We start from the raw sequence: 72,089 nt of genomic DNA, 5'->3' as shown, positions 1-72,089 counted from the left end.
TTGACATATTCTCGTGACATCATAATTTCACATGCTTATAATTAAGGATGACAATTTGAAACCGATATGCGGTAAGGTTTTCTCCGAAATCGAATGGAGATGGGGCGATGATGATATGTGTGTCCTCCACCCCGACTCGATCTCATCTCGATTTTTCCTCGAACACTATAAACACAATTAAATATATAAAATCACCAATATATTTATTTATTTATTATATTTTATAAGAGTCGTAAGTTTATTTATTTATAATATAAAATTTTAATATATTACAATATATATTATATTAAAAATCCGTTTATATAATTTTAATGTATAATTTTTAATTTTTTAAGAAATATTTTATAAACGGTGTCCCGCAGGGATTCCCGAATCCAAACATGATGGAGATGGTATTAAAAAAATCCTCAAAATAAAAATAGGGCGGGGATGATAAATGCATTCCCCACCCCATTGCCATTCCTACTTCTAATCTCTCAACAAACCAACTATTAATCACAATTAACCTATAATCTCACGACTTCATTACTTTCACGCGCATCCTTATCTCTCGTCAAACCAACCATCAATCTCAATGAACATCTACATCTCATGACTAGGGATGGCAATTTGAAACCGCCCCGCGAAAACCGAACTGAATTGCCCCGTTTGGGATGGTTTTTCCCCGAAACCGAATGGAAATGGGGCGGGGATGGTATTTGTGTCCCCCCGCCCCGACCCGCCCCGATTTCACCCCGAATCTACCCCGAATCTGCTCCGAACACCATAAACATAATTAAATATATTAAATTATCAATATATTTATGTATTCACTATATTTTATAAGAGTAGTAATGTTATTTATTTATAATAATATAAATTTTAATATATTACAATATATATTATATTAAAAAACGTGTTTATATAATTTTATTGTATAATTTTTATTTTATTTTAAATAAAAATAATTATTAACGGTGCCCCGCGGGATTCCCCGAAACCGAAAAAAATCGAACGGGGCGGGATGGTATTAAAAAATTCCCCGAAATTAAAACGGTGCGGGGACGGTAAATGCATTCCCCGCCCCGAACCGCCCCATTGCCATCCCTACTCATGACATCACATGTCTCTTATCTTTCGACAAACCAAACACCAATCTCAATCACACTTTCACACGCCTCTTTTATCTCTCGGCAAACCAACAACAATTTCAATGTTACCAACTTTTTATTAATCGGTAAATCAATTACCAATCACAATCCACTTAGAGCTTAGACTTGGGTCTTTCATTCCTCAAATTCGCAATTACCATCATCATTGTCATTTTGGTCTTTATAATACCACTCTCAAAGACTTAGGCATTTCATTCCTCGTTATACCATCCACCTACATATACCATCATATTTTCTCTTAAATTCGCATTAGGTGAGGTTCGAATCATAATTTCAAACCTTAAATGTGAACACTTTAACTGATGAGGAGTGATAGGGAGATGAAATTTGAGGGAGAGAATGGAGGAGGGAATGCTGTGTCACTACATCACTGGTTGGAAAAAGGATAAAAGGTGAGGAGAGAGAGAACAAAGAGAAATTTTGTTATTTTTATATCTAATCAAATTACGCCACATCATTCCCTCCTTCATTCCCTCTCCCAATCATCCTCCTTCATTTCTTCTCCCAATCATTTCTCTTAAACAAACTTTAGTATATGAAATTTAAAATTATATTATTATTATTATTATATATTTATATATATTTATATGATAAATATTTTTAAAATATTTAAATCTAATATATATTATATGATTAAAATAAATAAATATATAATATAAATATATAACATACGTATATAAGAGGTGAGAGAAAATAAAAATAATAAAAATTAAAAGAGATAAAAATTATATAATATCTATATGAGTATACAGAAAATAAAATATATATATATTAATTAGGAATAAGAAATTAGTGATTATTATTAAAAGATAAGAGTGTTTAATAATTTATAAAAAGTTTGTTTTTAATTATGTTATGTTATTATATATATATATATTTTTTATATTTTATATATGAATATAAAAATTATTTATGAGAGCCTATATATTTCTATATGATTAGTAAGAAAAAAATATATTATATAAAATTAATAATGAAAGAGAATAATATATATATATATATATATATATATATATATATATATATATATATATATATTAGAAAGGAAGAGAAAATAAAAAATAAATAATTTAGGAAAAGAGAAATTAGTAATTATTATTAATTTTGTAAGTGAGTATATATATAATTAATTAATTAGGGAAAAAAATTAGTGATTATTTTTATAAGTAGATTCATTTTGTATTTATCTTTCTACTGATTGTTTTTAGTTACGGTTTTAAATAATTAACACGGTAATACAAAATTGAAACACTAATAACAATTGAGAATTCTCATGTGTGATTTTATTGATTGTCTTTTGTTGTTGGAATGGAAATTGTTAATGAGATTGTGATAAATGTGTTTGGATCTAAATCGATTATGATTGAGAATAAAGACGGCTGTTATTGAACATTTTTTGGTCTCAAAGATATTTGTATTATTTTCATCAAAATAATTCATCAAATAATAATTAAAATGAGAAACAAGAACTTTCCCAGCAAATCAACTTTCCCCAAACAAGTCCCAATGTTTTCGAGAGACTCTAAATGGAGTTTTCCAAACAATCCCATATCACTCCTATATTTATAAGGGTACTTAAAATATAAAGATATTGTTAATAATAAGATATTATCTAACATTAATTCTATATATATATATATATATATATATATATAATGTTTTATTTTCAAAGTATCCAGATTGTCGGGGTCGAGATAGTTATGATTAGTTTGAATATATATATACGAGAGTAAATGGATAACTGGGTCGAATTGTGAGTTGACCCGTCCATAAATTTAAAACGGTTAAAAATAAAATTAAAAATATTATATATATGTTTCGAACTTGCAGCCTAACAAAAACAAGTACAACCATTTAACTAATTAGACTAAGACTTTAAATTTTAAATTCAACACTAAATTTGATGAACATGGAATATTCTTAACAGTATAAGTTCAACTTTGTAACTAACTAATATATATATATATATATATATAATAATAATAATAATAATAATAATAATAATAATTTTTAATTTCAAAGTGTCTGAATTGTCAGATCGAGAGCAGTTGTTAATTTGGATATATATCTTAGAGTAATGGATATTTGGGTTGGATTGTGGGTTGACCCGTACATAAACTTAAAACGGTTAAAAATAAAATTAAAAATGATATAGATATATTTCGAACTTGCAACCTAACAAAAACTAGTACAACTTTTTAACCCGCTTTTAATTAATACTAAGAAAATTTTCGTGCGATACATACGAATAAAAATAAAAACAAAATAAATTAAAAAAATTATAATAATATATATTCAATATGTAAAATTCTTAATAAATCACGAATAATATATTAAAATAAAAAATAGAACGTTTTCATTCCACGTTATATTCACTTCGGTAAAACAACTTATTTTCTTACATGTTTCATCACATATTTTTCCGAATGAATCTCTCATCTCGTGACTTTACACTTTCACTTTTTCAATCAAATATTTGATTCATATTTTTTTAATAATTAGCATCGTGACCTCACACTTTAGTCAATCAAATATTTGATTCATATTTGTTTAACCACTTTTAATTGATACCAGCCTATTATCCCTCGGCAAACCACATTTCAATCACACTTAATTAAAAAATTGTACTTATTTTGTTACGTTGCAAGTTCGAAACATACAAATAGTATTTTTAATTTTATTTTTAACCGCTTTAAATTTATGGGCGGATCAACCCACAATCCGACCCAAATATCTATTTACTCTCACATATATATCCAAATTAACTACAGCTCTCGTCCAGCAATCCGGACACTTTAAAAATTAAACATCATTATATATATTAGTTAGTTAAAAATTTGAACTTTTATTGTTAAAATGTCTCGCGTTCATCAAATTTGGTGTTGAATCTAAAATATAAAGTGTTGTTAGCCTAGTTGGTTAAGAAGTTGTACTTATTTTGTTAGGTTGCAAGTTCGAAACATACAAATAACATTTTTATTTTATTTTTAATCGCTTTAAATTTATGGGCGAGTCAACCCACAATCCGACCCAAGTATCCATTTACTCTCACATATATATCTAAATTAACCACAGCTCTTGACCCGGCAATTCGGACACTTTAAAAATTAAACATATATATATATATTAGTTAGTTAAAAATTTGAACTTTTATTGTTAAAATGTCTCGCGTTCATCAAATTTGGTGTTGAATTTAAAATATAAAGTGTTGTTAGCCTAGTTGGTTAAGAGGTTGTACTTGTTTTGTTAGGTTGCAAGTTCGAAACATACAAATAGCATTTTTTATTTTATTTTTAACCGTTTTAAATTTATGGGCGGGTCAACCCACAATCCGACCCAAGTATCCATTTATTATCCAAATAAATCACAACTCTCGACCCGGCAATCACAACTCTCGACCCAACAATCACAACTCTCGACCCGGCAATCCGTACACTTTAAAAATTAAGCATAATTATATATATATATATATATATATAATAAATCTTAATAGTAAAAAATAAAGTTTAACTAATTATGAAAGAAATTGACACATTTTTTTATTTTTTTATTTTAATAATAAATTTAAATAAATAAAATTATTAATTCAAAATTTATTTAAAACAATAATAAAAAACTATTATTAATAGTATAATAATAATTATTCATATATATATATATATATATATATATATAATAAATCTTATTGAAAAAATTAATAAATTTTAAAAATAAAAATTTAATTTAAATATATTAAAATAATTTTATTTATTATATTTAAAAAGAATATAAATATTATATATATAAGTATTTTTTTAATTAGTCATTAAATTATATATGCATACACAAAATTAAAAATATAAAACAATAATAATAAGTGGTCTAGTGGTTAAAGTGTTAATGCTATACAGACACGGACCTGCTGTGTAATAATTGAGGCAATTGCCTCATGCCCAAATAATTTTGGGGCACCAAAATCTTCAAAAACAAATTTTATAATGATATGTAATGGATTTATTTTTAAAAAGCCCATAAATAATAATTGATAACCTATCAATGATAAGCCCTATCTTAATTTGTATCCAAAAAAATAAAAATAAAAAGCACTATCTTACTTGGAGAAAAGAATCACATGATTCTCATTTATCAACAAAATCAAGGAAAAAGAAAAAGAAAATGAAACACTTTCCCCAAACCCCAAGCCCATCGTCGATCCTCTAGCTTGCCGGAATCGGAGCAGAAAACTCGGTCGTCTCCTTCCCCGAGCTCTTGGGCCTTTTTCGCTCGTTCCAGCCTTATTTATCGGCACTACGCCACTGCCCACTAGAGTTCTTCCTCCGATTTCGGTGAGATTTTGGTTCGATTTACTTGATTATTTTTGGTTGTTGAGGACTTGTCTGGTTGAATGGTGAATTCACAATGTGTATCTTGCATTATTGTATAGCGGAAGTGCAACATTGTGGTTAATCATAGATTCATAGAATGCTGGTTAATCTATAAATTTTTAATGCAAATTAGCATTTAGAGTTTTATCAAGCATGTCTCCTATAAGAAAACAATTGTCTGGGACAGAAAAAAGAAAGAAAAAACAAAAGGAAAATGCTTTAATTTAAAGCCAAGTAGGAAGCCTCTTAATAAGTATTTTACAAGCGATCAAATAGTAGAGCAAATGAACCAGAATGACATCGATGATAAGTTGAATGATCGGGAACACGTTGAATTGAATGAACTTCGCAATGAAGACCCAAAACTAGGGCTGCAAATGAGCCGAGTCGAGCTCAAGCTTGCTGAAGCTCAAGCTCGACTCGATTAAGTATTTATTAGCTCGACTCGAACGAGCTTATAAATTTGAGCTCGAGTTCGACTCGACTATATTACATACAAGCTCGGCTCGACTCGAAAGCTTGAACAAAAATTTAATTTTCAAGCTCAAACTCGAGCTCGAACTCGAACCAAATTTATTTATAAAATTAAAATATCAAACTTTCATACATATTAATAATTTAAAACATGATATTTTAAAATTAAAATATGAAATAATCATAACTATTGAAAATTCTAAAATATAATAATCCAAAACATTAAATCACCATTACTAATCAAAATTTTAAAACATAAAATTCAAAAATTATAAAAATTGTTTAAACATTCAATATATTAATCTTTTTAACTCATGTCCTTCAATCATATCACACATACAACTACTTGCATTCAATAATATGTAATGTTTAATATTAAAAATAATTAATATAAAAAATAAATGTTAAAACAAATAACTAAAATTTAACTTACTTTATGAGGTAGATACCGACAATAAAATTTCTTGATATGTCTTCTCTTTCTGAAAAAATAAAAAAATTAATTAAATAAGTGATAAAAGAATATATAAGCATAAATATATATTAACTATTTTTATCCGTAAATAATTATATATTATAATATACTAATTATTATATCCATAATATTTATTTTTATTATATATAATATATTAACCTTTTTTTTATCTCTTTTCAATATAAAATATAAAATATAATATATTTTTATTATAAATAAAATATTAACCATTTTTATTTTTTTTATACTAAACTAATTATTATATCTTAATATTATTTTTATTATATATAATATATTAATCCTTTTTTATCTCTTTTAATATTATATATAACATACTTTTATTATATATAATTTATTAATTTTTTTTATTTACGTATTTTTTTATAACCAGTATTTTTTTTATAAAAAATCAGTGTTATTCTATATATGTTTATCCTAATACATGAAAAAAAGGATATATGAGCATAAATTTCTTTTAATACATGAAAAAAAAAGATGAATAAGACTTTCACCAATAAAATAGTTTTTTCCTTTCTTTGTTGCTAGATTTCCTTAAGGTAAAAAAAAAATCAAAGTTAAATAAAAAGCAAAAACAATAGTTATCATAAAAGTAAAAATAAAAGTAAAAATAAATGAATAGATGAAGAGTGAAAAATATGTGAAGACTAAAGAATAAGAGATTAAGAGCTAAAAAAATGGTGACGAATGAATGAAGAAAAGATTAAGAGTGAAAGAACGGTGAAGAGTGAGAGAAAGAAATGGGGAAGATGGAAGAGAAAATGATGGAAGAATGAAAGAAGAGGCAATTAGATGAAGAAGATTGATTAGATGAAGAAGATTAGAAGGAAGAATGAAAGAGATTAGATGAAGAAGATTGTGCAAATTTAGCGGATAACTTGATTTGTGAATTGAGAGAGAGAGAGGGCAAATGAATATTGAGAGAAATATAAAACCGATAAGGCTTTTTAGCCCTTCATTCATCTTATATAGTGTATAATCTTTCATAATAACAAAATAACTACTTTTAACAAATAATAAAAACTGCTAAAAACAAATTAACAAACAGTTACATTTTTACAGCTCATTTACAGCTCATAAATAATTTAATTTATTATTTCTTCACTCCCCCTCAAGATGAAAATCTTGAAGTAACAACTTGAGCCTCAAATCTTGAAATTGTTTCACATCAAGTGGCTTAGTAAATATATCTGCATTCTGTAAAACAGAAGAAATATATGTTAATAAAATAAATCCTTCTTTATATTTGTTTCTTACCACATGACAATCGATATCAATGTGTTTCGTGCGTTCATGAAACACTGGATTTTGAGAAATATGCATTGTCGCTTTGTTGTCGCAATGAAGGACAATGGGTAATGAAACCTGAATTTGAAAATCATTAAGCAAATAATGAATCCATTGTAATTCACATATAGTCATTTCCATACTTCTATATTCAGCTTCTGCTGAAGATCTAGAAACAGTTTGTTGCTTTTTTGTTTTCTAAGCAACTAGTGCATTACCAACATAAATGCAATACCCTGTAAGTGATTTTCTAGTATCATAACATGATGCCCAATCACTATCTGAAAAGGCTGTAACTGTAAGATCATTATTAGATGAATAAAATATACCTAGAGATGGTGTTCCTTTCAGATATTTAACAACCTGAATTGCAGCATCAAAATGAGACTGATAAGGCTTATTAATGTATTGGCTGAGTTGCTGAACATAATATGCAATATCAGGTCTTGTAAAATTCAAATACAATAATTTGCCTACCAGTCGTCTATATTTTTCAGAATCAACAAGAACGTCACCTTTAGGATCATTTAAAAGTTTTACACCTTTATTTATGGGTGTAAGAGCTGGTTTAGCTCCAATCAAACTAATATCAGAAACTAAATCCAAGATATATTTTCTTTGGTTTAAATAAATATCATTATCATTATGTATAATTTCAAGACCTAAGAAAAATCTTGCCTTACCTAAATCTTTGAACTGAAATTTATCATGTATGATCCTTTTTATATCCTCAATTTGCTGTAATGAATTTCATGCTAAAAGAATATCATCAACATACATTAATAAACAGACAATATCATTCCCATCTGTTTTAATAAAAAAACAATGATCATTTTCTGATTTTACAAAACTAATGTCATTGAGAATCGTTGAAATCTGTAAATGTCATTTGCCTTGATGATTGTTTTAAACCATACAAACTCTTGTTTAGTTTGCATACCTGTTTTGACAAACAAAATTTAAAACCTTCTGGTATTTTCATATATATATCTTCATCAAGATTTCCATGTAAAAAAACATTATTCACATCAATTTGATGTAAATGCCATCTTTTTGCTGCTGTTAAAGCAAACAGTAATCTTATAGTCACATTCTTAGCCACTGGTGCATAGACTTGATGAAAATCAATTCCATCCTTTTGATTATAACCCTTTACAACCAATCTGGCTTTATACTTATTAACAGTTCCATCAGGATTTAACTTTGTTTTATAGATCCATCTACAACCAATGGCCTTTTTACCATTTGGTAAATTAGTCAAAGTCCATGTTTGATTTTTATATAGAGCAGTTAACTCTTCATTCATGGCTTTTACCCATTCTGGGTTTAAAACAGCTTGTTTAAAAGTTGTTGGTTCAGAAAAATGGTCAATATATATTTCCAAGAAAATCAGTATACTCAATATCTTTGCAAGTTGAAACAAACGGATAAGAAGGTGGTAAAAAAATCCTTTTTTGTTTAACATTTGTTTCAACTTGATTTGCTACATAATCTTTCATCCAAACAGGTGGATTAGTGCATCTAGAACTTCTTCTAGAAGTATCATTATTTGTTTCCTTTTGAACCTTTAAAGGTACACTTTCATGTTCTGAATTTTCAGAATGATCATTAGATTCTAGATTAACAGAATTATGCTGTAAATCATGTTCAAATTTTTTTATTTGAACATTAGATTCTAGATTAATATGATTATGTTGTAAATCACACTCTGGAATATAATGTTCATCAAATTTAAGGTCATGATGATCTAAATCTAGATTATCATGATTTGTAAAATTTGATTCTTCATCAAAGAAACAAGGTACATTATGTAACTTACCCTCTTTTACAATATTTTCATCATGCTCAACCTTTTTTGAAAAAGGAAAAATATTTTCATGAAATATAACATCTCTAAAACATAAACATTACCTTCATCAATGTCATAAACTGTATAACCTTTTTTATTTAAAGGTTAACCAATGAAAACACATTTATTAGCTCTATTTGAGAATTTTGACTTTTTTGGAAAAACATTTACAGCATAGCATAGACAACCAAATACTCTAAAAGAATCATAATCTGGTTTCTTTCCACTCAAAATCTCAATTGGTGTTTTTCCATTCAAAATGTTTGTAGGAATTCTATTAATAATATAGGTTGCTGTCAATAACGAAAAAGGCCAAAATTTAGGTTCTAAATTAGAATCTATCATTAAAGATCTTGCAACCTGGATCAAATGTTTGTGTTTTCTTTCTACAACACCATTTTGTTGTGGTGAGTAAGCACATGTTGTTTGATGAATAATTTCTAAAAAATCAAATAATCCTGAACATATTTCATTTATAAATTCAGTTCCATTATCTGATCGAATAGTTTTGATACTAATGTCAAATTGATTTTTGATCATTTGAAAAAAACATTGAAGTTTATCAAACACAAACACTTTACTAGAGATTAGAAAGATCCATGTACACCTAGAAAAGTCATCAACAATTGTAAGCATATAAGGTGTGTTCAAAATAGACTCTTCTCGATATGGTCCCCATAAATCAACATGAATAAGTTCAAAAATAGTTTGTGTTTTAGATTCACTTCTTGTAAACGACAATCTTTGCATTTTTGCAAGTGGACAAGTATTACAATGAAAATTTTCATTCAAACAACTTGGAAATGCAAGTTTGATAACACCATAAGAAGGGTGTCCTAATCGTTTATGAATCAACATAGAATCAACAACATTATTAGAGGAAATGTTACCAACAGAATCATCATCATTACAAGAAAATAAACTATTCTCAGTGAAATACAAATTTCCAATCCTTTTTCCCAGAATCACCTTGAACCTTTTTTTAAGGTCCTGCAAATAACACACAGATTTTGAGAAAACACATTCCATTTTGTTTTCTTTGGCTAATTTAGAAACTGCAATTAAAGAATATTTAAAACAAGATGCATACAATACATCTTTAAGTTTCAATCTATTAGATACTTCTACAGTTCCTATATCAGTTATATTCCTACAAGATCCATCAGCTAAGTACATAATCTTAGGTGTTTCTAACTTCTTCAAATTAATAAACATATCTTTGTTATTACAAATATGACATGATGCTCCTGAATCAATAAGCCATCTATCTGTCATATTGATTTGTTCATTCATGCTAAAATTATAATCAAACAGATTAAATGAAAACATATTTGATAAAGAATACTTACCTGCAGAGGAAGTAGAGCCACCTCCTTTAGTCTTAATGTCCCTCGTGTTCTTCAGAAACTGCTTATACATCTTGAAATCTTCCATTGTCATATCAGGAACATCTTCAAGATCAGCTGCAGCATGTGCATTCCCGTTTTGATATACATTCTTCTTCTTTCCATGATTATCCCTTGGTTGCTTCCACCAATCCGGATATCCTATCAGCTTAAAACATCCTTCCTTAATATGTCCATTTCCTCCACAATGAGAACAAATAGATTTATTTTTGTCAACATTTTGACTTCCCTTCTTTGTAAAATCTTCTTTGATAACCATTGCTGCTTCTTGATATGGTCTTTTGTCTAGATTTCTTTTCAACATTTTGTAACACAGTGAATGATTTGTACACATCTGGCCATGGATCTTGCATGAGGATTTGATCCTTTACATACTCATACCTCTCATCGAGGCCCATCAAGAATTGCAACAGTTTCAGTTCTTCATCGTCCTGAAGCATCTCAGCCTCAAGAAAACATCTATCACAATCGATTCGAACTCCCTTACACCTGCATCTTCGAAGTGGTTTCAGCCCTAACATTTCATCCCAAAGCAACCTGACCTTTGAATAATATTCCTCAAGATCTAAATTGCCTTGCTGAACAAAACTGATATCTCTTTGTAATCCATACCTTCTTGGTCCGTTATTACCTTCATATCGAGATTGAACTTCTAACCACAAATCGCGACTAGTTTTCTTTGACTGAAACCTTCTCCCAATCTTTGGCTCTATCGTGTTCATTATCCAAGCTCTAACCAGGGCATCAACAATACTCCATTGGTCATGTTCATCACTTTCTTTTGGCTGAGGATATGATCCATCGATGAAACCGATTTTGATCTTCGCTTGAAGTGCTAGGCGAACACTCAAACTCCAGACAAAGTATGTGTCTCTTCCAGTAAGAACTGCAGAAGTGATATTCATCCCTGGATGATCCGCTGCATGAATAACTAACGGATCATTGTTGTACTTTCTCTTAACTGGAACCGTGCATGTTATTGGTATTTGACTCTCGATCGATATAGGGTTAGCGATCGGAGCCGAGACTCGCACTGGAGTTTGACTAGGGCTAGGGTTATTTCTAGATAGTATCATAGGATCAGACAAACCTGGCGGTCCTTCTTGAATCATGATAAGTTTCTTCTTTCAACTCTGATACCATGTGCAAATTTAGCGGATAACTTGATTTGTGAATTGAGAGAGAGAGAGGGGGCAAATGAATATTGAGAGAAATATAAAACCGATAAGGCTTTTTAGCCCTTCATTCATCTTATATAGTGTATAATCTTTCATAATAACAAAATAAGTGCTCTTAACAAATAATAAAAACTGCTAAAAACAAATTAACAAACTAACAACAATTACATTTTTACAGCTCATTTACAGCTCATAAATAATTTAATTTATTATTTTTTCAAAGATTAGGTTAGATGAGAATAAAAGAAGAGGCGATTAAATAAGAAGATTAGGTTAGATGAAGAGTCTAGATAATAGATATGTTAGAAATTAGGGTTTTACTTATGGATTGTGGGCCTTCATATGGGCTTTTAAGAGAAAGAGATGGAAAAAATATATTATTTGAGTTTTAATATTAAATAAAAAAATTATATATTATATACTTAGGCTCGAAAAAGCTCGACAAGCCATCGAGCAAGCATTATATGAGCTCGAGCTCGACTCGAATTTTAAACGAGCCGGCTCGAGCTCGACTCGAGCTCGGTCAAAGTCAAACTCAAGTCGAGCTTTGACTGAGCAGCTCACGAGTGGCTCACGAGTAGCTTGACTCATTTGTAGCCCTACCCAAAACAGTCTGAAAATGAGAACGATGTAAGTATACCTAAAAGTGACACTGATGGAGATATAAATCAAAAGATTTTGTTTCCTTTAAATGTTGATGATCCAGGAAATTGGGACAAAATGCAAAATATTAGGGACTTTTTGGTTGAAAGATGTCCTAAAAGATATGATGATGTTTTGTTTCTTCTTGATAACACTAGAAGACATTTCAGTTCATCACACTATAAGAGACAATTGACAAATGGTGAGAAAAGTGACAGAAGATGGTTAAGGTACTCTATTTTTATGGACAAGATCTTCTATTTTTGTTGCAAGTTATTCAAAACTCAGAGAACCATGGCGAAACTTGGTTATCTAGCTGACGAAGGATACAAAGATTGGAAGAATATCAGTCGATGCATCAATCTTCATGAAACTAGTAAAGATCATATTGATTGTATGACTAGTTGGATTGAATTATAAAGAAGACTTCAAAAGAAAAAAACAATTGATGAAAGTGTGCAAGTAGCAATTAACAAAGAGAGAACATTGGAACATTGCAATTGATGATATTTTATTTCTAGAATTCATGTTACAAATACTATTATATTTAAATTGATAAAAAAAATATATGTATGAATATTAAGCTTTGAGGGCACCAAGTTTTGTGCTCTCCTCAAGCCTCGAAATCTCAGGTCCGGCACTAACTACATAATAGAGATAATGGTTCAAATTCTAGATTGTTGGATGCGAATGACATTGGTTAAAATTTGAGATGAAATTTGGTGATTGGGTAAATGACATTCACGATATGGAAGGAGTTGGTTCAGTTGAGGTGGATAAAAATATGGAAGGAGTTGGTTCAATTGAGGTGGATAAAAATATGAAATGAGATGGTTGGTTAGTCGAAGTGACTAGTGAGTATGCCACATGATGAGAGGTCGACTAGGGATTAATGGGTGGTTGATTTGACCGAAATAAAATTGTGTAAGGTCACACAATATGAGAGGTTGATTAGGGGTGGATAAATGTGTAATGAAATGGTTAGTTATCCGAAGTGATGATAAAAAAAATAGGTTGTATATTGTAAAATATGTGAGGAGATGGGTCACGAGATAAGAGGCCGGTTAGGAATTGGTGACCAAAGTGAAGAGTAAAAAGATTTGTAATGTTGGAAATGCTTGATTTGACCGAAGTGAAAGTGTAAGTTCACATATAAGAGGTTGATTATTGGGGTGGATAAATGTGGAATGAGATGGTCGGTTAGCCGAAATGAGGATAAAGAAGGTTGTGTTGTATATTGTAAAATATGTTAGGAGATGAGTTATTTGACAAAGTGAAAGCAATATCTCGAGATAAGAGGTCGATTGTGAATTAGTGGATAAATGTGGAATGAGATGGTTAATTAGTCAAAGTGAAAGTAAGGTAACGAGTTGAGAAATCAACTGGGATGGATAAATTTGGAATGAGATGTATGGTTAGCTGAAATGAGGATAAGAATGTCGGCTTGTATATTAAAATATGTGAGAAGATGAGTTGTTTGATGAAGTGAGTATGTCACACAATGAGAGGTCGATTGGGGATTGGTGGGCCAAAGTGAAGGTAAAAGAGATTGGTCATATACCAAAGTGAAAGTTTAAGGTCAAAGTATGAGATATTCGATTATGGTAGATAAATATGAAATGAGATGAACTGGTCAATCGAAGTGAGCATAAGTAAGCTGAGTTATTTATTGTAAAATATGTGAGGAGATTGATTGTTTGACCGAAATGATACTAAAATCTCGAGATGAGAGGTCGATTGAGATTAGTGGGATAGAATGTGGAATGTGATGGTTTTGGTTAATCAATGTCACGTTATGAGAGGTTGATTGGGGGTTGATGAGTCAAAGTGAGGTTAAAAAAGATTGGTAACATTGGAGATGGTTGATTTGATCGAAATAAAATTGTGTAAGGTCACACAATATGAGATGTTGATTAAGGGTGAATAAATGTATAATGAGATGGTTAGTTATTCGAAATGAGGATAAAAAACTAGGTTATATATTGTAAAATATGTGAGGAGATGGGTCATGAGATAAGATGTCAGTTGGGGATTGGTGACCAAGTTAAAGAGTAAAATAGATTGATAATGTTAGAGATACTTGATTTGACTGAAGTGAAAGTGTAAGGTCACATATGAGAGGTTGATTATTGGGGTGGATAAATTTGGAATGAGATGGATGGTTAGCCGAAATGAGGATAAAGAAGGTCGGGTTGTATATTGTAAAATATGTTAAGAGATGAGTTATTTGACGAAGTGAAAGCAATGTCTCGATATGAGAGGTCGATTGTGAATTGGTGGATAAGTGTGGAATGAGATGGTTAATTAGTCAAAATGAAAGTAAGGTAACGAGTTAAGAGGTCAATTGGGGTGGATAAATGTGGAATGAAATGTATTGTTAGCCGAAGTGAGGATAAGAATGTCGGATTGCATATTATAAATATGTGAGAAGATGAGTTGTTTGATGAAGTGAAAATAAAGTCTTAGAGAGAATAGAGGTCGATTGTGATTGATGAATAAATATGAAATGAGATGAGTTTTGATTAGTCGAGATAATATATGTCGATTGTGAAAGAAATTGATATTGTTGGTTAAAATATGCGAGAATATTAGTTGTTTGACCGAAGTGAAAGTTAAGGTCACGAGATGATAAGTCCAATTTGAATTGGTAGATAAATGTTGAATGAGATGGTTGGTCAGTCTGAGTGCTTTAAGGTCACGAGATAGAGGTCGATTGAGTATTGATGGGATAAAGTGAGGATAAAAAAGAGATTGGTAATGTTTGAGATTTTTTATTTGACCACAGTGAAAGTGTAAGGTCACGAGATGAGATGTTTATTAGGAAAAAAATTGTGATGAGATATGTGAGAAAATGAGTTGTTTTATCGAAGCAAATAAAATGTGGAATGAGAGTGTTCTATTTTTTATTTTAATATATTATTCGTGATTTATTAAGAATTTTAAACATTTAAATACATATTATTATATTTTTATCCACGTTTATCGCACGTGAATCTTCTTAGTTTTTATAATATTTTATAGTTTAACCTAAGTATATGAGCTCAAAACCTAATAATATGATTGGGATACTTTATTTTTTAATTGTAATATCCAAGTATTAGCTCTTAAAGATATCAAACAATTTTAAAATAATCAATGTTATATATAAAAGAACGCAAAAATAGTAGAAAGAATTAAAATTAAAATAATCAAATATCAATACTAAAATATGAATAGACGAATGAAAAAAAAATAGATAAATGAAGAGAAATTAATTAATTAATTCATAAAATAAAAGTTAGGGAGAGAAATTGATTAATAAAAAAGGAGAAAGAAAAAATAAATATTTAATTAAAAATATATAGATTTTAAAAAAATTAACTTTGTTTCTTAATAGAGGCTAAATGAGTAAAAAAAATTGTAGTATATACGTTTAAATGATCTTTTATTAGTTTATACGTTTAACTAAGCTAATTGTACAAATATATATGTTAGGATCGGGGACGCCCTTGGAGGACCGGGGTTAATTTTCCGGTTTTAAGTAAGGGAGGCCGCTTACAACACACACACTACTTGGTGATAGTCCGGTTAAAGACTAAAACCGTTCTCAGCACTGCACAACCTGTCACAGACTCTTGAACCGGTGTTCAAGGGCGGAAGTGTCTGTTTCAGGTTGAAGCAACGTTTGCGACTTTAGATGATGTTTTAAAAACGGAGGATATATAACGAGAGTGAGTGACCGGTTTTGAAAGTATGATTGGTTTGCGGTTTTATGGTAAGATAGCGGGAAAAGAAAGCGAAATGAAAGAATACAAGACACGGAAATTTGTTTATGGATGTTCGGAGCAAACCCTCCTACGTCACCCCTTCTTCTCAGGTTATGAGAAGGATTTCCACTAACTCTTTAGAGTTATAATTTACACTTCCGGTCGAGCCCAACTTCGCTACTCGCCGGTTACACCAAACTCACACTTTGATGTAATACAATACAACACGATAATCACACACAACGATTTCCGGTTTTAGGCAAACCGACTTTAGAATGTAAAGCTTTATCTCTCTAGAATTGAATGCTTTATGACTTTCACAATTTCAACTACTCAATTTCTCGTATTCACTGCTGCTGTTAATGAGGACGTTTGATCTTCCTTTTATAGCTGAAAGTAGCTAACGGCTACTTTCTTCTCTCTCTTGCGGATTGGTTGATCATAAGCACGCCTATCTGCAGGAGGATTTCTTGCACGCTTCAACTTCCTTAACACCTGGCATTCATGCAGGTGACTCTGAGCAGATGATGACATAACCGGTTTTCAGATTGATACACGTGTTGAGCATCCGCTTCCGGTCGTCAGCATCGGATCACCAAGGCATCATTGCTTTCCTCCCATGCTTCTGATCGGATCCGATCTTCTTTTATCTTTTCGAGACACGTTTCCTCCGTCACAGTACGTCACTCTTGAGATTTGAATCTTCTGACTTTTGATCTGTACTTTCCGGTTTCTGTGTCTTTGTGCATTATGATCCGGTTGAAGTGTATTCTTCTGTTCTTTGCTAACCGGTTGCTTGAGAAAGTGAAGCCGGTTCCTGTGATCATTTGTCTTGATAACTTGAAGCCGGTTTCTTTGATATGTTAGCAGCTGGTTATTGATGCACGATTTCCGGTTCCGGTTTGTTCAGTACCTGCACATGAAGTTTAATTTCTGTTTAGTTTGTCTGGCCGGTTCCAAAATTAATCTACTTAATTTTTCTATCAATTTCTCCCTTTTTGATTATTTAGAATAAATATTCAAAAATTGTAATGTGTGGCCGGTTTTAAGAAAATTAACTTACTTAATTTTTCTATCAATTTCTCCCTTTTTGATTATTTAGAATAAATATTCAAAAATTGTAATGTGTGGCCGGTTTTAAAGATTTTGTTTGAGAGAAACGTGTTTTGAAAAACATGTGTTGGATAAGTGATAAGTGTATGTTTTGTAAAGTATGAGAGATAGGTGAACTTGTATGTTTTGAAAAACGTAGACAATATGTTTTGAAAAACACAAAAGATAGCAAGAGTGATCAGGTTCTGAAACACATCAAAGACATAATTGTTTAAAGTAATTATGGAAATAGAGTTTAAGGCTTGGATGATCCCCCCTTGTCTTGCCCCTTTTCCAGTTCTTTGTCCAGACGTTTCCTTGCTTCTTCTATTCTGGCTATGTGCTCTCTAGCACGTCTGTCAGCATCGATTACCAAACCGGCCCATACACTTGAATGATCGGGGACCTTTTTCCTGAGATTGAAGTTGGCGCAAATTGGTTTTGGCGGTGGACGAGGTTGAACAGTCAAGGGTCTGCAGCTTGGAGTTGCGGTGGATTCTCCGGTTGACCTTCTTTTCCGTCTGTTGAGTTCCTCCGAGTCTTCTTCCTCTTCTTCATCCAGCGGTTCCGCATTCAGTCCAACCGGTTCGGCTGTCTTCAATTCTGCCCTTCTTATCACTTCTTTAACAGCGCTTCGTTTCTTTTTGTTCCGTGTGCTCATGGAATGAGATGATTGACCCTGTGCTGATTCATGAGCGTTTGCCTGCTCCTCTTCATTACATTGTTGGGCTAGCTCATGATCCTTGTCTTCCAGTTCCTTCTGAACCCGTTCTCTTTCAATTTCTTCTTCTTGCAGCTTCCGTGCGGTTTCAGCATCTTTCTCGATTTGGGTTTGGGTTGAGCCGACTTGAACTTTTGACAATTCACCGATCTGGATTGCCATGGCTTGCAGCATATCCAAAAGTGGAGCGGTTGCGGTTTTGACAGACTCGGAGATCATGGTTTGGACCGTTGTTTGCATTGTTGTATCCATCATAGCTTGTAGAGAATTTACCATTTTATCTTCAGCCGCTGAGATTCTTTCTTCGGTTACCGCTTTGAAGTTCCCTAGGCATGAATCTGCTGTGTCAACCACTGCTTGTTTGATCTGCTCGATGTCCAGAGCCTTAGCCGGTTGAGAGGCTTCTTGTTCTCGGTTTTCAGGAGTGCCAGATGTTTCCCCATTTAGAAAGAAAGGCCTACTTTGATATTGCTCGGGATTGTTGAATTGGCGTTTGCAGGTATCCCACCATTTCTTATCAAGGCGTTCGAAGCTTTGCGCAAGCCGTTCTCGTACTCCAATAAATCGCTCCGCCATCTTCATTTCAATCTGTTCCAGCTCCTTTCCTTTAATATCTTGAAAGGCATTCTCAACTGCCTGTAGCCGCACGTTTTCGAGAAGTACCGGAGCTTTGGAAAATGCCGGTTGGATCAATTGGGTGTTAGACAACTCGAGTGCCTGTTCTTCTAGCTGGACGAGAGCGTCCCATTGCTTGTTTCCACTGAAACCTGGAAGCATGTCAGATAATTTGGTCTCTGTCCGGAGCTTCACCCACCGCATATATGGAGCTAGTGCCTCACTTGCACCTTTGTTCATATCTTGGATGAATTCATCGAACAACTCATTTTCTTGCTCTAAAGTATATGGGTATTCTTCTCCGGTTGTGGCTTCAGTCTGAGGGTCGATCTGCAATGTGCCCGTTCCGGTTTCAGTTGGTTCTTCAATCAAAATGCCCTTGCCTTTATCTGCCTGAGAAGGGCCTTCTGGAGCTGCCTTGTCTCCTGCGGAACCGGAAGGTTCCCTTTCTTCAATGTTTTCCTCCTGAGCCGGAGGTACTGTTTCTGTTGACTTGGTCGTCTCATCGACCGGCTAGATTTCTGTTTGATCAGGTACTTCAGCCTGATTTTCTGGCTTCCGACGACTAGAGACGTCGTCTTCTTCGGTTTCTTTAGTGATCTCTTGGACCACATTCTGAATAGCTTCAGAGGTATTCAAGCCCACTTCGGCTAATACTTCATCGGCTTGCTTGCTTGGGGACTTGGAGGTTTCAGATTGAACAATTTCTTCTGCTTCCTCCTTAGAAGTTGACTTGTTCTCCTCGCTCCCCGAAGATTCGGTTTGCTTTGGAGAATCAGATGGAATAGGAGTTGGAACAACGGTATTAATGGGAATTGGTTGGAATACCTCTGCGGTTCTTTCAGGAGGATTGTCCGAGGAAAGAGTTCTCTCGGAGTCCGCCGGTTTCTTCGAGCTCTTCTTTGCTGATACCTTCTTCCTCCTTTTCGGTTCTGGTTGAGCTTCTGCCTCAACCGCTTTTCTGGACGGTTTCTTTTGTCGTTTTTCTTCTTCAACCGGAACCGATGAGCTGGCTCCCTTGGATGACTTTGATTTTGAGATTTTTGGCTTGATCGTCTTCTCCGGTTTCTCTGCCACTGACTCAGAGTCAAGGATGTTGGATATCGGAAGCGGTACGCCTTCACCTAGTTCCACATTTAGGAACTCAAGAATCTTCACGATTTGCATAGCATAGGCCTGCACCCGGCCTTCTTTCTTGATTACCATTTGACAGAACTCTTCGTATAGCACGTAACCCCAGTCCACCTTATCGCTACGGACGATGGCTAACAACATTCTTAGCTTAAACTTTGTAAGATTGTCGAAGTTACCTCCTTTTCCTTGGAGCGATTTGGAGATGATGGTCACTAGCCATTTGTATTCCGGTTTCAACTTAATTTTCCGGCTGTTGTGGAGCACCAGGTCCTGACCTGAAAGGGATACAACCAACCGGGCAGCATTTGATTCTGCGTCGGTTAAGTCGAACTTTAGGTCCGAACCTGTGTTGGGTAGACCGAGAGCCTCCGCGAAAATTTCTTCAGTTATAAGAACCGCCTTCCCGTTGACGGTAGCCGATATTTTTCTCTTCAACAGTGTCGCCGTCGCCAAGAACTCCGTCACCGCCGCCGGGTAGAGGATGAACGGACCAGAGAGGAACTTCTCCAACCCAGAATCTCGAAGGAGTTGAAGAACAGCTTTGTTCTTGTCTTCAGCGTGCTGATCGATATCTTCAAAATCAACCTGCAACATCCATTGAAACGGGGCTTTGCCTAGATCCATTGATGATTTTTGAGAAAGGAGATGAAGATTGATGATAATCGGAGAGAGAGAATCTTTGAAGTTCTGGAAATCTTTAGAGAGAGAAAGCGCATGTGTTAAATGAACTGATTTAAGTTTATATAGATGGCGGTTCCAGGCAGTTTTGAAGTTTTTGGAGTTTTTGGCGCCAATTTTCCCTCCAAAAGTTACTGCCGTAACTTTAGGCGGTAAAGGCTGATTTTGATGGGCGGTAAGTTTTGAAAGGTAAAACCATGGGCGGTTTTGATTTTCAGATTTTTATTTTTGCTTGAGATTCCGGTTTTTGTTACATCTTGTTAACCGGAATTTGTGAAGTTAACTTTAAGTTTGAGTAAGAGTTTGAGAAACCGGAATGAAATAATGAGGATGAAAAACCGAAAGCTTTAATATTTCATCAATGCAAGGATAGAAAAATACATAGGAGCGGTTCTGGTCGTACAACAAAATGACCAGAAACCGGAAAGTAGAAGTAGGGAGACAGAGGGATTTAATCCTAGGTGAACCAGTCTCCTTCCACCATCCTCACATACCAATTTTCAAAGGTGTTTTCAGGTGATCGTTCCTCAATCCTTGATATCCACCTGTGCATCATGATCGTGGTGAGAGTGTTGGATGGTCCAACCGGAACACCGGTTCCGAGATTGCGACGTTTGGACATAAGAAACCGGGTGATCTGAGGAGCGTAGCTGATCTTTCCCCTCTTACCGGTCATAAGCAGCTTCAGCTTATTGAACAGATATGATGACCAGTTGATGTCGGTTTTGCGAATGATTGCTATCATGATGTCGAATGCCTCCCGGCTGTAGTTTTGGTTTGGCATTCGGCCTATGATAGACCGTTGAACCAAGTCGTGCAGGACTTGGTAGTGAGGAGCAATATCCTCTTTCTTCCCACAGTCCTTAATCGGAGTGTTGGAGGAGTAGAAGATCTGGAAGAAGTCTTCCTTAGCCGGCAGGAATGGCGTAGGAAAGTCAGAAAAACCTTCGGTAGGAAGGTGAAAGAAGGTGGCGAATTCCTCCTCAGTGAACTGGAGGAATTGACCATCAATGATGGTGCGAATGCTACCATCATCCAGAACGTGACCGTTGTTAAAGAATTCGTACACCTCCTCTTCGAGAATGGTGTCCGAACCCTTAAGAAAACCTTTCAAACCAGAAACTATGACATGCTGAAAAATGCCTTCATAGTAAATACTTTCCTTGATATCCTCAAAATCGATAATAAGAGTGTTTCTTAATTCAGCAGACATGGTGATGAACAATGAAGAAAGCTTAGGAGAGTTCTTGAGCTTTTGAATTCTTAGAGAGAGAGATGCTTGAATGCGTGGTTTGAAAGATGAAGATTGAATCCCTTTTTATAGCCGAGAATGAATGATAGCATTTAATGCAGGGATTTAAAATTGTAGCCGTTTATGCTTAGGTATTAATAATTTTGTGGTTTTCCAAGAGAATAAAAGCATGTATTGTCAAATCAATTCAGGCATGCTTTTGATACTGAGAATTTATGTTTCCAAGAAAGGAATGATTTGTTTTGATACGGCGCATTGAATGTTGTAGATTTTGATTTGGAAGAAAGAGAAATCTATTTCATTAATTAAAGTACAGAAACCGGTGGTACAACAGAATACCGATTTTGTGAGGAAAAGAGATAGACAAAAGAGAGGACAGGTTTAAACGTTCGATGATTCAGCTGTTTGAGCGGTTGAAGCCTCAGCCGCTTCAATTCTTCTCGCCTTAACCGCTTCCCATCGGTCGATCATCTCCTGTACTCGTTCTTTGGTGAGCACGTGCCTTGGATGCAGAGTGACGAAGGCTCCGGTGTGAATCTCCAGACTTGCGCAGAAACCGCTCAGCTGAGGAGCGTATCCGGTTTTGTTGGAGAGAATCATCTTCTTCAGATTGCTGAAGATGATCCAGGACCAGTTGACCGGTGTCCCAACCGTTACAGCTATCATCATCTCGAAGACCCTCTGAGTGTAGTAGTAACTTTTCTCTCTGCATAACACAGATTTTCCCAGAATCTCGCAGAGAATCTGGTACTTGTGAGAAAGTTTACTTTTAGCACCCCAGGGCTTAACCGGGATGTTAGATCCAGAAAACCGGAGACACATTTCTTCCATTGTCACCGATGAGTAGGTTAGGTCGGTTACCCCTTCATTGGGTAAACCGCAATAGACAGCGAAATCCGTCTCGCTGAAGAGGAACTTTTGCCCGTAAACCTGTGCGACGAGTATCTCTCGGTGCACTTCTTTCACGGTTTCGAACAGTTCTTCGACTACAAGGTAGTCGATGATAAACCTGTTCTCAAGGAAACTTCTTAGCCCGCTCCTTTCAATGGCTAAGAACATCTCCTTGACTTCATGGTCCTCATACTGATAGATTGATTCAAAATCTGCCAGTAGGATCTTCTTGGCTAAAGGGTTGGAGTTCATGTTTGTTTTGAGAGAGACAAGAGGGTTTTATCTTAAGGATGATTCTTGTGAATAGTAAACTTGTGATGTTTTGACAAGGATTAAGCATGGTTTATATAGCCCGTGGATTCGGCTCAGTATTAAATGAAGTTAAGCATGCCTGATGATGTCATCAGCTATTAAATAGACTTAACTTGTTGAAGTAACTAATGGTTATTTCCAAGGTAAATCTAATAATTACTGGGATAGCAATGATGAAAAAATATCTATTGACAAGATGTAAGTTTCCCTCTCTTGATGATGGACACATGTCGTCATCTCGATTGTGGGGAACTTGTTTTTATTTTATCACAGGTTTCATTTATCAAAGCATGCACGAAAACTCGGTTAGTCATCTCAGGTTAACCGGAAAAATTCATTTCATCAGATCAGAGTGCATGCGTACTAATCGGTTTTCTATGACCGGTTTTAGTAGGATAATTCCGTTTTATGAAAAATAGTTGATTGATATCAACAATTGTTCAATTTTGGATTTATCTTATCCACTTCAATCTGGTTATTTCAACCGTTAAGTAAACATACATTTGATTTGAAATAATGAAGTAGTCGGGCATAACCGGAGTTTTCCTCCCGGTTAGCATGTTTGATTTTATTAATGGCCTATTAAATTGAGAAGCTTTAGCTTCTCCCTGAACACATATCCCGGTTTTACATGCATCATGATTATATCAATTGACTTAAATTAGTAAGACCCAGAATATTTCGAAAATGTGAAAACTTAGCTTCCTGTAGCGGTTTCGTGAAGATGTCCGCTACTTGTTGCTCGGTTGACACATATTCCAGCCGGATGTGTTTCTCCTGAACATGCTCCCGGATGAAATGATGTCGGATGTCGATATGCTTCGTTCTTGAGTGCAACACCGGATTGTATGTAATCGCTATGGCGCTGGTGTTGTCACAGAAGATAGGAGACTCCTTTGCTTCTATTCCGAAGTCCCTGAGTTGCTGTTGAATCCAGAGGAGTTGTGCACAGCAGCTTCCAGCCGCTAAGTACTCTGCCTCTGCGGTTGACGTTGCGACGGACGTTTGTTTCTTGCTGCTCCAGGTAACTAACCGGTCACCCAGAAACTGACAGGTTCCACTTGTACTTTTTCTGTCGATTTTGCATCCCGCGTAATCGGCATCGGAATAGCTTATTAGATTGAAGCTCGAGTCTTTTGGATACCAGAGTCCCACTTCTTGAGTTCCCTTTAGATATTTTAAGATTCTCTTAGCCGCCGTATAATGAGATTGCTTTGGATTTGCCTGGAACCTCCCGCATACTCCAACCGCAAACAGAATGTCAGGTCGGCTGGCTGTGAGATATAACAGCGAACCGATCATTCCTCGATATGCTGTGATGTCAACCGCTTGACCATCATCATCTTTGTCCAACTTCACGGAAGGACTCATTGGCGTAGCCGCTTCGGCACAGGTATCCATCCCAAATCTCTTCAGCAATTCGGATGTATACTTCGGTTGGCTGATAAAGATTCCGGCTTCCATCTGCTTAACCTGAAGTCCTAGAAAGAAACTCATTTCCCCCATCATACTCATTTGAAATCTATCAGTCATCATTTTCGAAAATTTGTCACATAGCTTTGGATCGGTTGATCCGAATATGATGTCATCAACATAAATTTGAACAAGTAAAATTTGCTCCTTTCTTTCAAATTTAAATAAGGTTTTATCTACTGAACCGATTGTAAATTTGTGATCAAAAAGAAATTGAGTCAAAGTATCGTACCAAGCTCTTGGTGCTTGTTTCAAACCGTAAAGGGCTTTATTCAGCCGGTAAACGTGATTTTCATGTTCTGAATTTTTGAAACCTGGAGGTTGATTAACATACACCTCTTCATTGACTTTACCATTTAGAAAAGCGCTTTTTACATCCATTTGATAAACTTTAAACTTTTTGAAAGCTGCATATGCTAAAAATATTCTAATGGCCTCAAGTCTAGCTACAGGTGCGAATGATTCTTCAAAATCAATTCCTTCTTCCTGTTTATATCCTTGAGCCACTAACCGGGCTTTGTTCCTCGTAACTAAACCGTTTTCATCGAGTTTATTTCTGAATACCCATCGTGTGCCTATAACCGGTTTATTTTTCGGTCTAGGAACTAGATACCAGACTTTATTTCTCTCAAACTCGTTTAATTCCTCTTGCATTGCCAAGATCCAATCTGGATCTGACAGTGCTTCATCCACCTTTTTCGGCTCAATTTGTGATATGAAAGCAGAGTTTCCATAGTGATCCAAATTTTGTTGCCTAGTTCGGACGGGTGAGGATATGTTACCTATTACTAGTTCAAGAGGATGATTTTTGTTCCTTCTGAGGTTAATCCGAGACGTGTCTACCAAGCTTTCGGCTGGCTGATCAAGATTAGACAGATCGGTAGGTTGAACAGAGTCAGACCGACCGATTTCTTCAGTAGAAACTGAAGCGTCAACTTTCTGCGGTGAAGCAGCTTGATCAGGTTGAATTTCAGCATCAACCGCTTGGTCCTTGACAAAACGTCTAAAAACCGGAACCTCGTCTTCATCATCAGAATAGATATTGAAATTTTCCATTCTGTTGTGAAGGTCGAAGGGTAATGCAGTGTTTCGCTCAACCGATTCATCGAAAACAACGTGTGCGGTTTCTTCAACTGTTAAAGTCCTAGTATTATATACTCGGTATGCTTTACTTACAGCTGAATATCCCAACATTATTCCCTCATCGGATTTAGCATCAAAAGCGGTCAAGTACTTCTTGCCGTTATTGTGAACAAAGCATTTACTACCGAAAATTCGAAAGTACCGTACATTTGGAATTTTATCAAAATAAATTTCAAAAGGAGTTTTCGAAAACCGTTTAGTCACAAGAGATCGATTTTGTGTATAACAAGCAGTGTTGATAGCTTCAGCCCAAAACTTTTGAGCTATACCCGAATCGGCTATCATTGACCTTGCGGCTTCCTTGAGAGTTCGGTTTCTTCTCTCAGCCAGGCCGTTTTGTTGAGGAGTTCTGGCACTAGACAACTCGTGCCTAATACCGGAATCATCAAGAAAAGTAGTTAAGTTGCTATTAATGAATTCAGTTCCTCTATCACTTCTGATTTTGTTTACTCGAATAGACTTTTCATTTTGTATTCTCAAAATCAGTTTAATCAAGTTTGAAGCAGCTTGATTTTTAGAAGCTAGAAAAGTAACCCAAGTAAATTTAGAATAATCATCAATAACTACCATAGTGTAATGCATGCCTCCTAAGCTTGTTACTCTAACCGGACCGAACAAGTCCATATGCAGCAGTTCCAAACATCTTTCAGATTGATAGTTTCCTTTACTTTTAAAAGATGATTTCACTTGTTTTCCCATTTGACATGCAGCACATACTTTATCTTTTGAAAATTTAACATTTGGAAAACCATGAACTAGTTCCTTGGAACAGATAAAGTTAATCGTTTTGAAGTTCAAGTGGTTTAACCGTTTATGCCAAAGCCAGTTTGGATCATTTCCGGCTATCATACACACAGGTTTTTCGAAATCCGTTTTCCAGTTTACTTTGTAAATGTTTCCTATCCGGTTACCGGTTAACAAGGTTTCATCATTTTGATTCTTGACTAAGCATGAGTTTTTATGAAATTCAACTTTATAGCCCACATCACACATCTGGCTTATGCTTAATAAATTAAAACTTAGCTTTTCTACCAATAGCACATTATTTATGGAAAGTTCACCATGGACAATCTTACCCTTGCCCACGGTTTTACCTTTTGAGTTATCCCCGAATGTGATGAATGCTCCGGTTTCGTACTTGATGTCGGTCAGTAGCTCCTTGTTTCCGGTCATGTGCCTTGAGCATCCACTGTCCAAGTACCATTCAGAATTCTTCAACCGGTTGCTCCTCCTAACCTGTAGCAAATAATTATTTACAACTTTTTGGTACCCACATTTAGTTGGGTCCATGGTTGATTAGTCCCTTTGGGATCCAGACTTGAATGAGTCGGATCACTTTTCCGTTTATTGTTTTGATAATGTTTGGCTTAACTTCTTGGTCATTGCTCAAGAATGCCTTATGTGGTGATGGACTTCGTTGATGTCGGTTTTTATTATTTTTATTCGGTTTCCGGTTGGCTTTCTTTCTCTCAGGATGAAGCCATTTTTCAGATTCATTGGGACCTACATACTTAAGCGTTTCTTCCGGTTTTAGTTCATTTTCTGTTTGTGAGCTTTTGACAAATTTTATGAACGGAAGATTATTTTTCGTTAGTTTCATCCCGTTAGATTGTTTTACTTCATTTTGTTTACTTGAATCATAGCCGATACCATATCTACATTTCGGGTGTCGTTTATAATTACACATTTGTTTTACTGCTTGACGTGATCTCTCCCACGCAGCCGTAACGTACATTGCTCGCTCATCAGTTTCCATTCCCGGTTGAACTGTCTTCTCATCATCCGAGAATAGTTCATCCGGTTCATGTGTTTTAATCTTATGTGTTTCATCGTTTTCATCATTTATTTGTTCGTTTTTAGTTTCTACAGATGCTGGCATATACGCAGATATATTTCTGAACTCAGCAACCATTTGGTTGAGTGCAGAAACTAGATCTTCCTTAGTAAATTCATCAGAAGAGAAATCAAATACCTCTTCGTCGTTTGCCATGAAGCAGGTTACTTTCTCTTCACCTTCTTCATTGTCAGAATATGCCCATTCACTTCCACCGTCTGATGCAATGAGAGCCTTTTGGATCTCCTTTCCTTCATCAGCACGTTGATCATCATTTCTTCGGTAGTCGTTTCGTTGGTTATTGTTGTTTCCCCGATAGTTGTTTCCTTGATAATTGTTTCCCTGATACCGGTTGCCTTGATAGTTATTCCCTTGATAGTTTCCTTCCGGTTTTCTATCATCTCTTCTTGGTTTTCTACATTCCGACCTGAAATGTCCAAAACCATCACAGTTATAGCATCTTTTGTTTGATTTATCTACATAGTTATAATTAAAATCATTATTAGATGGTGGCTGGCTCTTCTTCATGAATTTTCCGAATTTCTGGGCTAGCATTGCCATCACATCATCGGTTATTTGATCGGTGTTTTTGACTGGAGCCGGTGCGGTTGATACTGGAGCCGCCGGTTCCACCGATGTGACTAAAGCTCTTGTTGCGGTTGATGTAGATGTTTCATCTTCGATCCGAGAATTGATCTCGAACTCGTAGGCTTTCAAGTCCTCAAATACATCATGCAGCTTCATCTGCCCAAGGGTGCTTGACTCCCTCATCACCATGGTCTTGATGTCCCACGTGCTTGGCAAGGATCTTAGAGCTTTGATTATCACTTCTCGGTTGTCATACTTCTTTCCGAGTGTCTGAAGCTCGCTTACTACGCTGGTGAACCGGTTGCTAAATTCTTTCATATTTTCTCCCGGTTTCATCCTTATGTTCTCATACTTCTGCGTAGCCACCAAGATTTTATTTTCCTTGGTTCTTTCGTTTCCCTCGTGGATCTGGATGATCGTTTCCCAGGCTTCCTTTGCATTTTCGCACTCTGATATTTTGTTCAAAGTGTTGTTGTCTATGGCTTTATAGATGTGCCTCATGCAATGGTTGTCCAGGTTGCTTCTTCTCCGATCTTCACTTGTCCACTGGCTTTCCTCCTTGTTAATCTTGATCGGTCCTTCTTTCAGAACTCGGCTCATCTCATCATCTAGTGTTATCAGATGTAGATACATCTGCTTCTTCCAACTGCTAAATGCTTCGCTGTTTAGCATTGGCGGCTTGTCGCTGTGAGTCATGCTTCCCACCATTTTGATTACTTGAGTGCTGAGAACCTCGCTCTGATACCACTTGTTAGGATCGGGGACGCCCTTGGAGGACCGGGGTTAATTTTCCGGTTTTAAGTAAGGGAGGCCGCTTACAACACACACACTACTTGGTGATAGTCCGGTTAAAGACTAAAACCGTTCTCAGCACTGCACAACCTGTCACAGACTCTTGAACCGGTGTTCAAGGGCGGAAGTGTCTGTTTCAGGTTGAAGCAACGTTTGCGACTTTAGATGATGTTTTAAAAAGGAGGATATATAACGAGAGTGAGTGACCGGTTTTGAAAGTATGATTGGTTTGCGGTTTTATGGTAAGATAGCGGGAAAAGAAAGCGAAATGAAAGAATACAAGACACGGAAATTTGTTTATGGATGTTCGGAGCAAACCCTCCTACGTCACCCCTTCTTCTCAGGTTATGAGAAGGATTTCCACTAACTCTTTAGAGTTACAATTTACACTTCCGGTCGAGCCCAACTTCGCTACTCGCCGGTTACACCAAACTCACACTTTGATGTAATACAATACAACACGATAATCACACACAACGATTTCCGGTTTTAGGCAAACCGACTTTAGAATGTAAAGCTTTATCTCTCTAGAATTGAATGCTTTATGACTTTCACAATTTCAACTACTCAATTTCTCGTATTCACTGCTGCTTTTAATGAGGACGTTTGATCTTCCTTTTATAGCTGAAAGTAGCTAACGGCTACTTTCTTCTCTCTCTTGCGGATTGGTTGATCATAAGCACGCCTATCTGCAGGAGGATTTCTTGCACGCTTCAACTTCCTTAACACCTGGCATTCATGCAGGTGACTCTGAGCAGATGATGACATAACCGGTTTTCAGATTGATACACGTGTTGAGCATCCGCTTCCGGTCGTCAGCATCGGATCACCAAGGCATCATTGCTTTCCTCCCATGCTTCTGATCGGATCCGATCTTCTTTTATCTTTTCGAGACACGTTTCCTCCGTCACAGTACGTCACTCTTGAGATTTGAATCTTCTGACTTTTGATCTGTACTTTCCGGTTTCTGTGTCTTTGTGCATTATGATCCGGTTGAAGTGTATTCTTCTGTTCTTTGCTAACCGGTTGCTTGAGAAAGTGAAGCCGGTTCCTGTGATCATTTGTCTTGATAACTTGAAGCCGGTTTCTTTGATATGTTAGCAGCTGGTTATTGATGCACGATTTCCGGTTCCGGTTTGTTCAGTACCTGCACATGAAGTTTAATTTCTGTTTAGTTTGTCTGGCCGGTTCCAAAATTAATCTACTTAATTTTTCTATCAATTTCTCCCTTTTTGATTATTTAGAATAAATATTCAAAAATTGTAATGTGTGGCCGGTTTTAAGAAAATTAACTTACTTAATTTTTCTATCAATATACGTATGTTTTATTTTTGTGTTTGTGCCCCGAAATCATCTCTAAGTAATAAAAAATATTGATGTTGAAGGAGGAGAAGATGTCAGATAGTCATATACTTAAAATGTAAATAATATGATAAAAATTACGAAATATAAATTATGATATCGTAATACAAAATTCGTAATATGTTTGAATCGGTCGACTATATAAAATTTACACCAAAACGACGGTTATCCCCTTAGTGCGAACCAATGAAATTTGAGAAACACAACTTAGTTGAAAGACGATCGATGATTTTAAATTAGTTATCAAGATTATTCAAATTTCGATCATAAAATAAGAATTGTTAATACTTTTCTTTATTTTTGTATTATTTGAAAGAGTGTAACTACTTCAAACAACAATAAATGTACAATGAGCAATTTAAAATATATATATATATATACACTAAAAAAATGTCAAACAAAATCATGTATAAAAATATTTAAAATTTAATTAAATATAAAAAAAAAAATCATCTTAAAATCCAATCTCAAAAAAGTAATTTTTTTTTATATATTTCATGAAGATAGTTTAAAGATATGTATAGAGAGAAGAGAATTATTTATGGTGCCTTTCTACTTGCATATATAAATGTTTCAAATATGTTGATCAAAATAAGATTTCTAAATGATTTGATTGTACTTGTCATTATGGATAGGAAAATTTATGAATAATTCAATAAATGGATTAACATTCATAGAAATTAACTTTATAAATGAAGTGGAAAGAATTTTATTAATAAAAATTATTTAATTCTTATTAAGAATACTCTAAATTGACCATAATGTATTGTGATGTCAAAATGGTAATGAGACTATGCTAATTTTTGTTATAAAGAATAAATTATGATTTAAAAAAATAAAAAATGATTTATATTTTGATACCAAAAGTCTATGAATAAGTAAATTTAGTTCTTAAATTAAAGAGAAACTTTTGTGAAATGTAATTGAATGCTTGAGAATCCTTGTCATTAAACCAGATGAAGAAATAACACACATTGTTAGTCATAGGAATTGAGACAACTTTAAATATATAAAAATTTAACAACTTTGTTGATTATTTTGGCACATCCAAAATAAACATTATAACTACTTTAATATGAGATTTATTTGTGACTAATTAAAAGTGAGAAATAAAAATACATAAAGAGGCTTTATAAATAATTGAAGTTATGAAATATTTATTAGGTAAGATCATTGTGCAGTAACAATCCCAATAATGGTAACAAATACTTTAATAACGATATTATCATCCACCAAGAACCCTGTTGTTGGATCTCGTAGTTTAGCCAATGACATTAATTTTTGAGATCCCCAACTTGATAATGATTGGCGAAAGTGAGTACCGATCACTGCGTTGTATACAAAAACTCAGTCTCATAAAAAACTTAATTTATTTTTTTTACATTTTATTTGATAAAACCTCATTTTTGCATATTATAAACTTGGTGAAGAGGTATTTTTCAAACTTTTAATTGAGTTAATATGTGTTTATACCTTCGTAATCAAAGTTGGCCGATTTGTCCTCATTTTTTATGCAAAATTTGACATTGGCACAAACTTTAGTATCAAGCGGAAGAGTTGTTTCATCCAAACATAAAAAAGTCGAAATGCTATTCCCTTTGCCCTCCCCATTTCCATTAGGATAGATTCTGATTCTCCTGCATTCATGTAACATGAATTAATTTTTTTCAAATAACCATAACCAAATATAGTAAAAAAACCAACCATTTATAGTCGCCGCAGTTGAATGCATCAGACTCGTAGCGTTCGAGCTGAAGATTAGAAAATGATTTAACCTTCCAAACATGGGTGACAAGATTATATCTACTTTCTTCGGGCAATAAAGACAAAACATCCAACTTTCGCGATTGTTGGATTATAAAAACCTCTGCACCAAACACGCAAGTGTCTTTCACTAGGTATCCATTTGAAGAATCGTTAAAAGTATCGTGATCAATGAATTTAGCAATTCCCCATTGGCTTTTTAACGCGTGAAACCGCATCACTTTTGAATCCGGGATACTAAAATATTTATCTCTTAATTGATCATACACAAGAAAATTGAAGTAGACGTTCACTTCCCAACCGGGACCAAGGGATGAAGTTTCAACCAAGTTTAAATATATCGAAATATGATCTTTCCCTCCTTTCTCATTGTTCCCATTGGGATGGATCTGCAATTCCCTGCATAACTAACTGATAGTTTTTAGCGACGGTTCTAAATAATTAACGACGGTAATCCAAATTGAAACACTAATACCAATTGAGATTGGCTCACCATTTGTAGTTACCGACTTCAAATTTATCGGAGGTGTATTTGAGTATCGAGGATTTAGCCAATCTCGAGAATGACTCCAATTTGATAGTGTAATGAGCGGGTGGGACATCTCTTCCTATTTATGTAAAAGAAATTTCAAACAATCCTAAAAAAAAAAAGTATAAAAAGCGAAAAAAGAAACACCTTGTAAGATATCAGTGGGAAAGTCTTTAAACCTTAGACCCATGTTTTATAATCCTTGTATGGTTTTTGATCATGTAATATTGTAATGAATGAGAGAAAAATTCAATGGAAATATATATAAAGAAAGAATTTTGATCAAAGTTGAGATTACAAGTAAGGAATTACCTCTAACTCAATTATTCATTCATGATTTATTCCAACTTTTCAAAAAAAAGTTGCTTTCTTCCAACTCAATCATTCTTTGTCTCCTGATTTGAATCTCAAAAGGGGGGTTAGCATCAAAATGTTTGAACTAGACACACCAGAATAAACCCGGTTAAAAAAAAACGAAATGATCGATCCTTTACAAACATAAAAGCTCTAAATGAGCAGAATTTAACTCCAATTTTATTACTGTGACATTCAAAATTACCCACACTTAAGAGATTACAACAATCTGTATCTGCATAAATAATATGAGAAATGAACCTTATTGCAAGGAAACAAGACCATTGGGGAATTGAATCAAATCAAATCACTTAAGAAAGATACAAGTTAACTAACAGAAGCAACAGATTAAAAGTTCAAGGACTTGCATCTGAACGAGGAAAAAACTTCTCCAGCATGTTATTAGAAAGGATGCGGTTGGGATCAAGCTCTGTTCTTGCTTTGTTATACTCATCCACAGGAAAACGTTTCCTTAATCTCGCTTGTAGGATAGCAAGTTCGTCCTTGTCCTTCGGAACCTGCATGCATATATCATTATAGTTGTCACCTCCTTATCTGATAATGTTGTGAAACATAATAATAACACAAGAACAACATGGGTTAAGAATTGAAAACTAGACTCATCCAACAACAACCTGGTTTGTAAACACTTTTACCGACATATACACATTTGGAAACAGAACTTAGTAAGACACATATATTAAGAAATTTATTGTCAGTTTCTTATCTAGATCCAGAGCCAGAAACTGAAAGTGTTTAGTACCTCAATCTTGGCCCAATGTTCAAAAGCAGAATAGTGATCCCACAATTGTTTTTGAGTTAAATGCCTGTAATGGAAGAACTTCTCCGTGATATCCTTCCTCTGACGAGCATCCATTGTTGGAAGATACATGATAATCCCAACCTGGTGATCAAAATTGAATGACAAAAACAAAAAAAAAACATTACTCTTGCGCTTCGTTGCTTCGTTATTTCATAACAAAATATAGCCAAATACAACAAAAAATATATCAAAACTGTATAAATTTAAGATCCGAGATGGTTTGGGATTACCCATGAGAAAATGTCATCTTCAGCAGGGCTTGAAGCAAGACTCATGGAACTCCTGCTTCTTGTAGTCCATCGTTGTTCTATAGGTGCGGGTGCAGGAATTCCTTCTTTCTCTATAAGCTGCATTACTTCTTCAATATACTGAAGATCTTTCATGCTCGGCTTAGATAAAGTTCCAGCAGGGAAACAGGTCTCAGACACCCATTGTTGACCTCCACAATCAAAACCCAAAATTTCATCACTCCAGCCCACTCTATACCCTTCCGACTTCCTCCAGAACTCAGCCTCAGCTTGATTGACCTTTATAACATGATCTTTGCTGAGAGGATCGAGAGCAAGAAGTTTATCCCTTAGTTCAGTAAATGAAAGCTCGGTTATGTCTTGTTCGTCCTCTTCTGGAGATTTAACACCAGCCACTCCACTTCTGCAATTAACTAGTTAAACAGGTCATTAACAGAATTGAAGTATTTAAATGTAGAACTGCAATATAAACAAACACGGAGGTGTAGAAGGCTTTACCTGTACTTCTTGAGAGACTCTTGATATAAATCACGAACATGCTGTATAGCTTCATCGTTAGTATATTTCGGTTTGAACTTGGGCACACCTTTCCATTTGGAAATTGGATTACATGTAACAACAACTACAGCATCTGTATATGGTATATAAAGGTATTTAACATGCTTGTTCTCCGACAAATAATTCCTGCAACATTCAATAAACATACAAATTCAATCTTAAAAACACCCCAATTAACATACTCATTTTATCCATATAAAAAAAATCGATACTTGTGATTCTTCTTGATATCTTTCGTGGTGGAGATAAATGTATGTTCTACAAGCTGTTGTCTTTCGACACACTGAAGAGTGACTTCAGCAACCACACCAAGTCCACCAAGTCCACATCGAGCCAGATAAAAGAGATCTGGGTTGTTCTCTTTCGAAAGTTCTATTGTTCCTTTCGAAGGGGTAACCAATTTCATGCTGATAACCTGTTCATCGATTGGAGGTAATCTAGCTCCAGTTCCATGAGCACCCACCTAGAGATTGCAGTAGAATATAAGCACTTTCATAATGATACATTATAAAACTTATTGGCATCCTGTTCAAGCTAATTACATGAGTCTATAAACAGTGAATCAGTAAAAGCTAACCTGAACGATGCCACCAATCTGTTGTTCCCTAATAGAAGCAAAATTCTGCAATGTGATTCCATATTCTTTAATAGAATCCACCAATTGTTGTACACGAATACCAGCTTGAACCCTAACAATCTTCTTCTCCTTATCAACCTCCAAAACCTTATCCATAAGACCCAAGTTAACCATTCCAGCCCTAGTCAGACCAATCCCATTTGGGGAAAGACCAGAACCCACAGGACGAATCTTCTGTTTCTTCTCATTAGCGTCCTTCACGAATGCTTCCAACTCTTGAAGACTCTCCGGCTGAAGAAAAACCCGGGTTTGGACCTCATGGGTACCACTCCAATTGGAAACAGTATGAAGATCATCGGGAAGAGGAGCGTAGCGAAAGAGCTGGGCTTTCTTGTGTTTGGCGTTTTCGGGGAAGGGGAATGAATAGTAGGTGCCAATGCCGCAGCCTAGTAAGAGAATCGAATAGCCGATGTATTTACGAATCTCCGATTCTGGCGATGATGCTGGCGGTGGAGATGATGAGCAGAAAGGGCGAGTGAGATTTGAGATGGAATTGGGACGTGAAAATGTGGGGTTTTGGTAGTAATGGTGATTGCGAAGGATTGATTGAAGTGATCGCTTCATATTTGAAGATCGATACATTTTATTTTGAGCTTTCGACAAATGTAGGAGGAGGGTTCAGAACACTCAGGATTTTAAGAGAGAGATGGACAAGAACAAGAACAAGCACAATGAATGAACAATTGAAAATAATTTATTTTTAATCAAATTTTGTAAAATGTTATATCATTTATATTATATAACAAAATAATTAAGTTATATCAAATTCAAATATTGATAAGGTATTGGTTTAGATTTGAGAGTTCGTTGTTAATTCAGAAATGATATATTATTAAATGTTAGAAAGAATAAAAAAAAATACCATAGAACCACATAAAAGAGGTAAATGAAAGAAATTGGCTGATGCAGCGTGCGTGGCTAGGATGAACCTTTATCAAGATTCGTTGATTCTTACGAATACCGAAAGTTGATAGATATTGAGGAAACCTCGTTTTCTGATTAATAATCTTCCCATCACAAAGTGTTTTAAGATTCTTTAAATACTCAAACCCTAGCTTGCAAAAGAAATAAACAACTTTTAATAAATTGCAAAAAACACCCGAAACTAATAAAAATGCGATTTTGAGCCCCTAAACGTCGTCAGATGGCCTTAAACCATCATACCTCATGGCAAAGCCATGACTTCTTCACAGCACCACGTTTCCGCCCGAAAAACACTAGGCAATCGTCGAAATCTGACACTTGCGAGATATTTTCGGATGCTGCAACTTTCGCATAAACGCCTCTTCGACTCGCACCGCATCATTCCCCCCAGAGTAGAAAAGATTCGTTCTCGAATCTGGAACCGCATCATCCTCATCAGAAGAAGACTCACCCACAAAAGGAACAAGATGCTTCACATTGAACACATCAGAGGTACGCACATGGCTGGGAAGGCGTAAACGATAAGCATTGGGGTTGATCTTCTCCACAATCTCAACAGGACCAATCTTCTTAGCAGCAAGCTTACTATATTCATGAGCTGGAAAACGATCCTTAGTCAGAATAGCCCACACAAAGTCACCAACTTCAAAATCAACAGCACGCCTTCTCGAATCAGTCTTCTCCTTGTACTTGGCAGTAACAGCAATCAAGCGGTCATGAGTGGTCTGATGAACCTGAGCCAACTGACCAACAAAATCCGCAGCAGTGGAATGAGGACGCACCTTGCTGGGCAGCGCTAACAAATCAAGAGGAGCACGCGGAGACAGCCCGTAAATCACATGAAAAGGACTGAAACCAGTGGAGCGATTAACAGCATGATTGTGAGCAAACTCGGCCTGAGGCAGCTTCAGATCCCAAGCCTTAGGATGATCCCCAACTAAACTGCGCAGAAGGTTCCCCAAAGACCTATTAACAACTTCAGTTTGGCCATCAGTTTGCGGGTGATAGGCACTGCTAAAATTCAGCTGAGTATTAACCAAACGCCAAAGACTCCTCCAAAAGTGACTCACAAAGCGAGTGTCCCGATCAGAAACTATGGAGGCAGGAAGTCCATGAAGGCGATACACATCCCTGAAATAAAGCTGTGCAACAGCCACAGCATCAGAGGTTTTCTTGCAGGGAATGAAATGAACCATCTTCGAGAATCGGTCAACCACCACAAAAATCGAATCAGAACCACGCTGGGTACGTGGCAGCCCAAGGACAAAATCCATACTGACATCAGACCATGGTTGAGTGGGAATAGGCAGAGGCAAGTATAACCCGGCATTAGTCGAAGCGCCCTTAGCCAACTGACAAACACGACAGCGAGCAACAAAACGCCCCACCTCTTTGCGCATCGAAGGCCAGAAATAAGAAGCTGCAAGAAGCTGAAAGGTACGATCACGCCCAACATGGCCTTCTTTGTGGAGTTCCTGAATCATCCTCAAACGCAGGCTGCAATCTGGAATGCACAGCTGCACACCGCGGAAAAGGAACCCATCCTCCAAGACAAAGTCCCTCGAATCCCCATGTTGGATGCGAATGAGGACCTGAGAAAAGAAAGGATCATCACGATAGAGGTCCACAAACGAATCAAAGCCGGGTACATGGACACGCATCTCCGCCAACAGCCCATGACGACGACTCAAAGCATCATCCACGCGATTAGACACACCAGCCTTGTGTTTAATCACAAAAGTAAACTGCTGTAAATAAGAGACCCACGAAGCATGACGATGAGAAATCTTGTCCTGACCACCAAGATGCTTGAGGGAATCATGATCCGTATATAAGACAAACTCCCGCTGAAATAAATAATGATGCCAGTGTTTGACTGCCTGGACAATAGCATAGAACTCAATATCATAGGTACTGAAACGAAGTTTAGCGCTAGACAGTTTCTCACTAAAATAAGCAACAGGACGCCCAGATTGGCTAAGTACAGCCCCAATACCCAATTTCGAAGCATCACAATGTAGTTCAAATGGCTGGGAAAAATCAGGAAGAACCAAAATAGGGGCTGAAGTGAGTCGGTGCTTGATCTCAACAAAGGCAGCCTCGGCATCATCCGTCCAGAAGAACTTAACCCCCTTCATACAATCAGTGATAGGAGCCGTAACACTGCTGAAGCGAGGAATAAAACGCCGATAGAAGGAAGCCAAGCCATGAAAACTGCGAACTTCAGTGATCGAAGAGGGGCGGGGCCACTGATTGACAGCCAGTACCTTACTCGGGTCCACTTTTAGGCCCTCCCGAGACACCACATAACCGAGGAACTAGGTAGAATCAGTAAGAAATGTGCACTTTGAGGAAGCAGCATAGAACTTGTCACGCCGGAGAATAGATAACACCTCACGAAGATGGGAGAGGTGTGCTACCTCGCTGTCACTGTAAATCAAGATGTCGTCGAAGTAAACGACTACAAACTTCCCAATGAAAGGGCGAAGAGCCTGGTTCATCACACGCATAAAGGTGCTAGGAGCATTCGACAGACCAAACGGCATAACCAGCCACTCATATAAGCCCTCACGAGTCTTAAAGGCAGTCTTCCACTCATCACCCAAGCGAATACGAATCTGATGGTATCCACTCTTGAGATCCAGTTTGCTAAACACAGAAGCACCACCCAACTGATCCAACAAGTCATCCAACCGGGGAATAGGAAACCGATAACGCACTGTAATCTTGTTGATAGCACGACTATCAATGCACATACGCCAAGACCCATCCTTTTTTGGGGTAAGAAGGGCCGGGACAGCACAGGGACTAAGGCTCTCTCGAATGTGTCCCTTAGCCAGCAAGTCCTCCACCTGTCTACGCAACTCTTCATGTTCTTTAGGACTCATGCGGTAATGAGGACGGTTGGGTAGGGCAGCACCTGGAACCAAGTCAATGTGATGCTGGATATCACGCAAAGGAGGCAAGGCACAAGGCAGATTCTCAGGAAAAACATCTGCAAACTCCTGTAACAGCGGCTGCATTGGAATAGGCATCTCAGAACTAGCACCACAGGTAATCAGCGAACAAAATAGAGCAAACACCATGCCAGATTCGACCATGGCGGTCTGAAAAGGACCCCGAGACAACAAGGTGGCAGGGGGGACGCATGATGAGTGGGGGCAGCACCCTTCTTGGGCTGATTTGGCATCAACACAATCTTGGTACCATGAAATAAGAACGTGTAGGTATTAGCACGCCCATCATGTATAACAGAATGATCAAACTGCCAAGGGCGACCAAGTAAAAGGTGACAAGCATCCATAGGAACCACATCACAATATACAGCATCACGATAATGGGAACCAATGGAAAAATTAACAAGTACGCGCTTGGAAACTGTAACACCCGTACCTTGACTCAGCCAGGACAGGCGATAAGGCTTGGGGTGAGGTTTAGTGGACAGACCCAGCTTCGAAACTGCAACCTCAGAAATCACATTCTCACAACTCCCAGCATCAATGATGAAGGTGCAAACTTTGCCACCGATGGTACAAGTGGAATGGAACAGATTATTGCGTAACCACTCGTTGTTAGGAGCACGAGGGGTTAAACATGATCGACGAATCACCAAAAGGGGGGCAACATCACCAGAAACATACTCCTCCGCTGCCTCATCATCATAAACATCATACACTGGGGCTGAATCTGAAGGAAGAGCAGAGTCAGGATCATCCACCTCAGTAAAAAGACCACGATTGGTGGACTTTGGGTTGCGACACTCTGCTTGGCGATGGCCAACTTCACCACAATTGAAACAACGCAAGCCACCGGGACGTCCCTGCGGGGGGCTGTAGTGCCGCGAGGGGGGGCTGGGGTGGGATGGGCCGGCTGGGAAGAAGAATCAATGCCACTAGTGGGGACAACCTGTTTTCCAAAGCTACCCGAACCGCGCCTGGCTAGCTGTTTCTCAGCCTGTGAAGCACGCTGATGTGCCTCAGAAACAGTCAAGGGATCAAACATTTTCAAAATATCCTGCAACTGGAGGCGAAGGCCACCAATATAGCGAGAAACCAACTAGAGAGGGGACTCAGACAGGTCAACACGAGCCACAAAGGTGTAAAACTCAGTGGAATAGTCATCCACGGAACGAGAACCCTGACGAAGATTCTGGAACCGCTGGTACAGGTTACGTTCGTAATTATATGGTAGAAACGCAGCCCTAATATGCTTCCTGAATTTGTCCCAATTCGTGAGCTTTGCCTTACCATGACGAACACGTGTCTGTTTCAACTGCTGCCACCATGCTTGTGCACGATCATGTAAGCGGATCGTAACAAGGGGTACACGACGATCTGCAGGAACTTCCTTGAAATCCAGAATCTCTTCAACCTGAGAAAGCCAATCAATAAACTCTTCCGGTGGTAGACTACCATCGAACTTAGGGATGTCCACCCTGAAAGCCTGCTCCCAGCGATGATTGGGGCGTTCAGGGGATCGATTCCGAAGACCACCGAGAGGGTTTTCATCTGTCACCGTAACATCATCTTCAGGGTGGTGCATGTGCATAGATGCATCCATCCGTTGCGTCAACCATTCAACCTGCCGCCTCAAATCGTCGTTATCACGGCGAAACTCAGCGTTTTCACGTCGCAACTCAGCAAGGTCACCATCATCAGCACCAGGGGTAGGGTTGCGCGGCTGTCTTCGGGGCGGCATACCTTAGGGTCGACTAGAAACTGATACCAACTGATGCAGCGTGCGTGGCTAGGATGAACCTTTATCAAGATTCATTGATTCTTACGAATACCGAAAGTTGATAGATATTGAGGAAACCTCGTTTTCTGATTAATAATCTTCCCATCACAAAGTGTTTTAAGATTCTTTAAATACTCAAACCCTAGTTTGCAAAAGAAATAAACAACTTTTAATAAATTGCAAAAAACACCCGAAACTAATAAAAATGCGATTTTGAGCCCCTAAACGTCGTCAGATGGCCTTAAACCATCATACCTCATGGCAAAGACATGACTTCTTCACAGCACCACGTTTCCGCCCGAAAAACACTAGGCAATCGTCGAAATCTGACACTTGCGAGATATTTTCGGATGCTGCAACTTTCGCATAAATGCCTCTTCGACTCGCACCGCATCATTGGCTCGGTAGAAAGTTAGTACGATCTCGTTCGTTGGTCTTAGTGAGTCAAGTTTGACCTCGTTTAAAAGCTTGAAATGTTAAATGAGCCAAACTAGAGTTTTAGATATTCGCCGGCTCGTGGACATGTTCGTTTAGAGACTCATGAAAATATTATTTAGAGGCTCGTTTATAAACTCGTGAGTATGTTCGTTTATAGACTTCGTTTAATAATAATTAATATTTAATATAAAAAAAGTGGAGATCTTATCCTAATGTGAAACATTGAAACCTTCTTATAGATTACAAACAAGCTTTTGAACGAGTTCTTAACGTAAACGAGAACTCGAGTAGGTCGTAAATTTAACTTAAAAAAAATTGAGCTTTAATATAAAAGTTTAAAACGAGCTCTAGTCAGAATATATGATAATCGAACCAATTTCAAAATTAGACTTACTCATTTATAACCTTTCCCATTATTATAGATTGTGAATTCAAGGCCTCACATTTATCATCTCAACCACTATTTTTATTATTTGGCCTAGGTCATTATTGTCAAAAGCGGGCACACATTGTACTTAGGTAAAATACTTCAATGTTTCCGCCCGCCCTTTATCTAAATAATTTAAAAGTGAATTCTATTTATACTATTTTAAATAAATAACTAATTTATACTATTATAATTAATATTTCTATAAAAAAAATATTAATTTATTTAAAATATATATTTATTAATTAAATATATAAGTAATATATTATATATATTAGAGGAAAAATTGAGAATAAATATATTAATTTATTTGAAATATATATTTATTAATTAAATATATATAACTAATATTAAATAAATTGAAATATAAAATATTTTTATAATTTAAAATATATTATAATATTAAAAATATTACCAGAATAAATTTGAGAATATATAACTAATATTCCTATATTATAGGAAAATTTGATAATATATAACTAATATTTCTATATTATAATAAAATATAAAATATTTTTATAATTTAAAATATATTATAATATTATTATAATTTAATATATAATTAATATTCGTAAAATTTTAGAATATATATTTATTTAATGTTATTATAATATTACTTAAAAAAATAGTAAGAAAAAATATTATAATTAAATATATAACTAATATTCCTATATTATAGAGTATATTATATTATATAATTAATGACTGCCCTCTTTTTGTTTTTATCTACAATGCAAAAAAATGAAAAAAAAAACAATGACCTACCATTTTTCACGCTGTCAGATGCGGGCAGATCATGCGCTGGAGATGCTTTTAGCCATATTCAATTATTTGGGTCTAATGGTCTATTTGGACTCTTTGGACTGATTATTTGTATAAATGCCCACTCATAAATTTAAATGTTTGAATGATAAAATATTAATAAATATATATTTCATAATATTATTTATTTAAATAAATATAAAAATAAGATCCTAAAACAAAAATTACTTTAAAATAATTTATTATATATTTTTAGTTCAATCACAACTTCAAAAATATTTTCAAAAGAGATAATTAATAATAATAATGTCTCTTAAATTATCTTTTATATTAAGTACCTTCTTCAATAACTAATAAAATTTTAAATTTTGTATTTAAAAAATAATTATAAATTTTAATTCAAACATAATATAACTCAAATGAATTTTGAGATTTGAGTTTTTATTTATAAAAAAATAATTCTAATTAAATTCAAAAGAAAGTTATATATAAAAATTAATTAGTAAATAATACACTATAACCTATACAAAATAAAAATAATTTATTGATAATCTAGATGTTAAATTGTATAAATAATTTACAAAAATAAAACTCACAATAGAAAAGACAAATGATCATTCAATTTGTCGAAAATTCCTCGAAAAATGAACTCATTTAAGTTCATGAACAACGAGTGTTGAAATAGAGCAAGCTCAACGAACCTATAAAACAGCGTCGGAAAAATCTATACCAAATATTATAAATGAAAGTTAAAATTATCCTTAACCGAGTGTTGGTAACTGGTAATCAACGCTAAAAAATGTCATATCAAAGTGAAAATGAACCATCTCCATATATAACCAAAAAAAAAATCATACAAATAATGAGAGGAAAGTCCTTCGTATGAAAGAATAAATTCCAAAACTCTTTATTAAGAAAATAAAAAATAACTTTCAATCCAAAATTTTCGTCTTTTTTGCTACTAAAAAATGAACAAATACAAACTCAAAAAAAATATCACCAACACAATCAAACAGTATACCGACGAATAGAACCACCAACTATCCAAAAATATTATTTAGAGTATACAAATTTAAGAAAAAAAAATCGATTCGGCTAAACCAGATATCAAATGGATAATTTTTTTTTATTAATATATACATATTTATAAATACAAAAACTAGTTTTATTTAAAACTAGCATTTAGCCCGTACATTTGCACGATTATTAATATAAAAATCGTGAAAAAAAATTACGGATAACATTTTTTATTTTATTTTTAACCGTTTTAAGTTTATGGGTGGGTCAACCCACAATCCGACCCAAGTATCCATTTACTCAACACCTATATAGATTAGTTACTTAAAAAGTTGAACTTATATTAATATTAAAACGTCCCGCGTTTATCAAATTTGGTGTTGAATTTAAATTATAAATTCTTTGTAGCCTAGTTGGTTAAAGAGTTGTACTTGTTTTGTTAGGTTGCAAGTTCGAAACATACTTCTAACATTTTTAATTTTATTTTTAATCGTTTTAAATTTAAAAACGGGTCAACCCACAATCCGACCCAAGTATCCAAATTAACCACAGCTCTCGACCCGGCAATCCGGACACTTTAAAAATTAAGCATCATTATATATATATAGATTACTAAAAAGATAAATGAATCGTCACAAACGGAGTCATGAGTCGTCGTCGTCGGCGAAAAGTAAACGACCGACGACTGAAAGTCCAAGTCTCCATACACACTGTAAACCCTAACAATGAAGAAAAAATGAACCAGATAGATTTCCATTCATATATATTCCAAGCAGCTGCAGAAACTGAAATCCTAAAGAAGACATGGCTGATTCCGTCTTCAATCGCTACATGATCATCAACTTTCATCTCTTTTCAGCTATTCTACTGTCGATTTGGATGCTTCCATCGACGGTCAGAGGAAATTCGGAAGGGGATGCTCTGTACACGCTTCGCCGAAGTCTGTCCGATCCGAACAACGTTCTACAAAGCTGGGATCCCAATCTTGTTACTCCTTGTACTTGGTTTCATATCACTTGCAATCAAGACAGACGTGTCACGCGAGTGTATTGTCTCTATTTCTCCTTTCCTTTTGCATATATTTTTGTGTTACTTTGCCGATTTTGCTTAATTTTGATGTCAAAAGATGATGATCAGTTGGGTTTTTGTGGGTTGATATCCTTTTGTTCGATCTTTTTTTATTTTAGTTTACATACATATTCAGACATGGGATGTATTGAATGAAACTTTTGATAGTTATGATTGATGATTGGTGATAGTTTATCATCAAAGCATAATGGGTGGAATGATCAGTAATATGCACCAGACATACAAGGATTCACAAATGAATCAGTAGCTAAAGATTGTGTTTTTTTTATTATTTATGTGCAAAGATGAATGTTCTTATACTAATGGATGCAGTAGAGAATGGATGTAAAATGGTGAAGGGAATAGAGTGTATGACATGAAGGATAGGAAGAAGAAAACTGTTTTCCATGTCAATAGATTGTTAATATTCACTTGTGTATATATTCTTTGTACTGTTCTACTCCTTTGGATTTTCTCATGCTGCAACATTTGTAAGATATTCACGAATTCATCAAAATGCTTATTCGGAGAACTTCTAGTTCTATCATCTATGTAGGATTTTGAGTACCTTATTGTTTCTTGTTAATGTTTTTCAGGGATCTAGGCAATACAAACTTGTCTGGCCATCTTGTTCCTGAACTTGGAAAGCTTGAACACTTGCAATACTTGTGAGTTGCTTTTTGTACTGGTGTGCATATATATAGATCAAAGAAAATAAAATTCAAACAACTTATTAAATTCATATTGAAACTTCAAATCACCCATGGAACTCTTATTGGGCTCATTTCATCCTTCAAGTTCAAATAATAAGCTAGAGTGTGAGACTAAAGCGAGAGAACTCATAAATAAGCCTTCAAAAGTGTTCGCCAATTTTGAAATCCGCCCTAAACTATGAAATTGTTTCGTTATGAACTATTTCTAATTGATAATTTTTAATGTGATCTTTTATGTGCAAACCTTCAGCTACATAGGACCATTTTTGTTGAATAGATCAATTTTCTTGTAACGTCCACACCTGTTTAACTTGAACAAAAACAGAAGGGTTTAGTAAGCGAAAATGGTCATATGTGTAAAATTTGAACTGAAAAAATCACGTTTTTTCATATTTTAAGGGCTTAATTATGAGTTTACTTGCCTATTAATTAATTTTGATGAGCTAATTGAGCCTAATAAAAAGACTGGTGAATAATGCTTCAAGTTCAATGAATTGAATTTTCATCCTACCTCAAATAGCTTCATAGATAGTTGATTAAAACAAACATTGCAGTCCTCTGGTTGTAGAGCTTCATGGTATGTAACTTACTGAGTTATAAACCTCTTTTGTATAATGCAGGGAGCTTTATAAAAATAACATACAAGGTTCCATTCCCAAAGAACTTGGCAATTTGAAGAACTTAATTAGCTTGGATCTGTATGGCAACAACATTTCAGGAACAATCCCTCCCTCATTAGGGAAGTTGAAGTCTCTTGTTTTCTTGTATGTATCTCAATTGTTTTCATCTATGAGGTTTCTTCCAATAAGATGGGGATGATAGAATTCCAATTCACCATTATTTATTTTTTTGCATGTAAAATGTAAGGCGACTTAATGATAATCAGCTAACTGGCCCAATTCCAAGGGAGCTTGTTGGTATTTCTATGCTGAAAGTTGTGTGAGTACTCCTTAACATAACATTTTGGTTCCACTTTTATGATGATGGGTGATCATGGGACTGACTTAAGAAATGATGTTGTTTTCTCAGCGATGTCTCAAACAACAATCTTTGTGGAACAATCCCTACTGTTGGCCCCTTTGAGCACATTCCAATAAACAGGTAAGAACATATTTCTTCTGGACACACATTTATATCTAAATTTGGAATCTGATGCCATGAAATGTTCATGAAATTGCACTTTTTTCCCCAATCCTATACAGAACTTTCGCAAATCTTTTCGCAAATCTTTTCGCTTATTTATTGATGACCTAGTCCTCCTACAAGAATATATTTCTACTTCAATAATGACATACCCATTTGGAAACACTTTTTTTTGTATAAGATATCTGGACGTGGATTCAGAATTCAGTTCCAGATGGACCTACCACCTACACCATCCCGAGCCATATAATTTGTTGTCTAAGCTTTAAAATGCGACTCATTTGATAATTTATCTCCCCTTTCAGCTTTGATAACAATCCGAGACTAGAAGGCCCGGAGTTGCTAGGACTTGCAAGTTACAAGACAAACTGTTCTTGAACAGATCGGTGATTTATGTTTGGAAAAGTGGTGGTTCCCTTTCCTAGTGAAGAAGAAGAATAAGAATAAGATAAATGATTTGGTGCTTATTAATGGTTAAAAGTGTGTAACATAAGTTGCTCTTATTATCTGTCATTAGTGTTTTACATACTTGAATCTCATGTTCATGTCGAATAAATGACTTCGTTTGAGAATACTGTCCATCTGATTTCGTATCCGAACAATTGGATCATGTTTGAAAACCGCATTACCTAATGTTATTATAGTTCTTCACTACAATTTGGATCAAGCTACCTTTTTTGCCCTTATAGCTAAATGTCACTCCATTTTGTATCTCTATCTTTACTTTCATGACTACATTTCAAGTTAGGATCTTCTTAGTTCTTAGTGAGATCTCTTATGCTCTTTTCAGTTGGTCTCTCGGGCGGGAGAATTTGAAAAAGAATGACGTGGCGCAATTTGATTGGCTGTAAAAACAATAAATTTTCTCTCTTTATTATTTTTTCAACTTGTGATGTAGTGATACGTCATTATAATAGTATGAAATGGTTCAAATTAAAAATAATAATAATAAATTGTAAAACGAACTTATTGTTAAAAAAATCAGTTCTAAATTAGTCGGGTTTGGTACTTGAACTGATAATTTCAGGTCACATAGATACTCGATTTTTCGATAACCCGAAAATTTGGCATGCTTAAAGATTCATTGTTTCAAACTTTTTATGTGCTTAAAGATATAAATTTTTGCTTAATATTTATAAGTTGAAGGTTCTATTATAAAATGAATAAATATTATGGGCAATATTATGATAATTAAAAAGATGAGAGTTATGTTTGGTTAAATATTCTCATCATCAAAAACACAGGAAAAATTAAACAATAATGAATGCATGCACAGTCCCCACTCGTCGCCGGTGTGGGACTTCGAAGAAAGCTGAAAGACCATCCATTGTTCATCTATTCACTTTGATTCATCTTGTTCGTACTTCGGATCTACAATCTCTCTCTACTTGAAATTGATTCAGAATGCACACTTTCTGATTTCTGTAGGGTTTTAAACGATTAATTCTACTTTCTTTGTTTTTCTACAGTGTTTGATTGAACAAATCACTCAACAGGATGATGATGATGTGATTCATGTGAATTTGCTTGAGTTATGATGGAACAAGGTTTAGGATCTGAGTCAATACCTACATCTGCAACTCTAGATAAATCTCGAATCTTTAATGTCAAGCCATTGCGTTGTCTTGAGCCAATGTTTCCTTCATCATCTTCTGGTACATCTTCATTTTCATCTCCCCAATCTGCTTCATTTGTATGTACCCCTCCAACTGGACCTTTTCCACCTGGAGTTACATCGTTTTTTCCATTCATTTCTCACAATGGGTCTGTTAGTCAAGACTGGCCTCATTCTGTAAATGGAAATGGTTACATGATGAATAAATGTAATCAGAATATGGGTAGTTCAAAAGGGGAGAGTACTCGGAAAAAGATGAGAAACTCTGAAGATGGTGATGGAGATGGAGATGATATTGATGCTGATATTGAGATGGTTGCTAACAGTTTCTTGTCATCATATGATCTTATGAGGTTTGATTCCTCGTCGCAAGCTGAAGGGGACAAGGAATCAGTTAATTTTGTCCTTATGATGTTTGATTTACTGAGGAGAAAGATTATCCAACATGAAGATTCTAAAGGAGGTACGTCGTCGATAATCGCGAGGAATGCTAACCTTAAGGCTGGTGCATTCTTGTTGAATAGAGGAATCAGAACGAATACCCAAAAGAAGATTGGAGCTGTCTCAGGAATTGAAGTTGGGGATATTTTCTTTTTCAGGATGGAACTTTGTGTGGTGGGAATGCATGCTCCTCCAATGGCTGGGATTGATTACATGAGTATGAAGATAGTTTCCGACGAAGAATCTGTTGCTGTTGGTATTGTCTCGTCTGGAGGATACGAGGATAATGATGATGATGATGATAACGGAGAAATCTTGATTTACAGTGGTCAAGGTGGGAACATGAATAGGAAAGACAAAGATGTAACTATAAGCGATCAGAAACTCATAAAAGGTAATCTTGCTTTGGAGAAGAGCTTGCATAAAGGTAACGATATACGAGTAATTCGTGGTATGAAGGATCTTGCCCATCCAACTGGGAAGGTGTATTTCTATGATGGTCTTTACAGAGTTCAGGAATCCTGGGTGGAGAAAGGTAAAGCAGGATACAATAATTTCAAGTATAAACTTGGTAGAGTACCTGGTCAGCCTCAGGCTTTTACATTGTGGAAATCGATTCAGCGTTGGAAGGAAAGTATTTCTTCGAGAAATGGGGTTATCCTGACAGATCTTACGTTTGGGGCTGAAAATCTTCCTGTTTGTGTTGTAAACGAAGTTGATAACGAAAAAAATCCTGCTTCTTTCACTTACAGTACCAGTCTCAAGAATGTTAAACCAATTAATTCGTGTAAAAGCTGCAGTTGCAGAGGTGGATGTCAACCGGGCAATTTAAACTGCTGTTGTGTTCATAAAAATGAAGGTTCACTTAGTTATTCGAGTTTGGGAGTTGCATTAAGTTCAAATTCATTGATATATGAATGTGGTTCCTCTTGCTTATGTCCTCTTAACTGTCGCAATAGAATTTCTCAGGCTGGATTGAAAGTTCAGTTGGAGGTGTTTAAGACGAAGAACAAAGGTTGGGGGGTTAGGTCATGGGATCCTATTCGAGCTGGAGCTTTTATATGTGAATATGCAGGGGAAATTGTTGAGAAATCTAATGATGATGATGACTATGTTTTTGATATGTCGCGTACTTATAAGTCGAATGGATATGTTAAAGTACCATATCCGGTGGTTATTAGCTCGAGAAAAATTGGGAATGTAGGTCGGTTTATGAATCATAGTTGTGATCCTAATGTTTATTGGCTTCCGATTTCGCGTGGAAATAATGATAATGAATCCGATATCCATATTGGTTTATTTGCAATTAGAAATATTGCTCCCATGAATGAATTGAGTTTTGATTATGGTATACCATTTGAATCTGGTAAAGAGAAAAAAAGGAAGAAATGTTTATGTGGATCATTACATAGTTGCAGAGGTTACTATTTCTAATCAAGTAAGTCATTTTTTATAACTGCTGAATTATAATCATTTCTAATGTTTATGATTTTCAACTAAACCTTCTTCACAAAACAAGGTTTGAAGATTAATTAATTGCTTATTCTTTTGTCAGGTGGATGGATCTTCTTCATTAGGGTTTCAATATTGAAGGTGTGTACTTGCTTAATTTATTTTTGTCTTTCTTTGTTCTTCATTGTAATAGTAAACCTTTAAGAAGTGGGTAGTTCTAGTAATTTAGTGTTGTTATGGTTTGTTTAATTTTCTTTTTTACTTTTCTAGAAATTAAAAAGTAAAATAACTAAGAAATAAATGATTTCATTAATATAAATAAGAAAAAAACATGTCTTTATTTATTTATTAGTAACAAAACATTGCACCTTTTACAAAGCATGCATAAGTTTGTTCAATCAAATTGAAGAATTTCAATTGACCCTTTCTCTGTTGGGCAGCAGCAACTGATCTTATCTTGATCTCGAAATTTTCTATCATCATCATCCACCATTGTTGAATTATCATATCCATTAGTTAGGCCTGCATCCCACCCAAGTTAATCATTTATAAATAATCGAGCTTTAACCTAAAATACATACATAACAATGATATTTAATTGTAGCAGTAGTAGTGTCTCAGCTGCTGCTCCATCTCATCATCCATGTCAATGATATTAATTGTAGCTTTAACAATTCATATATATTTTCTCTTGTTTCTCATCAACGAATTCAGTTTGAGCTTGCAAATGGCTCAGGGTTAGTCTTTGCTGCCAATGATTTTGTTGCAACTTCAGCAGCAGAAAGTGTTCCAATCTCCTGCAGCAGTTGCAATTGTATTTTGATCTGGGCTCTGTCAAATATCAAATACCATCCGATCAATCATCAATCAAACTATCAATGAAAGGAGGAAAAAAAACAAGAAACTTACTTGAGTCATGAAAAGGACTCTTGAAGTATGTTCATTTAGTTCATTCAAGCCCAGAGCAATGTGCTGCCCATCAGGAGCCCACTTGACACTGGTCACAGGGCCACATTCATCATCAATCGTGACTAGCTCAGAGGTTGATCAGTCGGTTGCATCCAAGAGATAGACTGTGGAACCAAGGGCAATGGCAAGAACATTGGCACTGCCCCAGTCCAGCAAGTTCAGATAAAAATCATCAACCATGTCTGTCTGGAGCATCTAGTGTTCTTTCAGATGTCTACACAAATCAAATCAATTTGACCAGTTCTGTTTGATATTTGGTTTGGTCTGAATAATGTCGATTTAAATTTAAACGGTTTGGTCTTTCTACCTACACCTTTAGTTTTATCAAATAAGTTATAAAACTTGGTATGACATTTTTTTTAAAATTGTATTATCATCATCATCCTTGTTTTCAGATTTGTCTCTTTATTTCTCTTTCCTTCTCTCTGTTTCGTTCAAGATACTTCTCTTTCCTTCTTCCTTTCATATTTAAACCTATTTCAATGGTATGTGATTTTTTCATTTTTCTGAATTTTGATTCAAATGAGATCACATTTGTACATATACATTTTCTATAGTGTTAGGAAAGTACTATCATGCAATAAGTTCTCATATTGATGGATCTACTATTGACTTTTGGGAACCAAACAAGGACCAATAATAACAATATTTTGATTTTAAACTTCATTATTGATGTCAAAAGTAGGATTAAAGCCTCGAAAAGAAAGATGATCAAAGATCATATGATTCAAGGCTCAAACTAACTAAAATCATTGGCTAATCTTCCACTACATACAATTATACTAAGACAACTTCTGCATCATCTTAAACACAGATCACTACCTGCTTCTTTCCAACACCAGTTTACAACATCCAAAAGCTTCTTCAATTCTTCCATGCAAAAAATACTCTCTTTCCAATAAATAATCCCAAATCAACAAACCCATATGATAGAATTTCCAACCTGATAGTATAAGATGATCATAATGATGAAAAAGACGCTACAAATCGAAAAAAACATGGAAGAAGTAAAATGTAGTTCCACATGGTCAAAATAATCCATGTAAATTACAACACTTGATAGCAAGAGGAACAAATCTATATAGCTTCAATTACTGGTACCAAACAAACATTATAGGGTGTCAAGCTCTATATGTTAAACCAAATGAATGTAAACAAACGGAGGAGTCACCGTTCCAAAGCAAGATATAGAAGAAAGTGTAGTTGCTCAACTGTTCTCCATGAATGTAAACAAACGGAGGAGATATGGAAAGAAAGAACAACACAGATTCATATAGCTTCAAGGGAACGAATCAATCGAGAACTGAAAAAAATCTCGACGATCAGATAAAGAAGCTTAACTATATAAACAAAGAGGTAGATCAGATACAAGGAAACATCTGACTTTTTTTTATCAAATTTTCAACTAAAATAAGTTACATGAGATTGTGAAACTAAAATTAACATAATAATACTATGTTTATTTGACTATTGATTAAAGTCAAAATTTGACATAAAATATCCTTAAATAAGTAAGCAATTAAAAAAATTGATCATCCGTAGAATTTTGATAAAGTAAAGAATTCTCACCCAAAACACAACATGATAATACCAAAAAATATGTTTTATCTTTCCATCATCTTTTCAAATTCAAACAACTTTTCCATCCTCCAAATCACAGAATCAATCGCATACAGCTATTCCCAACACCTATATAAAACATTCAAAAGCTTCTTCAATTCTTCCATGCAGATAAATGACAATATAATTCCAAATTCACAAACCCATATGATAGAACTTCCAACATTGTATAAGATGGTCATAATGATAAAAAAGACACTACAAATCGAAATGAAACAAGGAAGAAGTAAAACTTAGTTCCCCAACAGCCAAATGCTCATCTTTTCAAGATCAAACAACTTCTCCATCATGTTAAACACAGAATCACTCAAATCTGCTTCTCTACATCACCTGATTACAACATTCAAAACCTTCTTCAATTCTTCCATGAAGACAATACCCTCTTTCAAAATCCAATATATAATCCCAAATCCTCTCAACCCATATGATAGAATTCCCAACCTGATAGTATAAGATGATCATAATGATAAAAAATAAACATGAAAGAAGTAAAATGTAGTTCCCCAACGTCCAAATGCTCCATTAAATTACAACACTGGATAGCGAGAGGAACAAGTCTATATAGCTTCAATTACTGTCACCAAACACACATTTTAGGATGTCAAGCTCAATATTTTCAACCACATGAAGCAACAATCTAACCAATGAAACACAAAATCAATAATGAAAAACAGAGATAGAAGAAACGGAACTCAGTCCCTTAGATGTTTATGGGTTGCGATCATTGCCGCAAACTGTTTGGCTCATCACCATTCCAAAGAAAGATATAGAAGAAAGTGTAGTTGCCCAACTGTTCTCCATTGAATGTAAACAAATGGAGACATTGAAAGAAGAACAACACAGATTCATATAGCTTCAAGGGAACGAATCGATCGAGAATTGAAAAAATCTCGCCGATCAGATAGAGAAGCTTAACTATAAACAAAAAGAGGTAGATCCGATACAAGGAAAGAGAATGACTATAAACACAAAGAGGTAAATCAGATACAAGGAAACATCTAACTTTTTTTATCCAATTTTCAACTAAAATAAGTTACATGAGATTGTGAAACTAACAAAATACTAACTTAGAATTAACAATAACAATACTATGTTTATTAGACTATTGATTAAAGTCATAAAATTTGACATAAAATATCTTTAAATCAGTAAACAGTTTAAAAAAAAATATCATACATACAATTTTGATAAACTCGGTAAAGAATTCTCACCCAAAACACAACATGATAATACCGAAAAATGTGCCATCGTTCCATCATCTTTTCAAATTCAAACAACTTTTCAGGCCTCTTAAACACAGAATCACTCACAAGACAGCTTCTTTCCAACCTGTACAAAACATTCAAAAACTTCTTCAATTCTTCCATGGAGACAAATGACAATACCCTTTTTCCAATATAAAATCCCAAATTCACAAACTCGTATGATAGAATTTCCAACCTGGTATAAGATGTTCATATTAATGAAAAGGACACTACAAATCGGAAAAAAAAAAAATAGAAAAAGTAAAATGTAGTTCCCCAACGTCCTGCACTCCTGCTCATCTTTTCAAGTTCAAAAAACATTTCGATCATATTAAACACAGAATCACTCACAAACCTGCATCTTTCCATCATCCGATCACAACATTCAAAAACCTTCTTCAATTCTTCAATGAAGACAATATCCTCTTTCCAAATCCAACATATAATCCCAAATCCTCAAACCCATGTGTTAGAATTTCCAACCTGATAGTATAAGATGATCATAATGATAAAAAAAGACACTACAAATCAAAATGAAACATGAATGAAGTAAAATGTAGTTCAATTACAGTTGCCAAACACAAATTTTAGGGTGTCAAGCTCAATATGTTCAACCAACTGAAGCAACAATCTAAAGAATATCAATCAATGAAACACATTCAACGGATCTCAGTCCCTTAGATGAGTATGTATTGCGATCATTGCCGCATATCATTACAGGTCTGTTTGTCTCATCACCGTTCCAAAACAAGATACAGAAGAAATTGTAGTTGCCCAACTGTTCTCCATTGAATGTAAGCAAATGGAGGAGATATGGAAAGAAAGAACAACACATATTCATATAGCTTCAAGGGAACGAATCGATCGAGAACTGATACAATCTCGCCGATCAGATAGAGAAGCTTAACTATAAACACGAAAAGCTAGATCCGATAGAATGAAAGAGAAATGACTATAAACACAAAGAGGTAGAGATCAGATACAAGGAAACATCTGACTTGTGAAACAAACAAAATAAGTTACATGATTGTAAAACTAACAAAATACAAACTTAGAATTAACATAACAATACTATATATGTTTATTAGACTATTGATTAAAGTCATAAAATTTGACATAAAATATCCTTAAATCAGTAAACAATTATAAAAAATGATCATACATAGAATTTTGATAAACTCAGTAAAGAATTCTCACCCAAAACACAACATGATAATACCGAAAAATATGCCATCTTTACATCATCTTTTTAAATTCAAACAACTTTTCAGATCTCTTAAAAAAGAAACACTCAAAGACAGCTTCTTTCCAATACCTGTATACAACATTCATAAGCTTCTTCAATTCTTCCATGGAGACAAATGACAGTACCCTCTTTCCAATATAAAATCCCAAATTCACAAACCCATATGATAGAATTTCCAACCTGGTATAAGATGATCATAATGGTGAAAAAGACACTAAAAATCGAAAAAAAAAACATGGAAAAAGTAAAATGTAGTTCGCCAACGTCCTGCTCATCTTTTCAAGTTAAAAAAAAACATTTCCATCATCTTAAACACAGAATCACCTCATTACGACATTTAAAAACTTTTTTCAATTCTTCCATGAGGACAATACCATATTTCCAAATATAATATATAATCCCAAATCCTCAAACCCATGTGATATAATTTCCAACCTAATAGTATAAGATGATCATAATGATAAAAAAAGACACTGCGAATCAAAAAGAAACATGAAAGAAGTAAAAATTAGTTCAATTACAGTTGTGAAACAAAAAATTTAGGGTGTTAAGCTCAAAATGTTCAACCAACTGAATCAACAATCTAAAGAATATCAATAAATGAAACACAAAATCAATAATGAAAAACAGGGCTAAAAGCAACGGAACTCAGTCCCTTAGATGTTTATGTGTTGCGATCATTGCCGCAAATCATTACAGGTCTGATTGGCTCATCACCGTTCCAAAACTAGATATAGAAGAAAGTGTAGTTGCCCAACTGTTCTTTCTCCATTGAATTGAATGTAAACAAATGGAGGAGATATGGTAAGAAAGAACAACACAGATTGATATAGCTTCAAGGGAACGAATCGATCGAGAACTGAAGAAATCTCGCCGATCAGATAGAGAAGCTTAACTATAATAAACACAAAGAGAAAGAAGTATTGAATCTGTATGGATTAGTTGCAGACTTATATAGTAGAGGAAGCACGGGGCGGCAAACAAACCCTAATTTACACCCGAACCGGACTCAAATGCAAGGTTTTGAAAACCCGGTTATCAACCCGGTTTTTTGAGCGAATTTCGGTTCAACCGGATTTTAATTATTTTTAAAAAATAAATAAATTTAGATATATTAATATATAAAGGGTATATATATAATCAATATATAAAAATAATTAAATAAATATTAATTAAATTAAATATTTTGTCGATTAAATTAATATAACATTATATATTTATAATTTAAAATATCAAAAATTAAAACAATATATTAATGATAATATCAGGTAAGTGAGTCAGAGTCTCAGGGTGGGACTCTGTTGACAATCTAAAAGTTAAAATTTGATCTCATCTGGTTTTGGATAAATAATTCGTTTTACCTTTAAATTTAAGGTATGCCAAAACCTATGATTGCGCGGTCTAGATGAAGGAGCAGATCCAAAATAACCATATGATCGCGGTCGGATGAAGGAGCAGATCCAAAATAACCAGAAGAAAGAAAAGATAAGAATACTGTATTATCCCCAGACCTTTTGAACCGGAAATTTTCGGTTCCGTTTTTCGGTAGAATCGTACGGTCGGACCGGATTGTGACAGGTTTGTAAGGTTGACGTATTAGAGTTAAAAACCGGACCGTTCCTTAAACCGTTTCGCGGTCGGACCGGTTGAACTGCTGGTCGGACCGCGTATTTTAAAACATTGCTCAAATGTAATCTACCTTTATTTTCGGTTTATACCCATTCAGCATAAACCGACCCAACTTCTCATATTTTTACAAGTATAGGTGAATACCAAATATCAATATTTTTTTATCAATGGTAATTAACTTTTTAAAATAAAAAAAAAAAGATAAACTCAAAAAATATATATATATATATATATATATATATATATATATATCAGTGAAATCAAGTCCACGAATTCGACGTGGCCTGCCAGGTTGTCTTCACGTCCCCAAAACGCTCATTTCGGGTCCTAAAAATGCTCATTTTGGGTCCCGAAAATGCTCATTTTGGGTCCCGAAAATACTTATTTTGGATCCCGAAATAGTCTTTACAGGACATTTTTAATTTTCTCCTTCCTACTCACGTGCGTTTTTTGATCTGAAATAATCGTTTCTGGATAATTTTTAAATTTTTTTTCCTACCCACGTGACAATGGCATTCCACGCTAATTCTTGAATTTACTTTTTAATGATTTTTTCGTTAAGTTTATCATTTTTTCTTAAAAGGAAATACATATTTACCACGCTTATGAAAATATAGTGAATATAATATTAGGGTTTATAATTTTTAGTGCAGTATTTTTCTCTCGTCATCCCAAATCTTTCTGTTATATTAATTTTGTAAGGGATTAAATTTAAGAATATATTTTTAATATAAAAAATATTAATAATAATAGTTAATTAGTAATTGGATTATATATATGCATATAAAATTTCAAATATTAATTTAATATAAGATTTTATAAATTGTGTTTCTCTCATTTATACAGAAAATAGAATAATTGTCCATCTTTCTATACTTCCATTATTTTAACTTGGGAAAAATATGGAATCCCTCAATAACATTCTTCATAATGTATTAGCTATATTAATTAGTACTTGTTTGTTTATCATTCTTATATTTTAAATATTCATGAAGTATTTCTTTCTCAAATTGATTTTTCAAAAATTGACAATTTTTTCATTTAATTTATAAGCAAAATTGATAAAAGTTTATATCATAACAATACAAGTCATTTCTAGAGTTGTAAGTGCCTTTAAATTTTTGTATATACATTTTCAGCGTATCAGAAAATATATATATTTTTTTTTATAAAAAAATGTTATGACGAAGACTTGAAACAATAATTTTATAGAAATATGTGTTCTTGTGTTATATCACTAAGCTAAATTAATCTTTACGAGTACTTATAGTTAATTTACACAATTATTTTCAAATTGGGCTGTGTTAGAAGGTTTTCAAAGTTATATGGTTGGATTTTGTCACTTAATTACATTATGATCATGACCACAATAACAAACTCTCTTATACCTTGGTAAGGTTTTATTTGTGAAAGTATATTGTCGAAATGTGAATTCAAATAAATCACGTTTCAAGTTAGACACGTTACAAGAAAAATATTTACACATTCTTAATTATCTAAATTTGAGTGTAGACATACCCAAATATCAATATTTCCTTTGTTTTCTTATTTAGACAAAGGCGATAAAATCAATATTGAAAAAGTATTATAAAGAGCCGAAGAAATCAAGTATTTTTCCGATACATTTAGGGAATAGTTTATTGAGGAGCCTTAAGCAAGATCATTTTGTGAGCAATGATGGAAAAATAGTCTATGATCCCCTTATCTATGGATTCTCGGAACCAAACAAAGATGAAAAATAATAATTATATTTTGGTTTCACAACTTTATAACAAACAATGTTAATTGATGGAAAAGTAAAGTTGAATGAATCAAATTATTTGATGTAATATGATGGCCTTGGTACTATAATGTATGTCCATATTCTACAAGATATGGAAAAAGTAATGTTCCTCTAGTATATCACATTCAAAGAGAAATAAGTTCAATTAATTAGTCAATGATTCAATTTAAGTACATTTCACAAAACTTTAAGGAATTATGGGATGAAGTAACTCTATCAAGGTTAGTGTCCTCATAAGCAAACCTAATAATGGAGATCATTTGAAGGATGAAGGAACAAGAGGAACTTCAATGGAAGGAGATATTACTTATCTGCACATTTATTTTTTTATATGAAGAACACTTTTTATGTCATTACTTTAAAAACCGATAATCCTTAGAAAATTTATGCCAACCAACTTTCGAAAATTCACAATTGAAGTTTTGTCCTACTTTCATTAGCTAGTATTCGACAAAATACAATTATCCTAAAACTATAGTAAAACAAAAAAAGAATTATGTTATAACGTGTAAGTGTTCGTGTAAGAAAAAGGATAGCTAAAACAATCGAGTAGTGTCTGTTGGAATTATTTCCAATATTTGGGTACATATATAATTTAATAATTGTATATTAGTTGTTATCATAATAAAGATTAAAGCCCAAATAAAGTGATCTATTAAAGTATAAAGGTTATGGGCTTATTTGGACATCTATAATAAATATGGGGACATATTTGTGTAGAAGCAGAAATATCATTCATTATTTCGTTGATGGACCGAATAATAAATGGGTATATTAGGGCTAGGTCCCCAACCCATATAGATAGCCAGCCTATTTGTTTCTCTCATCGAACAATAATGATTTAGTTCATCTCTCAAGAACTCTCAAGAAGGCTATCGATATAGGGGGGTTGGAAGACTTAAACCACACCCACATCAAACATTCCGATCCAGGTCCAGATCCAGAACGAGAAGATCCACATTCAGATTCAGGTCCAGATCCAAGAACAAGAAGAAGAGAATAACGAATAACGGCTTAATGAACCGTTCTTCATTAAAGATCCAGGTACGTTTCCGCAATTACAGTTTATCTCGATTTATTGACATAGAGAATTAAGAATATAGATTTAAGGATTAAAGATCTAGACTAAAGATTCTAACAAGTGGTATCAGAGCCTCTCTATGTCGATCTATTGAGATTTAAGTTTATAAGAATTTTTAAGAATATGATTAGACATTTTTTTTGTTCTTGATCTAATTTGGCTAGAACGGATAATGATAGAATGAATTAATGAATAGTAACAACAATATTTGATGTATATATTAATCTAAAATTTTGGATTAGATTAAAATAAAGAAAAGACATCAAGTATCTAAATAATTTTAGATATTCAGATTAATATATTTTGTTTAAAGAATTATGATTAAAGAATGGTTCATATTCTCTAATTAGATATAATAAAGAAGTTAAAATAAAGAACTGATCATATGTTATAAAGAAAGATATCAAATATTGAAAAGGATTTGTTAAAGAATATTTGTTAAAGCATGAGGAAGATGAACAGTTTAGAAAGTTCTTTATTAAATTATATGTTATAGTAAAGAATTAAAGACTCGACATCTAAACGATTTTTCAGAAATCATAAAGAATAAACGGTTTTAGAATCATAAAGAATAAAGAAGATGGAAAAGTTTTATTTCAAGAATTGGATTTAATTATTAATTTGAAAATAATAATTCAAATTAATAACCTGAATTTAAGTCATAAAGAAAGAAATATATGGTAAAGAAGTTGAATTTTTTTTTAAAGAATTGGTCAAATTAATATCTATTTATTATTAATTAGATAATTAAAGAGATATTAATAAATATATTATATATATTTCGGTTATATATATATATATTTTGAGTACGAATTAATTAAGGAAATTTGAATTTTAAAATAATAACTTATTATCATTCTAATTATATAAGTATGTAAGGAATTAAGGAATTCAGTTTTGGAATAATATTATATTTATTATAATTAATTTAAGGAATTAAAATAATAATAATAATATATATAAGGAATTAAGGAATTCAGGATAATAATTAATTATTATAATTAATTTAAGGAATTAAAATAATAATAATAATATATATAAGGAATTAAGGAATTAAAATAATAATAATAATATATATAAGGAATTAAGGAATTAAAATAATAATAATTATATAATTATATAAAGAATTAAAGAATTCAGTTTTAGAATAATAATTAATTATTATACTTATTATAATTAATTTAAGAAATTAAAATAATGATAATATTATTTTAATTAGTTAAAGATTGAATAAATATTTAAAACTTTATATAATTAAGAATAAAGTAAAATATATAATGGAATTCTAGAATTTTAAAACTTTAATATATATCTATGATATAGGTTATGATTTGAAAATTAAGTAAAGAAAAATAGTTACTTATCATGTTTATAATCTTTTATAAATATTGATTACATTAAGTTTGTAATATATTTAATGAATTAGTATAAAAACGGATGTATCATCCATTTAATTTATGACTTAATTAATGTATGGAATATATTCAGAAATTAAGAAAAAGTCAATTTATATAAATATATTCAGAAATTAAGAAAAGACAAGAATAAAGAGATTATTATTTTATTAATAATAATAATTTACAATTAAAGATTAAATAAATATCAATAACTTATTTATCAAGAATTAAGTTATTTATTCAGAATTAAGGAAATCAATTAACCTAATAATTGATAAATTTTGAGTAATCTGTGTAATTGATTATTTAATTATTTATTATATTTGGATGAATAATCAATCATGTGTTGATTGATATTAAGAAATAATTGAGTGATTAGTAAAATCACAATTATTTGTTTTGTGTAACACATATGGAATTTATGCAATTTTGATACATAAAACAACATTCGGATTTTCGGTGTTAATAACACATTCAAAATTTGGTACAATTTTAGGCCCACTTAAATTTGTAATTATGCGGTTGTTAATCGGCCCAAAGGAAGGTTAATAATTGGTCGGATTGCAAATTTAAATAATGTACAAATTATTAATTTATAGAACATATTTGTTTTATAAGATTAAGACGGTTGTGTTTGTAACTATGCGATTATTAATCGGACAAAAGGAAGTTTAATAATTGGTCGAGTTACACACTTAAAGTATGTACATAAGTTATTAATTTATTAAATCAATTAATTGAAGCAACATCCTACCAAAGTAGGCTCTCTTGTGAAGGTTAATATGTTTTATAAATTAAGAAGGTAGTGTGTATGTATTTCATGCGGTTATTTAATCGGCCCAAAGGAAGATAAATAATTGGTCAGAATAACATTATGCACATGTGGTAATAAATATGTAACAATTATTCGGTGGACCATGTGAATAATTGGAATATCCAAAGATAACCAATTATTTAACAGGACTTATTGTTAATATTTGATTACTACAAAAGAGTACTGTTTACAAGTTAATATTTAATGTCCAAAGACTAAATATTAATGTTGCGTTTGGTATCTTATGATGAGACGTACCATTATTTTGAATTTATGTGATTATTAAAATTTTGTGAGTATGGTTGTTCATTTGTTTTGTTATCTAATCAAGTTAACACTTCTGCTTATACGGATTATTTTTTTTGTCAACATCTTAAGTTCATTTTATATGATATAATTTTTAAGACATATTTAGAATTTGTTGTATTTTTAAGAATTATATCTAAAATGGTTAAAATTGATAAGGGTATTATTAGAATAAAGATTTCATAAATAATATATGTTTTATTTTGTTTCAAAAGTAATGCATTAAAGTCAGAGTTACAATAATGTATTCTCATGCATCTAATTTGGATTTTCTTATTTACACTTAAGTTAATTGATGTGAATTGTAGTTGTCTAAAGGGAGACATAGTCTCTATATGAACTCACATCAATTGTGTGTAAGAAAAATAAAAGATTGAAACAGAAATAACATAAATAGCGTTCACTTAGCAAATACCTTAATACATAATAAAGAAATGAAGTTGTAAGAATTGCAGATATTGCACCTAAAAGAAAATTACTAAAGAAAGTGGTGCATAAAAGAATACATATTATAGTTTGTTTTGTTTGTTCTAAGAGTAATTTAACTTCAGTACTCATACACATTTAATGGTAACTTCAGTATTACTAAAGTAAATGTGTTGATGTACTGTTGAGTTAATTGTCAAAAGTCAATTGATGGTGAAAGAAACATCGGCGTGGGCATTGACAATTCATATTAAAGATGAAGAAATAAAGAATTACTTTAGATACTTTTTTTTTTATTTGGAAACAAACATTTATGGAATATCTTCATGTAATTGATTCATTTGGAAGGAAGAGTTAAGAATTACAACTTATATATGGAATAAAGATTCAACTAAAACAACTAGTAAATTCTTTTGGGGTTGTCCAGTTAAGGTCAGGCCTTATAGGTCTAAAGAAAATAAACTAGACTAAAGAATTTCTAGATGTTAATTATTGGATATTTTGAAAGATCTAGAGATAAATTTAGTCTCATAAGTACTTCAAGATTAGCCTTGAAAATAAATATATATACATAATACTCCTTAAACAAGAGTTTGATGTATGCTCTAGATTATATGAATCAAGAAATTAAGAATATTTATGATGTTGGACAAATACTTGAAGGATCCTGGTTTGGATCATTAAGAAAGCAACCAAACAACTAATGTGATATTTTAAGAACAAAACATTGCATACTCATATAGTGAAATCGAATCGGATAGAGATCATTTAGTATATTGATTCAAATTTTGTTGGATACTAAAACAGTCGAAAATTCGTGCCACATCATTTTAATTTAAAGAATTAATTTTTGGAAGAGTGTTAAGTAGACACTCGAATTATTTCAAGTTGATGGCAGAATTTATTAGGTGTTTTGTGGCATCCAATTAAAGAATCTGACTGCAAAATTTTGTCACGAGGTTGCAAATTATGAATGATATAGAAAGACCACTAAAGTTATTACGTGACAATAATTTGCAGTTCTTTTACTTTAATAGTAATATGAGTTTGACTAAGTCAAACTATTTGGAAAATAAAGAATTCAAAATGTTTATTTATCTATTGAGCATATTTGGACAAACTCTAAAATTACGGATCCGTTCTCTAAATATTTGCTATCCGAGGTCTTTCATGAACATATTGTTCATATGGATATTACATATTTAGATGATATACAGTTTTAGTGGGAGTTTGTATTGTGATGCTTGTATAAATACAATTTGGAATTTATGTGCACATTAAAGAATTAGTTTCTAAAGAAATTAAAGATTTAGTTTTTAAAGAAAATCAAGATTTTAAAGTTATTCAGATTGATCTCTATAAGGAATAAAGGAGGACCAGTTGGTATTAGACATGTTAAAGATCACACTACATGTTAATCCACACTACACACCCATGTTTAATCTATGTCATTTGATTGTATTGACATATGTGACTATTGAGGGTTTAGTTACGAATTAATGTAACAAAAACCGCTTTAATCCTATGTTGTTATAATGATAACAATATTTTGAGCTCTTAAGGTTATAATATATAATTCAAGGAAATATTATATGACCCAAGTGGGAGATTGTTGGAATTATTTCCAATATTTGGGTACATATATAATTTAATAATTGTATATTAGTTGTTATCATAATAAAGATTAAAGCCCAAATAAAGTGATCTATTAAAGTATAAAGGTTATGGGCTTATTTGGACATCTATAATAAATATGGGGACATATTTGTGTAAAAGCAGAAATACCATTCATTATTTCGTTGATGGGCCGAATAATAAATGGGTATATTAGGGCTAGGTCCCCAACCCATATAGATAGCCAGCCTATTTGTTTCTCTCATCGAACAATAATGATTTAGTTCATCTCTCAAGAACTCTCAAGAAGGCTATCGATATAGGGTTGGAAGACTTAAACCCCACCCACATCAAACATTCCGATCCAGGTCCAGATCCAGAACGAGAAGATCCACATTCAGATTCAGGTCCAGATCCAAGAACAAGAAGAAGAGAATAACGAATAACGGCTTAATGAACCGTTCTTCATTAAAGATCCAGGTACGTTTCCGCAATTACAGTTTATCTCGATTTATTGACATAGAGAATTACGAATATAGATTTAAAGATTAAAGATCTAGACTAAAGATTCTAACAGTGTCTACATGTTTGACCTCGAGATCAGTAGATTTGCATCTTCGTTTATAAAATTGGACGAAGCCATCGAATTGGGTCTCGCACAACCCCAATTCTGCACTTGGAACAACATAGTCATCCTTAGGAAATACCTGGAGTGCATTAGCTGCCATCCATTTTATAAACATGAATTAATTCATTTTCTTTAGAATTCATTAAGAGAAAATAAAATGAGAGACAAAATGACATACAAGGAAGAAGATTCATATTCCATTATTCTACTATCTTAACTCGGTTAGTTTCCAAATGCATATCATTACTTTCAGAGGCTATGTTACATACTGTTATCTCTTAAGAAAAATATATTATAAAACAATTATTTATAAAATCTTATTGATAAATTTATGGAATTAAACATGGTATTCGAGAAGAACCTGAGAAAAAGAATAATTGTATTTGTAGCAACGACTTCTCATACGTGATAGTGCCTTCAAAATCTAAAAAGGTGTGATTCAAGAATATTAATTTTTCATGCTTTGTCATTTCAGAAAACTCAAATGCTTTTTTCCAAGTGTTCAGTACACTTTAAATTGCCAGCAGAATACCTAATTTTATTAACATCTGAAAGCCAATAATAAGAAAATAATATAGTCAAAGTCTATCATAAAAATTAAAAACATTAATAAGAACTATGCTTATACATATTAGTAATAAACTAAAGATAACCATTGGGGTTAGAACAATAAAGATTGTACTGCTATTATAATTTTAAATATAAACACGTTAATTTCTTTTTAAAAAAATTAACATTCATAATAAAAAAAATTACATTTTCAATCTCATTAACCAAAATAAGTATATTCCTGATCTGCGATACTCAAATATTGTGGCTACAAGTGGCATTTCAACAACATTTTCTCCATGAATCCTTAAAACATAAACAAAAATTTAGAAACATGACTCCTGTAAAAAAAAAACATTTAAGCAATTGGTTAAATAGAAGGTTATTGAAGTGAGATACCTAACGTTAGCCACCGAAACTAACTCATCGTTTTTCTCTAAAATTAAATTACAATGAAGAATCCTTCAAATTCAAACGATTCAATTTAGATCTGCATAATATCAAACACTTAGAATATGCATATTGATCAGAAGAGACAATATAATTATAATAAGAGACATAAATAAGTAAAAAGATGTTTAACTTTCGTCAAAACATGACATCTTCAACAAGATTTCTTTGAGTTTCAGGATTTTTGACATGCTTAAAACACTCGTGCATCACATTAAGAGCAAAATTAAGCTTGCAGTAACTTTGAGCTTCTTTATCATGATCACTAGAATAAACACCTTTCTATAATGTTCATGTTAAATTTTCAACCACAGAAATACGTTTTCCGAAATGTGACCTAAGTCCCAAAAATATCTGCAATTGCAAAATTATCGCTATTCAACATTTCAAGCATACATTACTCCATCTATGCCTTTTTTGTGATTGATACCACTCTTATAACTTTGACTTCTTTGCAAAATAACATCACTAAATTTATGAAAAAGTCAAACAAAGTTATTTCGAATAGTATTTTTGACAAAAATAAAACATAATACATACCTCTTCACATCTTTTGCTTCAAAAACAACTTTCCATGGGGACATTTCCAGGATTTGTATGGGCCCTTTCCTTCAAACACTCCATATGATCTAAAAAACACAAATTAGCTTCTAAGTCACTTGTAAGAATATAGAATGACAAATAATTCTAAGTTTTCTCTGCATATTTATGTGTATAAATACATAAGAAATAGTCCCCTGGTATGGTTAAGTATCATACACTTATGTTGGCACTGGCTACAATGGAGAAAATTATCATTTTCCACTTCCTTAGCATCTTCTGAAAATTTGATTCTCCCACGAGATCCACACAAATATGATGGTCAAAACCAGTCGCCATCAGGAAAAACATAAATCAATGAAAAGTTTTGAAACCAGAAGATTAGATAATATTTATAAATTTTGACCATCTATTTTAAATTTTCTATAAATATTTTAATTAACTATTATAATAAATATGATAATTAAAATTTGAAGTAAACCCTAATCAAGCTTCAAAAAGAAATCCCAAAACAGATTAAAAAACTCCCAACAATTCAAATGAAGAACTTGCTGGAGAAAAACAGTGAGCAAGTTTTGGAGAGAAAAACCAGTAATGGGATTAATTTTATTAATGAATTATATACAAAAATAAATCCCAAAAAAGATTAAAAAACTCCCCTCTATCCTAAATTCTCTCTTTCCAGGGTGTTATTTGAATACAATTTCATAACTCTATATACATCTATGTATCCATTGATTCATTCAATTGCCATCGAGCTAGTGGCTGGCTGGTCTTTTATCTGTCTGTCATCATCTAAAACTTTTAACGAATTCTGTTTGAGCTTGCAAATGGCTCAGGGTTAGCCTTTGCTGCCATTGATTTTGTTGCAACTTCAGAAGCAGAAGGTGTCCCAAATGCCTTCCAGAATCTCAATGTTTCATCTCCTGCAGCAGTTGCAATTGTGTTTCCATCTGGGCTCTGTCAAATATCAAATATCAAATACCATCCAATCAGTCCATCAATCATCAATTAAGCTATCAACGAAAAAAGAAAAGAAAAGAGACTTACTTGAGTCATGTAAAGGACTCTTGAAGTATGCCCATTCAGTTCTGCAACCTTCACCATTGAAGGATACTTCCACAATGTCAATTGATTCTGGCTAAACCCATGTGAGCTCAACAACTCCCGTTCATTCTTGTTCCAAACAAGACCACAAACTTGCGAACCAGTGTTATAGGAGTTCAACTGAGCCCCGGTGTGGGTATTCCAGAATTTGATGCACCCATCTCCCCCACCACCACCCGAAGCTAGCAAGTTGCTCTGAAACGGGCACCAAGCAAGCGCCTTTACAGCAGCAGTGTGGTCTTCAAGCCTGTGAAGCCACTGGGTAGGGGAACTGGAAGAAGCCGTGGATCTATCCCAGATGTGAATCAGATTATCGTTTCCACCGCTTGCCAACTGCTGCCCGGAGGCAGACCACTTGAGCCCGCAAACTTCTTGGGTGTGTCCTATGAATTCCTCCACAATATGCTGCCTTATTCTTACGTCGTTGTTTATGATTTTTCCATCCATACCCCCAGTGGTTAGTATGTGATTGTTCCAGTCAAGAGAACCAACTCGGGAGCAGTGTCCTCCACTTAAGGTCCTTAACTGTCTGTTTGAAGCGGAATCCCAAAGCTGGACATGGGAATCGTTCAAGCCCAGAGCAATATGGCGACCATCAGGAGCCCACTTGACGCTGGTCACTGGGCCACATTCATCATCGACAGTGACAAGCTCAGAGGTTGATCCGTCGGTTGCATCCCAGAGATAGACTGTGGAACCAAGGGCAATGGCAAGAACATTGGCGCTGCCCCAGTCAAGCAAATTCAGATAGAAATCATCAACCATGTCTGGAGCATCAAGTGTTCTTTCAGATGTCTACAAAATTCAAATCAAAGCAAATCAAAGCAAAACAATTAGAAAGAAACATTGATGAAGATGAAGATGATGTCTGGAGCATCAAGTGTTCTTTCAGAAGTCAAACAAATGATACGTACCTGAGGAAAGTGACGGCGAGGCTTTGAAGATTTAGAAGTATTGTTAAGAGATGAAGAAGAAGAGGAAGTCAAGTGCGAAGGAATGGCCTCAATGGGAGTGGGAGGCTTGTTCTTGAAAGCGAGAATGCGGGTTCTGTTCATGTTGAATGCCTCCGCCAATACCTTTCTGTATGCTTCTTTAGCGGGGGAGTTGTCTGCCTGATTAACCTTACCAGCTTTATTCATACCTGTGAGCATGGAATGCGCATAGTCGAAGTCTGTAGCCGATCGATTCGGTATGAACCTGTCCAACTGTTTGGTGTTCATTAAGAAATGGATTAAATAATCTAATCTAATCTAATCTAATCAAAAGGGATCGTAATCAATCGAAAAAGAATGTTAGGGTATGTTACGTTTTCTCTTTCATTTTTTCTCTGAAGAAATTGTGAATTGATAATTCTGCCTGAATCCATTTGGAAAGAAAGAAAGAGCCTGCAAAATAAACAAGAAAAGAGAGTCCTGCAGAAAGAATACAAAGGAAACTCGAAGCAGATAAAGAAGATTATTATGTATAAAGAAACTAAACACAAAGAAATTGAAAATCTTAAGCTTTCGCGGACTTAGAGAGCACAATAAGAAAGAGAACAGAAGAGAGAAAGAGAAGAGATCAATTTGTGAATAAATGAAAGAATGCAGAAGTTTATATACGCGTCGTTGTGAAATTAGGGTTTTTGTTATGGAAGAGATGCAACGGCTAGTAGCCGGATCTCTCTCCCCCTATGTCTTATGTCTGAAGTCAAAATAAAATAACCGTTGAACATTTTATATATAAATTCTTAAAATTATGAATTACTCTTTTCTATTATAAAAAAATTAATTATTATTATTATTTCAAATAAAAAATTATGTATACAAAATTAAAATGTAAGTAATATATAAATACAAAAAAAATTTAAATTTTAAATAATTTGATAAATTTATAAAAAAAAATGTTAGTATAGAAAATTTAACAATTATATAATTTTTTCACGATAACTTGAGTTTTGTAAATTATTTTAAATAATTAAAATTAAAATAATTAAAATTAAAGTAAGAGATTAAATAATTAATTGAATTAATTATTGTAATAATTAAATTCAATTAATTAATATAATAACAAAAAAAATAAAAATAATTTGAGATAAACATTTTATTTATATTATCTCAAATAAATTTTAAATAATTAAAGAAATTAAAATAAATAATTTAGGATAAATGTTATATCCTAAACAAATTATTTATTAAAAATATAATAAATTAAATAAAAAAGACAAATTAAATGTCATATTTATTAAAAATATTTTGTATCAAAATTGTTTGAGTTGAGTAGGACATCATCCCGATCAAATGATGCATCGAGATGATTTATAAATGATCTTTGGAACTAGGCGAAGTTTCCCATGCCCTTGGATAAAAGGATCAAAGCCCAAATCGAAAACATTAATTCCTTGCACCCGATCGAGGAATCTCACACTCAACCTAGAATTCCTGGCCCATGACCGAGAGCCTCCCGCACTTGACCGAGAGCCTCTCGCACCTCGACCAAGTGCCTCCCACACCTCGACCGAAAGCCTCTTACACCCGACCGAGAGCCTCCCACACCTCGACCGAGAGTCTCCCACGCGCACCTCGATTGAAAGCCCCGTACCCGACTGATAACCTCCCACGCCTCGACTGAGGGATCTCAACCCATGACCGAGGAAAACAACACCCAGGACCGTAAGGACCGGTCCTAGGCCCTTTTGGTTGAGATTTTAAAATTATTTTTTTAAATTTTGAACCCTAAACCATTTTCTCAAAATCTGAAATAAATGGAAAGCAATTTCAAAATTATAATTTGATTATTTTGAATCTAAAATATTATTTCAATTTGATCAAAATTAATTATTTTTATAATTAATTTCAAAATATGAGGACATTTTTCTATAAATCTTATAAAATAATGTTTTATTAAAAAAACATTTCGACAAACAAATCGATGTAAAAATTTCTCGAACCTCAAACTTTTCTGAGATAAAGATTTTCCTAAGAGTTACAGTAATGTTAAATGATGAAGTAGATTAAAAAGAAGTGTAACAGTAACAAATATTTTAATTGATATGATTTGTATGAATTTTTCGAGATATATATATATATATATATATATCGGAAAATTCATATGCGGTCCAAATGAAAGATAACTTTTAATAATTCTTTATTTAAAAATAAATAACTACAAATTCAATTGATTTATTTACTAAGAAAGAAGAGAGAGTCATGTTTACAGTTATATTGAAAAAATGTAATTTCGAATGGAATGAGGTAGCGACAAAAGGCCATTATTGACCTAAAAGAGTAATAATGAGGCCACCAGTACTCAAGTTGTCAAATTACGAGAAAGAATTCGTCATTGAGACAGATGCAAGTAAAATAGGGTGGGGCCGTTTTAATATAGCAAGGACATCCTATTGCATTCATTAGTAAATGATTAGGGCCAAAACTTCAAGCTTCATCAACATATGATCGAGAGATGTTGGCAGTGTTACATGCGATTAAAAAATGGAGGAGTTACTTACAGTTTAAGCTAGGGCTGCAAATGAGCCGAGCCGAGCTCAAGCTTGTTAGAGCTCGAGCTCGACTCGATTAAGTATTTATTAGCTCGACTCGAACTCGAGCTCGAACGAGCTTATAAATTTGAGCTCGAGTTCGACTCGACTATATTACCTACAAGCTCGGCTCCACTCGAAAGCTTGAACAAAAATTTAATTTTTCAAGCTCGAACTCGATTCGAGCTCGAACCAAATTTATTTATAAAATTAAAATATCAAACTTTCATACATATTAATAATTTAAAACATAATATTTCAAAATTAAAATATGAAACAGTCATAACTATTCAAAATTCTAAAACATGATAATCCAAAACATTAAATCATCATTACTTATCAAAATTCTAAAACATAAAATTCAAAAATTAAAGTATAAAACTAAAAAATTTGTTTGAACATTCAATTTATTAATCTTTTTAACTCATGTTCATCAATCATAGCACACATACACCTACCTGCATTTAATAATATGAAATGTTTAATTTTAAAAATAACTAATATAAAAAATAAATGTTAAAACAAATAACTAAAATTTAACTTACTTTAAGAGGTAAATATCGGCAACAAAATTTCTTGATGTCTTCTCTTTCTGAAAAAGTGAAAAATTAATTAAATAGGTGATAAAATTCAGTATATAACATAAGAATTTAATAATGAAAAATTACTTAGTCTTTTTTTTCATTCCATTTATATGTCGAAGCCAATCACCCCCACAAAGTAGAGTTTGCACTGTATTCGTAGATAATGATGAACGATAAGAATTAATGACTCTTGTCCCAGCACTAAATGTTTTTTCTGAAGCTATTAAGATTGCTAAAATATCAGCTGTTATCTTAGATAATATTGGATATTGCATTATAAGAATCTAACTTATAACAACAATTTATTATTATTTTTATATATATTATATTATATATTATTAATTATATATATCTTTTTTTTTCTCTCTATAATATATATAATAAATATATTAACTTTTTTTTTCTCTTTAAATATTATATATATTATACTTTTATTATATAAATTATATTAATATTTT

General features: G+C 33.7%; 5 protein-coding genes and 3 non-coding genes across 9 annotated transcripts; 2 read left to right on the top strand and 6 right to left on the bottom strand.

The window, feature by feature from the left end:
- Positions 1–31,536: 31,536 nt before the first annotated feature.
- LOC124936843 lies at positions 31,537–32,987 on the bottom strand. 2 transcript variants are annotated; one of them, XM_047477365.1, is made up of 5 exons: positions 32,918–32,987; positions 32,735–32,849; positions 32,182–32,640; positions 31,951–32,114; positions 31,537–31,805 (listed from the first exon to the last, which is right to left on the bottom strand). In XM_047477365.1, exons 1-5 carry the CDS (start codon positions 32,958–32,960, stop codon positions 31,648–31,650), a joined length of 939 nt encoding a protein of 312 aa, XP_047333321.1. In that variant the 5' UTR covers positions 32,961–32,987; the 3' UTR covers positions 31,537–31,647. The 2 variants fall into 2 exon arrangements, with proteins under 2 accessions (XP_047333321.1, XP_047333322.1); XM_047477366.1 differs by having other exon boundaries at positions 32,182–32,648; positions 32,735–32,978.
- A 278-nt stretch (positions 32,988–33,265) lies between these two features.
- On the bottom strand, positions 33,266–36,044 carry LOC124935905 (L-galactono-1,4-lactone dehydrogenase, mitochondrial). The gene is made up of 6 exons (XM_047476338.1): positions 35,331–36,044; positions 34,966–35,216; positions 34,694–34,879; positions 34,178–34,598; positions 33,888–34,028; positions 33,266–33,642 (listed from the first exon to the last, which is right to left on the bottom strand). Exons 1-6 carry the CDS (start codon positions 35,970–35,972, stop codon positions 33,481–33,483), a joined length of 1,803 nt encoding a protein of 600 aa, XP_047332294.1. The 5' UTR covers positions 35,973–36,044; the 3' UTR covers positions 33,266–33,480.
- An 8,303-nt stretch (positions 36,045–44,347) lies between these two features.
- Positions 44,348–47,270, top strand: LOC124935906 (leucine-rich repeat protein 1-like). Its single transcript, XM_047476340.1, has 6 exons — positions 44,348–44,741; positions 45,360–45,431; positions 46,097–46,240; positions 46,344–46,415; positions 46,506–46,577; positions 46,925–47,270. The coding sequence occupies exons 1-6, from the start codon at positions 44,500–44,502 to the stop codon at positions 46,995–46,997; spliced, it is 675 nt and encodes a 224-aa protein (XP_047332296.1). The 5' UTR covers positions 44,348–44,499; the 3' UTR covers positions 46,998–47,270.
- Positions 47,271–47,989: 719 nt separating this feature from the next.
- LOC124935904 (histone-lysine N-methyltransferase, H3 lysine-9 specific SUVH1-like) lies at positions 47,990–50,109 on the top strand. The gene has a single exon (XM_047476337.1). The coding sequence runs from the start codon at positions 48,154–48,156 to the stop codon at positions 50,107–50,109; it is 1,956 nt and encodes a 651-aa protein (XP_047332293.1). The 5' UTR covers positions 47,990–48,153.
- A 3,098-nt stretch (positions 50,110–53,207) lies between these two features.
- Positions 53,208–53,350, bottom strand: LOC124937201. The gene has a single exon (XR_007099309.1). It is a non-coding gene; the product is annotated as a small nucleolar RNA snoR136 (small nucleolar RNA).
- Positions 53,351–54,623: 1,273 nt separating this feature from the next.
- On the bottom strand, positions 54,624–54,705 carry LOC124937140. The gene has a single exon (XR_007099251.1). It is a non-coding gene; the product is annotated as a small nucleolar RNA SNORD25 (small nucleolar RNA).
- Positions 54,706–55,848: 1,143 nt separating this feature from the next.
- Positions 55,849–55,930, bottom strand: LOC124937135. Its single transcript, XR_007099246.1, has one exon. It is a non-coding gene; the product is annotated as a small nucleolar RNA SNORD25 (small nucleolar RNA).
- Positions 55,931–67,043: 11,113 nt separating this feature from the next.
- Positions 67,044–68,989, bottom strand: LOC124935890 (cell division cycle 20.2, cofactor of APC complex-like). The gene is made up of 4 exons (XM_047476323.1): positions 68,837–68,989; positions 68,445–68,735; positions 67,474–68,325; positions 67,044–67,383 (listed from the first exon to the last, which is right to left on the bottom strand). Exons 1-4 carry the CDS (start codon positions 68,894–68,896, stop codon positions 67,228–67,230), a joined length of 1,359 nt encoding a protein of 452 aa, XP_047332279.1. The 5' UTR covers positions 68,897–68,989; the 3' UTR covers positions 67,044–67,227.
- Between the last annotated feature and the right edge of the window lie 3,100 nt (positions 68,990–72,089).

The sequence above is a fragment of the Impatiens glandulifera genome, chromosome 4 (genome assembly GCF_907164915.1).
Source record: "Impatiens glandulifera chromosome 4, dImpGla2.1, whole genome shotgun sequence".
Taxonomy (NCBI): Eukaryota; Viridiplantae; Streptophyta; class Magnoliopsida; order Ericales; family Balsaminaceae; genus Impatiens; species Impatiens glandulifera.
This window is presented reverse-complemented; position numbering and strand designations above follow the sequence as displayed.

Bases quoted from the DNA above. Each gene is read 5' to 3' on its own strand.
- LOC124935890 (XM_047476323.1), bottom strand. From the start codon at position 68,896: ATGGATTCAGGCAGAATTATCAATTCACAATTTCTTCAGAGAAAAAAT. The intron at 68,736-68,836 runs GTAACATACCCT...AACACCAAACAG, and splicing joins GAAAAAATGAAAGAGAAAAC to TTGGACAGGTTCATACCGAA. The intron at 68,326-68,444 runs GTACGTATCATT...TGAATTTTGTAG, and splicing joins CTCGCCGTCACTTTCCTCAG to ACATCTGAAAGAACACTTGA.
- LOC124935905 (XM_047476338.1), bottom strand. From the start codon at position 35,972: ATGTATCGATCTTCAAATATGAAGCGATCACTTCAATCAATCCTTCGC. The intron at 34,029-34,177 runs GTAATCCCAAAC...TTTGATCACCAG, and splicing joins AAGATGACATTTTCTCATGG to GTTGGGATTATCATGTATCT. The intron at 33,643-33,887 runs GTACTAAACACT...ATATGCATGCAG, and splicing joins AACATTGGGCCAAGATTGAG to GTTCCGAAGGACAAGGACGA.
- LOC124935904 (XM_047476337.1), top strand. From the start codon at position 48,154: ATGATGGAACAAGGTTTAGGATCTGAGTCAATACCTACATCTGCAACT.
- LOC124935906 (XM_047476340.1), top strand. From the start codon at position 44,500: ATGGCTGATTCCGTCTTCAATCGCTACATGATCATCAACTTTCATCTC. The intron at 45,432-46,096 runs GTGAGTTGCTTT...TGTATAATGCAG, and splicing joins CTTGAACACTTGCAATACTT to GGAGCTTTATAAAAATAACA. The intron at 46,241-46,343 runs GTATGTATCTCA...GTAAAATGTAAG, and splicing joins TTGAAGTCTCTTGTTTTCTT to GCGACTTAATGATAATCAGC.
- LOC124936843 (XM_047477365.1), bottom strand. From the start codon at position 32,960: ATGGGTCTAAGGTTTAAAGACTTTCCCACTGATATCTTACAAG. The intron at 32,641-32,734 runs GTGAGCCAATCT...TTAGTTATGCAG, and splicing joins GAAGTCGGTAACTACAAATG to GGAATTGCAGATCCATCCCA. The intron at 31,806-31,950 runs GTATAAACACAT...TATACAACGCAG, and splicing joins GGCCAACTTTGATTACGAAG to TGATCGGTACTCACTTTCGC.